Source organism: Scyliorhinus torazame, chromosome 8 (assembly GCF_047496885.1).
Source record: "Scyliorhinus torazame isolate Kashiwa2021f chromosome 8, sScyTor2.1, whole genome shotgun sequence".
In the NCBI taxonomy this organism is placed as follows: Eukaryota; Metazoa; Chordata; class Chondrichthyes; order Carcharhiniformes; family Scyliorhinidae; genus Scyliorhinus; species Scyliorhinus torazame.
The window spans coordinates 24,323,828-24,384,775 of NC_092714.1; the positions used below are offsets into that span (position 1 = coordinate 24,323,828).

Below are 60,948 nucleotides of genomic sequence, written 5' to 3' on the forward strand. Positions count from 1 at the left end.
CTTCTGGTGTGGTGGTTATGGTAGTTGCTTCTGGTGTGGTGGTTATGGTTGTTTCTTCTGGTGTGGTGGTTATGGTTGTTGCTTCTGGTGTGGTGGTTATGGTTGTTGCTTCTGGAGTGGTGGTTATGGTTGTTGCTTCTGGTGTTGTGGTTATGGTTGTTGCTTCTGGTGTGGTGGTTATGGTTGTTGTTTCTGGTGTGGTGGTTATGGTTGTTGCTTCTGGTGTGGTGGTTATGGTTGTTTCTTCTGGTGTGGTGGTTATGGTTATTGCTTCTGGTGTTGTGGTTATGGTTGTTGCTTCTGGTGTGGTGGTTATGGTTGTTGCTTCTGGTGTGGTCGTTATGGTTGTTGTTTCTGGTGTGGTGGTTATGGTTGTTGTTTCTGGTGTGGTGGTTACGGATGTTGCTTCTGGTGTGGTGGTTATGGTTGTTGTTTCTGGTGTGGTGGTTATGGTTGTTGCTTCTGGTGTGGTGGTTATGGTTGTTTCTTCTGGTGTGGTGGTTATGGTTGTTGCTTCTGGTGTGGTGGTTATGGTTGTTTCTTCTGGTGATGTGGTTATGGTTGTTTCTTCTGGTGTGGTGGTTATGGTTGTTGCTTCTGGTGTGGTGGTTATGGTTGTTGCTTCTGGTGTGGTGGTTATGGTTGTTGCTTCTGGTGTGGTGGTTACGGTTGTTGCTTCTGGTGTGGTGGTTACGGTTGTTGTTTCTGATGTGGTGGTTATGGTTTTAGTTTCTGGTGTGGTGGTTATGGTTGTTGCTTCTGGTGTGGTGGTTATGGTTGTTTCTTCTGGTCTGGTGGTTATGGTAGTTGCTTCTGGTGTGGTGGTTATGGTTGTTTCTTCTGGTGTGGTGGTTAAGGTTGTTGCTTCTGGTGTTGTGGTTATGGTTGTTTCTTCTGGTGTGGTGGTTATGGTCATTTTTTCTGGTGTGGTTGTTATGGTTGCTTCTTCTGGTGTGGTGGTTATGGTTGTTTCTTCTGGTGTTGTGGTTATGGTTGTTGCTTCTGGTGTGGTGGTTAAGGTTGTTTCTTCTGGTGTGGTGGTTAAGGTTGTTGCTTCTGGTGTGCTGGTTATGGTTGTTGCTTCTGGTGTTGTGGTTATGGTTGTTGCTTCTGGTGTTGTGGTTATGGTTGTTGCTTCTGGTGTTGTGGTTATCGTTGTTGCTTCTGGTGTGGTGGTTATGGTTGTTTCTTCTGGTGTTGTGGTTATGGTTGTTTCTTCTGGTGTTGTGGTTATCGCTGTTGCTTCTGGTGTGGTGGTTATGGTTGTTTCTTCTGGTGTTGTGGTTATTGTTGTTTCTTCTGGTGTTGTGGTTATGGTTGTTGCTTCTGGATTGGTGGTTATGGTTGTTTCTTCTGGTGTTGTGGTTATGGTTGTTGCTTCTGGTGTGGTGGTTATGGTTGTTTCTTCTGGTGTTGTGGTTATGGTTGTTGCTTCTGGTGTGGTGGTTATGGTTGTTTCTTCTGGTGTTGTGGTTATGGTTGTTGCTTCTGGTGTGGTGGTTATGGTTGTTTCTTCTGGTGTTGTGGTTATGGTTGTTGCTTCTGGTGTTGTGGTTATCGTTGTTGCTTGTGGTGTGGTGGTTATGGTTGTTGCTTCTGGTGTTGTGGTTATGGTTGTTGCTTCTGGTGTTGTGGTTATCGTTGTTGCTTGTGGTGTGGTGGTTATGGTTGTTGCTTCTGGTGTGGTGGTTATGGTTGTTGCTTCTGGTGTTGTGGTTATGGTTGTTGCTTCTGGTGTTGTGGTTATCGTTGTTGCTTGTGGTGTGGTGGTTATGGTTGTTGCTTCTGGTGTGGTGGTTATGGTTGTTTCTTCTGGTGTTGTGGTTATCGTTGTTGCTTCTGGTGTGGTGGTTATGGTTGTTTCTTCTGGTGTGGTGGTTCTGGTTGTTGCTTCTGGTGTGGTGGTTATGGTTGTTTCTTCTGGTGTTGTGGTTATGGTTGTTGCTTCTGGTGTTGTGGTTATCGTTGTTGCTTCTGGTGTGGTGGTTATGGTTGTTGCTTCTGGTGTGGTGGTTATGGTTGTTGCTTCTGGTGTGGTGGTTATGGTTGTTTCTTCTGGTGTTGTGGTTATGGTTGTTTCTTCTGGTGTGGTGGTTAACGTTGTTGCTTCTGGTGTTGTGGTTATGGTTGTTCCTTCTGGTGTGGTGGTTATGGTTGTTGCTTCTGGTGTGGTGGTTTTGGTTGTTGCTTCTGGTGTGCTGGTTATGGTTGTTGCTTCTGGTGTGGTGGTTAAGGTTGTTGCTGCTGGTGTGGTGGTTATGGTTGATATTTCTGGTGTGGTGGTTATGGTTGTTGCTTCTGGTGTGGTGGTTATGGTTGTTGTTTCTGGTGTGGTGGTTATGGTTGTTTCTTCTGGTGTTGTGGTTATGGTTGTTTCTTCTGGTGTGGTGGTTATGGTTGTTTCTACTGGTGTGGTGGTTATGGTAGTTGCTTCTGGTGTTGTGGTTATGGTTGTTTCTTCTGGTGTGGTGGTTATGGTAGTTGCTTCTGGTGTGGTGGTTATGGTTGTTGTTTCTGGTGTGGTGGTTATGGTTGTTGCTTCTGGTGTGGTGGTTCTGGTTGTTGCTTCTGGAGTGGTGGTTATGGTTGTTGCTTCTGGTGTGGTGGTTATGGTTGTTGCTTCTGGTGTGGTGGTTATGGTTGTTGCTTCTGGTGTGGTAGTTATGGTTGTTGCTTCTGGTGTGGTGGTTATGGTTGTTGCTTCTGGTGTGGTAGTTATGGTTGTTGCTTCTGGTGTGGTGGTTATGGTTGTTTCTTCTGGTGTGGTAGTTATGGTTGTTGCTTCTGGTGTGGTAGTTATGGTTGTTGCTTCTGGTGTGGTGGTTAAGGTTGTTGCTTCTGGTGTGGTGGTTATGGTTGTTGCTTCTGGTGTGGTAGTTATGGTTGTTGCTTCTGGTGTGGTAGTTATGGTTGTTGCTTCTGGTGTGGTGGTTATGGTTGTTGCTTCTGGTGTGGTAGTTATGGTTGTTGCTTCTGGTGTGGTGGTTATGGTTGTTTCTTCTGGTGTGGTAGTTATGGTTGTTGCTTCTGGTGTGGTAGTTAAGGTTGTTGCTTCTGGTGTGGTGGTTAAGGTTGTTGCTTCTGGTGTGGTGGTTATGGTTGTTGCTTCTGGTGTGGTGGTTATGGTTGTTTCTTCTGGTGTGGTGGTTATGGATGTTGCTTCTGGTGTGGTGGTTATTGTTGTTGCTTCTGGTGTGGTGGTTATGGTTGTTGCTTCTGGAGTGGTGGTTATGGTTGTTTCTTCTGGTGTTCTTGTTATGGTTGTTTCTTCTGGTGTGGTGGTTATGGTTGTTGCTTCTGGTGTGGTGGTTATGGTTGTTTCTTCTGGTGTGGTGGTTATGGTTGTTGCTTCTGGTGTGGTGGTTATGGTTGTTGCTTCTGGTGTGGTGGTTATGGTTGTTTCTTCTGGTGTGGTGGTTATGGTTGTTGCTTCTGGTGTGGTGGTTATGGTTGTTTCTTCTGGTGATGTGGTTATGGTTGTTTCTTCTGGTGTGGTGGTTATGGTTGTTGCTTCTGGTGTGGTGGTTATGGATGTTGCTTCTGGTGTGGTGGTTATGGTTGTTGCTTCTGTTGTGGTGGTTATGGTTGTTGCTTCTGGTGTGGTGGTTACGGTTGTTGCTTCTGGTGTGGTGGTTACGGTTGTTGTTTCTGATGTGGTGGTTATGGTTGTAGTTTCTGGTGTGGTGGTTATGGTTGTTGCTTCTGGTGTGGTGGTTATGGTTGTTTCTTCTGGTCTGGTGGTTATGGTAGTTGCTTCTGGTGTGGTGGTTATGGTTGTTTCTTCTGGTGTGGTGGTTAAGGTTGTTGCTTCTGTTGTTGTGGTTATGGTTGTTTCTTCTGGTGTGGTGGTTTTGGTCATTTTTTCTGGTGTGGTGGTTATGGTTGTTTCTTCTGGTGTTGTGGTTATGGTTGTTTCTTCTGGTGTTGTGGTTATGGTTGTTGCTTCTGGTGTGGTGGTTATGGTTGTTTCTTCTGGTGTTGTGGTTATGGTTGTTTCTTCTGGTGTGCTGGTTATGGTTGTTGCTTCTGCTGTGGTGGTTATGGTTGTTTCTTCTGGTGTGGTGGTTATTGTAGTTGCTTCTGGTGTTGTGGTTATGGTAGTTGCTTCTGGTGTGGTGGTTATGGTTGTTTCTTCTGGTGTGGTGGTTATGGTTGTTTCTTCTGGTGTGGTGGTTAAGGTTGTTGCTTCTGGTGTGCTGGTTATGGTTGTTGCTTCTGGTGTTGTGGTTATGGTTGTTGCTTCTGGTGTTGTGGTTATCGTTGTTGCTTCTGGTGTGGTGGTTATGGTTGTTTCTTCTGGTGTTGTGGTTATGGTTGTTTCTTCTGGTGTTGTGGTTATCGCTGTTGCTTCTGGTGTGGTGGTTATGGTTGTTTCTTCTGGTGTTGTGGTTATGGTTGTTTCTTCTGGTGTTGTGGTTATGGTTGTTGCTTCTGGAGTGGTGGTTATGGTTGTTTCTTCTGGTGTTGTGGTTATGGTTGTTGCTTCTGGTGTGGTGGTTATGGTTGTTTCTTCTGGTGTTGTGGTTATGGTTGTTGCTTCTGGTGTGGTGGTTATGGTTGTTTCTTCTGGTGTTGTGGTTATGGTTGTTGCTTCTGGTGTGGTGGTTCTGGTTGTTGCTTCTGGTGTTGTGGTTATCGTTGTTGCTTGTGGTGTGGTGGTTATGGTTGTTGCTTCTGGTGTTGTGGTTATGGTTGTTGCTTCTGGTGTTGTGGTTATCGTTGTTGCTTGTGGTGTGGTGGTTATGGTTGTTGCTTCTGGTGTGGTGGTTATGGTTGTTTCTTCTGGTGTTGTGGTTATGGTTGTTGCTTCAGCTGTTGTGGTTATGGTTGTTGCTTCTGGTGTTGTGGTTATCGTTGTTGCTTGTGGTGTGGTGGTTATGGTTGTTGCTTCTGGTGTGGTGGTTATGGTTGTTTCTTTTGGTGTTGTGGTTATCGTTGTTGCTTCTGGTGTGGTGGTTATGGTTGTTTCTTCTGGTGTGGTGGTTCTGGTTGTTGCTTCTGGTGTGGTGGTTATGGTTGTTTCTTCTGGTGTGGTGGTTAAGGTTGTTGCTTCTGGTGTTGTGGTTATGGTTGTTCCTTCTGGTGTGGTGGTTATGGTTGTTGCTTCTGGTGTGGTGGTTTTGGTTGTTGCTTCTGGTGTGCTGGTTATGGTTGTTGCTTCTGGTGTGGTGGTTAAGGTTGTTGCTGCTGGTGTGGTGGTTATGGTTGATATTTCTGGTGTGGTGGTTATGGTTGTTGCTTCTGGTGTGGTGGTTATGGTTGTTGCTTCTGGTGTGGTGGTTATGGTTGTTTCTTCTGGTGTGGTAGTTATGGTTGTTGCTTCTGGTGTGGTAGTTATGGTTGTTGCTTCTGGTGTGGTGGTTAAGGTTGTTGCTTCTGGTGTGGTGGTTATGGTTGTTGCTTCTGGAGTGGTGGTTATGGTTGTTGCTTCTGGTGTGGTGGTTATGGTTGTTGCTTCTGGAGTGGTGGATATGGTTGTTTCTTCTGGTGTTGTGGTTATGGTTGTTTCTTCTGGTGTGGTGGTTATGGTTGTTGCTTCTGGTGTGGTGGTTATGGTTGTTGCTTCTGGTGTGGTGGTTATGGTTGTTGCTTCTGGTGTGGTGGTTATGGTTGTTTCTTCTGGAGTGGTGGTTATGGTTGTTGCTTCTCGTGTGGTAGTTATGGTTGTTGCTTCTGGTGTCGTAGTTATGGTTGTTGCTTCTGGTGTGGTGGTTATGGTTGTTGCTTCTGGTGTGGTAGTTATGGTTGTTGCTTCTGGTGTGGTGGTTATGGTTGTTTCTTCTGGTGTGGTGGTTATGGTTGTTTCTTCTGGTGTGGTCGTTATGGTTGTTGCTTCTGGTGTGGTAGTTATGGTTGTTGCTTCTGGTGTGGTGGTTAAGTTTGTTGCTTCTGGTGTGGTGGTTATGGTTGTTGCTTCTGGTGTGGTGGTTATGGTTGTTTCTTCTGGTGTGGTAGTTATGGTTGTTGCTGCTGGTGTGGTGGTTATGGTTGTTTCTTCTGGTGTGGTGGTTATGGTTGTTGCTTCTGGTGTGGTAGTTATGGTTGTTGCTTCTGGAGTGGTGGTTATGGTTGTTTCTTCTGGTGTTGTGGTTATGGTTGTTTTTTCTGGTGTGGTGGTTATTGTTGTTGCTTCTGGTGTGGTGGTTATGGTTGTTTCTTCTGGTGTGGTGGTTATGGTTGTTGCTTCTGGTGTGGTGGTTATGGTTGTTGCTTCTGGTGTGGTTGTTATGGTTGTTGCTTCTGGTGTGGTGGTTATGGTTGTTGCTTCTGGTGTGGTGGTTATGGTTGTTGCTTCTGGTGTGGTGGTTATGGTTGTTGCTTCTGGAGTGGTGGTTATGGTTGTTTCTTCTGGTGTTGTGGTTATGGTTGTTTCTTCTGGTGTGGTGGTTATGGTTGTTGCTTCTGGTGTGGTGGTTATGGTTGTTTCTTCTGGTGTGGTGGTTATGGTTGTTGCTTCTGGTGTGGTGGTTATGGTTGTTGCTTCTGGTGTGGTGGTTATGGTTGTTTCTTCTGGTGTGGTGGTTATGGTTGTTGCTTCTGGTGTGGTAGTTATGGTTGTTGCTTCTGGTGTGGTAGTTACGGTTGTTGCTTCTGGTGTGGTGGTTATGGTTGTTGCTTCTGGTGTGGTAGTTCTGGTTGTTGCTTCTGGTGTGGTGGTTATGGTTGTTTCTTCTGGTGTGGTAGTTATGGTTGTTGCTTCTGGTGTGGTAGTTATGGTTGTTGCTTCTGGTGTGGTGGTTAAGGTTGTTGCTTCTGGTGTGGTGGTTATGGTTGTTGCTTCTGGTGTGGTGGTTATGGTTGTTGCTTCTGGTGTGGTGGTTATGGTTGTTGCTTCTGGAGTGGTGGTTATGGTTGTTTCTTCTGGTGTTGTGGTTATGGTTGTTGCTTCTGGTGTGGTGGTTATGGTTGTTGCTTCTGGTGTGGTGGTTATGGTTGTTTCTTCTGGTGTGGTGGTTATGGTTGTTGCTTCTCGTGTGGTAGTTATGGTTGTTGCTTCTGGTGTGGTAGTTATGGTTGTTGCTTCTGGTGTGGTGGTTATGGTTGTTTCTTCTGGTGTGGTGGTTATGGTTGTTTCTTCTGGTGTGGTAGTTATGGTTGTTGCTTCTGGTGTGGTAGTTATGGTTGTTGCTGCTGGTGTGGTGGTTAAGGTTGTTGCTTCTGGTGTGGTGGTTATGGTTGTTGCTTCTGGTGTGGTGGTTATGGTTGTTTCTTCTGGTGTTGTGGTTATGGTTGTTGCTGCTGGTGTGGTGGTTATGGTTGTTGCTTCTGGTGTGGTGGTTATGGTTGTTTCTTCTGGTGTGGTGGTTATGGTTGTTGCTTCTGGTGTGGTGGTTATGGTTGTTGCTTCTGGTGTGGTGGTTATGGTTGTTTCTTCTGGTGTGGTGGTTATGGTTGTTGCTTCTGGTGTGGTGGTTATGGTTGTTGCTTCTGGTGTGGTGGTTATGGTTGTTGCTTCTGGAGTGGTGGTTATGGTTGTTTCTTCTGGTGTTGTGGTTATGGTTGTTTCTTCTGGTGTGGTGGTTATGGTTGTTGCTTCTGGTGTGGTGGTTATGGTTGTTTCTTCTGGTGTGGTGGTTATGGTTGTTGCTTCTGGTGTGGTGGTTATGGTTGTTGCTTCTGGTGTGGTGGTTATGGTTGTTTCTTCTGGTGTGGTGGTTATGGTTGTTGCTTCTGGTGTGGTAGTTATGGTTGTTGCTTCTTGTGTGGTGGTTATGGTTGTTGCTTCTGGTGTGGTGGTTATGGTTGTTGCTTCTGGTGTGGTAGTTATGGTTGTTGCTTCTCGTGTGGTTGTTATGGTTGTTTCTTCTGGTGTGGTAGTTATGGTTGTTGCTTCTGGTGTGGTAGTTATGGTTGGTGCTTCTGGTGTGGTGGTTAAGGTTGTTGCTTCTGGTGTGGTGGTTATGGTTGTTGCTTCTGGTGTGGTGGTTATGGTTGTTGCTTCTGGTGTGGTGGTTATGGTTGTTGCTTCTGGTGTGGTAGTTATGGTTGTTGCTTCTGGTGTGGTAGTTATGGTTGTTGCTTCTGGTGTGGTGGTTATGGTTGTTGCTTCTGGTGTGGTGGTTATGGTTGTTTCTTCTGGTGTGGTAGTTATGGTTGTTGCTTCTGGTGTGGTAGTTATGGTTGTTGCTTCTGGTGTGGTGGTTAAGGTTGTTGCTTCTGGTGTGGTGGTTATGGTTGTTGCTTCTGGTCTGGTGGGTATGGTTGTTGCTTCTGGTGTGGTGGATATGGTTGTTGCTTCTGGAGTGGTGGTTATGGTTGTTTCTTCTGGTGTTGTGGTTTTGGTTGTTTCTTCTGGTGTGGTGGTTATGGTTGTTGCTTCTGGTGTGGTGGTTATGGTTGTTGCTTCTGGTGTGGTGGTTATGGTTGTTGCTTCTGGTGTGGTGGTTATGGTTGTTGCTTCTCGTGTGGTAGTTATGGTTGTTGCTTCTGGTGTGGTAGTTATGGTTGTTGCTTCTGGTGTGGTAGTTATGGTTGTTGCTTCTGGTGTGGTGGTTATGGTTGTTTCTTCTGGTGTGGTGGTTATGGTTGTTACTTCTGGTGTGGTAGTTATGGTTGTTGCTTCTGGTGTGGTAGTTATGGTTGTTGCTTCTGGTGTGGTGGTTAAGGTTGTTGCTTCTGGTGTGGTGGTTATGGTTGTTGCTTCTGGTGTGGTGGTTATGGTTGTTTCTTCTGGTGTGGTGGTTATGGTTGTTGCTGCTGGTGTGGTGGTTATGGTTGTTTCTTCTGGTGTGGTGGTTATGGTTGTTGCTTCTGGTGTGGTAGTTATGGTTGTTGCTTCTGGTGTGGTGGTTATGGTTGTTTCTTCTGGTGTGGTAGTTATGGTTGTTGCTTCTGGTGTGGTGGTTATTGTTGTTTCTTCTGGTGTGGTGGTTATGGTTGTTGCTTCTGGTGTGGTAGTTATGGTTGTTGCTTCTGGTGTGGTGGTTATGGTTGTTTCTTCTGGTGTGGTGGTTATTGTTGTTGCTTCTGGTGTGGTGGTTAAGGTTGTTGCTTCTGGTGTGGTGGTTGTGGTTGTTTCTTCTGGTGTGGTGGTTATGGTTGTTTCTTCCGGTGTGGTGGTTATGGTTGTTGCTTCTGGTGTTGTGGTTATGGTTGTTGCTTCTGGTGTGGTAGTTATGGTTGTTGCTTCTTGTGTGGTGGTTATGGTTGTTGCTTCTGGTGTGGTGGTTATGGTTGTTTCTTCTGGTGTGGTGGTTATGGTTGTTTCTTCTGGTGTGGTGGTTATGGTTGTTGTTTCTGGTGTTGTGGTTATGATTGTTGCTTCTGGTGTGGTAGTTATGGTTGTTGCTTCTTGTGTTGTGGTTATGGTTGTTGCTTCTGGTGTGGTGGTTATGGTTGTTGCTTCTGGTGTGGTGGTTATGGTTGTTTCTTCTGGTGTGGTAGTTATGGTTGTTGCTTCTGGTGTGGTGGTTATGGTTGTTTCTTCTGGTGTGGTGGTTATGGTTGTTGCTTCTGGTGTGGTAGTTATGGTTGTTGCTTCTGGTGTGGTGGTTATGGTTGTTTCTTCTGGTGTGGTGGTTATGGTTGTTGCTTCTGGTGTGGTGGTTAAGGTTGTTGCTTCTGGTGTGGTGGTTATGTTTGTTGCTTCTGGTGTTGTGGTTATGGTTGTTGTTTCTGGTGTTGTGGTTATGGTTGTTGCTTCTGGTGTGGTGGTTATGGTTGTTGCTTCTGGTGTGGTGGTTATGGTTGTTTCTTCTGGTGTGGTGGTTATGGTTGTTGCTTCTGGTGTGGTGGTTATGGTTGTTGCTTCTGGTGTTGTGGTTATGGTTGTTGTTTCTGGTGTTTTGGTTATGGTTGTTGCTTCTGGTGTGGTGGTTATGGTTGTTGCTTCTGGTGTGGTGGTTATGGTTGTTTCTTCTGGTGTGGTGGTTATGGTTGTTGCTTCTGGTGTGGTGGTTATGGTTGTTGCTTCTGGTGTGGTGGTTATGGTTGTTTCTTCTGGTGTTGTGTTTATGGTTGTTTCTTCTGGTGTGGTAGTTATGGTTGTTGCTTCTGGTGTGGTGGTTAATGTTGTTGCTTCTGGTGTGGTGGTTATGGTTGTTGCTTCTGGTGTGGTGGTTATGGTTGTTTCTTCTGGTCTGGTGGTTATGGTTGTTTCTTCTGGTGTTGTGTTTATGGTTGTTTCTTCTGGTGTGGTGGTTATGGTTGTTGCTTCTGGTGTGGTGGTTATGGTTGTTGCTTCTGCTGTGGTGGTTATGGTTGATATTTCTGGTGTGGTGATTATGGTTGTTTCTTCTGGTGTGGTGGTTATGGTTGTTTCTTCTGGTGTTGTGTTTATGGTTGTATCTTCTGGTGTGGTGGTTATGGTTGTTTCTTCTGGTGTTGTGGTTATGGTTGTTTCTTCTGGTGTGGTGGTTATGGTTGTTGCTTCTGGTTTTGTGGTTAAGGTTGCTGCTTCTGGTGTGGTGGTTATGGTTGTTGCTTCTGGTGTGGTGGTTATGGTCGTTGCTTCTGGTGTGGTGGTTATGGTTGTTTCTTCTGGTGTTGTGGTTATGGTTGTTGCTTCTGGTGTGGTGGTTATGGTTGTTTCTTCTGGTGTGGTGGTTATGGTTGTTTCTTCTGGTGTGGTGGTTATGGTTGTTTCTTCTGGTGTTGTGGTTATGGTTGTTGCTTCTGGTGTGGTGGTTATGGTTGTTGCTTCTGGTGTGGTGGTTAAGGTTGTTTCTTCTGGTGTTGTGGTTATGGTTGTTGCTTCTGGTGTGGTGGTTATGGTTGTTTCTTTTTGTGTGGTGGTTATGGTTGTTGCTTCTGGTGTTGTGGTTAAGGTTGTTGCTTCTGGTGTGGTGGTTATGGTTGTTTCTTCTGGTGTGATGGTTATGGTTGTTTCTTCTGGTGTGGTGGTTATGGTTGGTGATTCTGGTGTGGTGGTTAAGGCTGTTGCTCCTGGTGTGGTGGTTATGGTTGTTTCTTCTGGTGTGCTGGTTATGGTTGTTGCTTCTGGTGTTGTGGTTAAGATTGTTTCTTCTGGTGTGGTGGTTATGGTTGTTTCTTCTGGTGTGATGGTTATGGTTGTTTCTTCTGGTGTGGTGGTTATGGTTGTTGTTTCTGGTGTGGTGGTTAAGGTTGTTGCTTCTGGTGTGGTAGTTATGGTTGTTTCTTCTGGTGTGGTGGTTATGTTTGTTTCTTCTGGTGTGGTGGTTATGGTTGTTGCTTCTGGTGTGGTGGTTAAGGTTGTTGTTTCTGGTGTGGTGGTTATGGTTGTTGCTTCTGGTCTTGTGGTTATGGTTGTTTCTTCTGGTGTGGTGGTTATGGTTGTTGCTTCTGGTGTGGTGGTTATGGTTGTTGCTTCTGGTGTGGTGGTTATGGTTGTTGCTTCTGGTGTGGTGGTTAAGGTTGTTGCTTCTGGTGTGCTGGTTATGGTTGTTTCTTCTGGTGTGCTGGTTATGGTTGTTGCTTCTGGTGTTGTGGTTATGGTTGTTGTTTCTGGTGTGGTGGTTATGCTTGTTGTTTCTGGTGTGGTGGTTATGGTTGTTTCTTCTGGTGTGGTGGTTATGGTTGTTGCTTCTGGTGTGGTGGTTAAGGTTGTTGCTTCTGGTGTTGTGGTTATGGTTGTTGCTTCTGGTGTTGTGGTTATGGTTGTTTCTTCTGGTGTGGTGGTTATGGTTGTTGCTTCTGGTGTTGTGGTTATGGTTGTTGTTTCTGGTGTGGTGGTTATGGTTGTTGCTTCTGGTGTGGTGGTTATGGATGTTTCTTCTGGTGTGGTGGTTATGGTTGTTGCTTCTGGTGTGGTGGTTATGGTTGTTGCTTCTGGTGTGGTGGTTATGGATGTTTCTTCTGGTGTGGTGGTTATGGTTGTTGCTTCTGGTGTGGTGGTTATGGTTGTTGCTTCTGGTGTGGTGGTTATGGTTGTTTCTTCTGGTGTGGTGGTTATGGTTGTTGCTTCTGGTGTGGTGGTTATGGTTGTTTCTCCTGGTGTGGTGGTTATGGTTGTTTCTTCTGGTGTGGTGGTTACGGTTGTTGCTTCTGGTGTGGTGGTTATGGTTGTTGCTTCTGGTGTTGTGGTTATGGTTGTTGATTCTGGTGTGGTGGTTATGGTTGTTGCTTCTGGTGTGGTGGTTATGGTTGTTGCTTCTGGTGTTGTGGTTATGGTTGTTTCTTCTGGTGTGGTGGTTAAGGTTGTTGCTTCTGGTGTGGTGGTTATGGTTGTTTCTTCTGGTGTGGTGGTTATGGTTGTTTCTTCTGGTGTGGTGGTTATGGTTGTTGCTTCTGGTGTGGTGGTTATGGTTGTTGCTTCTGGTGTGGTGGTTATGGTTGTTTCTTCTGGTGTGGTGGTTAAGGTTGTTGCTTCTGGTGTGGTGGTTATGGTTGTTGCTTCTGGTGTTGTGGTTATGGTTGTTGTTTCTGGTGTGGTGGTTATGGTTGTTGCTTCTGGTGTGGTGGTTATGGTTGTTGCTTCTGGTGTGGTGGTTATGGTTGTTGCTTCTGGTGTGGTGGTTATGGTTGTTTCTCCTGGTGTGGTGGTTATGGTTGTTTCTTCTGGTGTGGTGGTTAAGGTTGTTGCTTCTGGTGTGGTGGTTATGGTTGTTTCTTCTGGTGTGGTGGTTATGGTTGTTTCTTCTGGTGTGGTGGTTATGGTTGTTTCTTCTGGTGTGGTGGTTATGGTTGTTTCTTCTGGTGTTGTGGTATCTGTTGTTGCTTCTGGTGTGGTGGTTAAGGTTGTTACTTCTGGTGTGGTGGTTATGGTTGTTGCTTCTGGTGTGGTGGTTACGGTTGTTGCTTCTGGTGTGGTGGTTATGGTTGTTGCTTCTGGTGTTGTGGTTATGGTTGTTGCTTCTGGTGTTGTGGTTACGGTTGTTGCTTCTGGTGTGGTGGTTATGGTTGTTGCTTCTGGTGTTGTGGTTATGGTTGTTGCTTCCGGTGTGGTGGTTAAGGTTGTTGCTTCTGGTGTTGTGGTTATGGTTGTTGCTTCTGGTGTGGTGGTTAAGGTTGTTGCTTCTGGTGTGGTGATTATGGTTGTTGCTTCTGGTGTGGTGGTTATGGTTGTTATTTCTGGTGTGGTGGTTATGGTTGTTGCTTCTGGTGTTGTGGTTATGTTTGTTGCTTCTGGTGTTGTGGTTATGGTTGTTTCTTCTGGTGTGGAAGTTATGGTTGTTGCTTCTGGTGTTGTGGTTATGGTTGTTGCTTCTGGTGTGGTGGTTAAGGTTGTTGCTTCTGGTGTGGTGGTTATGGTTGTTGCTTCTGGTGTGGTGGTTAAGGTTGTTGCTTCTGGTGTGGTTATGGTTGTTGCTTCTGGTGTGGTGGTTATGGTTGTTATTTCTGGTGTGGTGGTTATGGTTGTTGCTTCTGGTGTGGTGGTTAAGGTTGTTGCCTCTGGTGTTGTGGTTATGGTTGTTTCTCCTGGTGTTGTGGTTATGGTTGTTGCTTCTGGAGTGGTGGTTATGGTTGTTTCTTCTGGTGTTGTGGTTACGGTTGTTGCTTCTGGTGTGGTGGTTATGGTTGTTTCTTCTGGTGTGGTGGTTACGGTTGTTGCTTCTGGTGTTGTGGTTACGGTTGTTACTTCTGGTGTGGTGGTTATGGTTGTTGCTTCTGGTGTGGTGGTTATGGTTGTTGCTTCTGGTGTGGTGGTTACGGTTGTTGCTTCTGGTGTTGTGGTTATGGTTGTTGCTTCTGGTGTGGTGGTTAAGGTTGTTGCTTCTGGTGTGGTGGTTAAGGTTGTTGCTTCTGGTGTGGTGGTTATGGTTGTTGCTTCTGGTGTTGTGGTTATGGTTGTTGCTTCTGGTGTTGTGGTTATGGTTGTTGTTTCTGGTGTGGTGGTTATGGTTGTTGCTTCTGGTGTGGTGGTTATGGTTGTTTCTTCTTGTGTGGTGGTTATGGTTGTTGCTTCTGGTATTGTGGTTATGGTTGTTGTTTCTTGTGTTGTGGTTATGGTTGTTGTTTCTGGTGTGGTGGTTATGGTTGTTGTTTCTGGTGTGGTGGTTATGGTTGTTGCTTCTGGTGTGGTGGTTAATGTTGTTTCTTCTTGTGTGGTGGTTATGGTTGTTGTTTCTGGTGTGGTGGTTCTGGTTGTTTCTTCTGGTGTCGTGGTTATGGTTGTTGCTTCTGGTGTGGTGGTTATGGTTGTTGCTTCTGGTGTGGTGGTTATGGTTGTTGTTTCTGGTGTGGTGGTTATGATTGTTTCTTCTGGTGTGGTGGTTATGGTTGTTTCTTCTGGTGTGGTGGTTATGGTTGTTTCTTCTGGTGTGGTGGTTATGGTTGTTTCTTCTGGTGTGGTGGTTATGGTTGTTTCTTCTGGTGTGGTGGTTATGGTTGTTGCTTCTGGTGTGGTGGTTAAGGTTGTTGCATCTGGTGTTGTGGTTATGGTTGTTTCTCCTGGTGTGGTGGTTATGGTTGTTTCTTCTGGTGTGGTGGTTATGGTTGTTGCTTCTGGTGTGGTGGTTATGGTTGTTTCTTCTGGTGTGGTGGTTATGGTTGTTTCTTCTGGTGTTGTGATTACGGTTGTTGCTTCTGGTGTGGTGGTTATGGTTGTTACTTCTGGTGTGGTGGTTATGGTTGTTGCTTCTGGTGTGGTGGTTACGGTTGTTGCTTCTGGTGTGGTGGTTATGGTTGTTGCTTCTGGTGTGGTGGTTACGGTTGTTGCTTCTGGTGTTGTGGTTATGGTTGTTGCTTCTGGTGTGGTGGTTATGGTTGTTGCTTCTGGTGTGGTGGTTATGGTTGTTGCTTCTGGTGTTGTGGTTCTGGTTGTTGCTTCTGGTGTTGTGGTTACGGTTGTTGCTTCTGGTGTGGTGGTTATGGTTGTTGCTTCTGGTGTGGTGGTTAAGGTTGTTGCTTCTGGTGTGGTGGTTATGGTTGTTGCTTCTGGTGTGGTGGTTATGGTTGTTGCTTCTGGTGTGGTGGTTATGGTTGTTGCTTCTGGTGTGGTGGTTATGGTTGTTTCTTCTTGTGTGGTGGTTATGGTTGTTGCTTCTGGTATTGTGGTTATGGTTGTTCTTTCTGGTGTTGTGGTTATGGTTGTTGTTTCTGGTGTGGTGGTTATGGTTGTTGTTTCTGGTGTGGTGGTTATGGTTGTTGCTTCTGGTGTGGTGGTTATGGTAGTTGCTTCTGGTGTGGTGGTTATGGTTGTTGCTTCTGGTGTGGTGGTTATGGTTGTTGCTTCTGGTGTGGTGGTTATGGTTGTTGTTTCTGGTGTGGTGGTTATGGTTGTTTCTTCTTGTGTGGTGGTTATGGTTGTTGCTTCTGGTATTGTGGTTATGGTTGTTCTTTCTGGTGTTGTGGTTATGGTTGTTTCTTCTGGTGTGGTGGTTATGGTTGTTGTTTCTGGTGTGGTGGTTATGGTTGTTGCTTCTGGTGTGCTGGTTATGGTTGTTGCTTCTGGTGTGGTGGTTATGGTTGTTGCTTCTGGTGTGCTGGTTATGCTTGTTGCTTCTGGTGTGGTGGTTAAGGTTGTTTCTTCTGGTGTGCTGGTTATGGTTGTTGCTTCAGGTGTGGTGGTTATGGTTGTTTCTTCTGGTGTGGCGGTTATGGTTGTTGCTTCTGGTGTGGTGGTTAAGGTTGTTTCTTCTGGTGTGGTGGTTATGGTTGTTTCTTCTGGTGTGGTGGTTATGGTTGTTGCTTCTGGTGCTGTGGTTAAGGTTGTTGCTTCTGGTGTGGTGGTTATGGTTGTTGCTTCAGGTGTGGTGGTTATGGTTGTTTCTTCTGGTGTGGTGGTTATGGTTGTTGCTTCTGGTGTGGTGGTTAAGGTTGTTTCTTCTGGTGTGGTGGTTATGATTGTTTCTTCTGGTGTGGTGGTTATGGTTGTTGCTTCTGGTGTGGTGGTTATGGTTGTTGTTTCTGGTGTGGTGGTTATGGTTGTTGCTTCTGGTGTGGTGGTTATGGTTGTTGCTTCTGGTGTGGTGGTTAAGGTTGTTTCTTCTGGTGTGCTGGTTAAGGTTGTTGCTTCTGGTGTGCTGGTTATGGTTGTTTCTTCTGGTGTAGTGGTTATGGTCGTTTCTTCTGGTGTGGTGGTTATGGTTGTTTCTTCTGGTGTGGTGGTTATGGTTGTTGGTTCTAGTGTGGTGATTTGGGTTGTTGCTTCTGTTGCAGTAGTTTTGGTTGTTGCTTCTGGCATTGTGGTTATTGTTATTGCTTCGTTTCTGGTGGATATTGTTGTTTCTTCTGGTGTGGAAGTTATGGTTGTTGTTTCTGGTGTGGTATTTATGATTGTTGTTGCTGGTGTTGTTGTTTGGGTTGGAATTTCTGTTGTATTTGTTTCACTTGTTGTTTCTAGTGAGGTCTTTTCCACTGAAGAATGTGGTGTGGTGGTTTTTATTGGAGATACTGGTGTGTTGTTTGAACTGGATATCACAGTAGTTCTGGATGTTGATGCGTTTGATGAATCTCCCATTGAATTGGTGAAATCTGCCGTGAAAGTAAAAAAGTTAATGTTGCAAAGTTAAGCATTGATTATATTGCTCTAATTTATTTTGCTTCATCATTTCCCATTGCCATTTTGCCATACCCCATCATGGAAATCCTCCGTTTTGCTTTATGTTTCACCTCTATTATTGGTCTATTCTAGACTGGATTATCACAAGATAGTGCAGCATTCCACTATGTTGGGAAATTTAATACATTAATTCCTCGGGCGGGATTCTCCAACCCCCCGCCGGGTCGGAGAATCCCCGGGGGACGGCAAGAATCCCGCCTCGCCGCTCCGTCGCCAGCCGCCGTATTCTCCGGTGTTATTGAAAATATGGAAAGATGTGTCATTTGAAACATTGAAATCTGGCAATATCTGGTCTGAGAGAAACATGAGAGGATACAGGAAAGATCCCACAAAGGGTTAACAGCAGCTGCCAGGAGCAGGATTGTAAAATGCAGATATCCTTGGTCAAGCAGGCTTAGCAAACAAGACAAACAGGATTTTGAATGAAGCCAAAAACAATGGCTCACACCTTCATTGAAAGTAACTATCTTAGTGAGCATCTGGAAAAGAAAGTATGAGGTTCAGTTGAATTTTGTGACAATTCTAGGTGTGAAAATTTGCTAATACCAGGTAAATTAAAGAAAACTGGAGACTATCAGTCTACGAGAAACATAATTCAAAGCCCAAATCAATGTCAAAATTATGAGCTGAGGACACAATTGGAAAATAAAACTATAGAAATGACAGGAATTAAAAGTAACACCTCTTGAAACCAAAGCATTTTTGAATATCACAAAGGAATTTTGAATATCACAAAGGACACAATGTAATCAGATCTATGAGATGAGGTTATGTCAAAATGAATACTTAGTTGGATTAGAATGTTTAGATTAAAGATTCTTTTTACAATCAAAGTGAAAAGAGTTAACGTCAATAACGTCATAATAACTTAATAACTGTTAGAAAGAGAATATAAACCTAGAGACCAGAGCAGGAACTACCAGAACCAGCCCTCAGAGGGAGAGAGGCGGAGAAGCAGAGAATGAACAAGCAGCGCAGAATCAGATTACAGTCAGCTCGGCCATGGGAAAGATAAGGCAAAGCAGCCGAGCTAAAACAGCTAATACATCGAAGGAAGACTAGAATTTAAAGAGTAGGCAGAGTCAGCTGAGAGTCAGCTCAGAGATAGCCAGCAGAGTCAGCTCTCACAGCTCGGTACATGGGAAAGATAGGACATAGCAACCGAGCTAACCAACGAATACATCTAAAGAAACCCAGACTTTAAAAAGAAGATTGATTGTCAAGTTGGACCTGAAGGTCCCTTCAACCAACCAGAAGGATCCAGAAGCAAGATCTTTTTTCCTTTCTGTAAAGAAAGTAATTGCAGCTTTTAAAAGAAAAAATATAAGAATAAAATAAATTAATTTAACCTGGAATAGTGGTTATTCCAAAGTCTACTTTACTTACTTAGCATTGCGGGACCCAGGATCGATGCTACTAAGTGGTAAGTAGATGAAATCTTCGGTGAAGGTATGGGTTATACCGGGGGATAACTTGAAAAGTTTGACCTGAATAGCACCCACTGAAGCCTGCATCGGAGTCAGGGAGTGAGAATCCCTGTTCATTTAGAATGTCGGCCCTTTTTGGTATAGGGGGACTCCTAAGAATAGCGGTGAGTTTTTAACAACACCGACCGGCGAAAAATTCCGCCGACGGGAAAAGCACCGCGCGCCTTGCAGAATCGTGAGAATCGGAATGACGCAATGGGCCCCGGGGCTGCTCCAAATCTCCAGCCCGAATGGGCCAAAGTCCGACGACGTGACCACTGGTCACGCCGGCGTAAATTAAACAAGCTTTTTAATGGCGCCAACCAGTCCTGCTGGCTGACGCCGGTGAACGTGGAGGTAGGTATCAGCGTGGGGCGGCCGCCGGAGAGGAGACGGCACAGCCGTAGTTGGAGGGGGGGGGTCACGGGGTCCGGTGGAGGGTTCTCCCCAGGGCCAAGGGTACGTGCCGGTGATCGGGGTCGGTTCCGGGGGTGGGGTTGTGGCTGGGTTTGGGGTGGGGAGGGTTGGGGGGGTGCCGTGGCTAGGGCGTGCCGGGGATCGGAGTGCCGGTGATCGGATTGCCGGGGTTGGGAGTGCTGGGGAGCGGGGGTGCCAGGGAGTGGAGTGCTGGGGAGGGGGGTGCCAGGGATGGGTGGGGGGTTTGCCTGGCCAGGTGCCAGCTGGCAACAGTCGTGACCATGCACCCCATGGCACCAGGCTGCAGAGGGGTCTATGGGCAATGATGACATGTCCCCCACCCCCTGCAGACCGTTACGTTTGGGCATCACCCAGCGATGTTGGCCACCGTGGCGGGAGCCGCACTCCTACATGTTGCCCTGTGGGAGCTGGAGCAGGAGCGTGCCAGGGAGGCGGCGGAGGCTGCCGCAGAGGAGCGTGCTGCAGGGAGGCAGGTGGCAGCCGTCCAGGCTGGAGAGCCACCCGCCCAACAGGATGAGGAGGAGGAGGTGGTGGTGCCACGGCGACGGAGACGCCCATGAGGCCCCGTGTGTACTGGCCCCGCTCATTGTACCAGGACCTCATGGACCGGGCATGCAGGAGGTGACTCAGGATGAGCCGGGAAACCGTTGCCCATATCTGCCATATGATGGCACCCCTGGCACCGCATGGCACTGGGGGAGGACACCTTCTCCCGGTGGCCGTCAAGGTTATGGTGGCCCTGAACGTCTACGCCACGGGGTCATTCCAGTCGCCGTGTGGGGACCTGTCCGGCATCTCCCAGGCATCGGTGCATAGATGCATCCGTGCAGTGACTGACGCCCTGTATGACATCGCGGACCGGTACATCCAGTTAAATGTGGACCGCGCCCACCAGGATTCCCGGGCAGTGGGCTTTGATGCCATGGCCAGGATGCCCATGGTACAGGGGGCGATCGATAGGATGCATGACGCCATGCAGCCACCAACGGATAACAGGGCTGTGTTCACGAACAGGAAGGGGACCTACTCCATCAACATGCAGGTGGTCTATGACCACCGCATGAAGATCCTGCACGTCTGCGCCCGGTACCCAGGCAGTGTGCATGACTCGTTCATATTGGCACAATCGTTCATCCCTGCCATGTTTGAGGTAAACCCCCCCCCCCCCCCCCGGCTGAGGGGCTGGTTGCTGGGCGACAAAGGTTACCCGTTGCGGTTATGGCTGATGACGCCTATACGGAGGCCCAGAACGACACGGAGAAGTGCTACAACGATGCCCATGCAGCGACCAGAGGGGTGGTAGAGAGGTTCTTTGGGCTGCTTAAGATGCACTTCAAGTGCCTGGAGGTGCCTGGACTTCTCTGGAGGGGCCCTCCAGTAACTGTCGGAGAGGGTCGGCCGCATCGTTGTGGCCCGCTGCGTCCTGCACAACATCGCCCAGCAGTGGGGCAATGTGCTGGAGGCAGAGGAGAGGGAGGAGCAATACGATGAAGGGCAGGCCCCCCCAGATGAGGAGGACAGACGGGCTGGACATGGACGGGAGGCTGCCCACCGTTACCGGCTGGGCCAGCGGGCACGGGACAGGTTGATAGCTGCCGGGCTCACAGGGGGGGGGGGTATCGCCGAGTATGGGCACGGACAGCAAAGTACGGCACCAGCCTACCACCCTCACCCCACCCACCACCAACCACCCTCACCCCACCCACCACCAACCACCCTCACCCCACCCACCACGAACCAACCTCACCCCACTCACCACCGCATCACCCGCATGCACACCACCCCTCCATTGCACATCCAACTGCGGCACAACGGGCCGGGCTCACACACACACTGGCGCTCATCTCACACCCCACCCCCGCATTCATTGGACAGAGCACAAAGGCAGCTTCTGTAGATGTGAAAGTGATTTTAATGACAAACAGTTCATACACATGCCCTAGCCCCTATAACTAATCTGTGCCCTGCACCCGTGCCAACTTACTCAGTGTCTAATTGTTTGGCCTTACGGGCCCTTTGACTACGTCTAGGTGGTTCCCCAGACGGTACAGCAGAACTGGAGGTGGGCTCCTGTGATTCCTGCCCTGTGACTCAGGACCCCTTTGGTGGCCGTTTCCTGGGACGGCCCGGCCGAGATGGGCCAGGCTGAGGCTCGGGCGACTGGTCTATGGGTGGGTGTGGTAACTCCAGGAACCCGGGACCCACCTGGGTGGCAGATAGTTGCTGGGGCCGGACTGACCTCCGACCGCCCCGCCCCTCGGCTGCTCCTGCCTCCACCTGCTGTACCGGGACGGCTGTGTTGTGCGCACCAGTTAGTGTACCAGAAGCCTCCTCGCTAAAGTGCCCAACCATGGTGAGAGTCTCTGCGATGGTGGAGGGTGTAGGAGATAGCAGTGGTGTAATGTCGAGCTCTTCATCCGACCCGAAGTCCGGGGTCCGCTGGGGTGGTGTTTCCTGTCTGTCCACCCCCTGTGTGTAGGTATCCAGGGTGGTTGTGTCCTGTGTGTGGGTGTCCTGTGTGTCAGTGTCCTGGGTGGTCGTGTCCTGTGTGTGGGTGTCCTGGGTGTCAGTGTCCTGGGTGGTCGTGTCCTGTGTGTGGGTGTCCTGTGTGTCAGTGTCCTGGGTGGTCGTGTCCTGTGTGTGGGTGTCCTGGGTGGTCGTGTCCTGGGTGGTCGTGTCCTGTGTGTCAGTGTCCTGGGTGGTCGTGTCCTGTGTGTCAGTGTCCTGTGTGTCAGTGTCCTGGGTGGTCGTGTCCTGTGTGTGGGTGTCCTGTGTGTCAGTGTCCTGGGTGGTCGTGTCCTGTGTGTGGGTGTCCTGTGTGTCAGTGTCCTGGGTGGTCGTGTCCTGTGTGTCAGTGTCCTGTGTGTCAGTGTCCTGGGTGGTCGTGTCCTGTGTGTGGGTGTCCTGTGTGTCAGTGTCCTGTGTGTCAGTGTCCTGTGTGTCGTGTTCTGGGTGGATTCGTCCTGTGTGTCAGTGTCCTGTGTGTCAGTGTCCTGTGTGTCAGTGTCCTGTGTGTTGTATCCTGGGTGGGTTCGTCCTGTGTGTCAGTGTCCTGTGTGTCAGTGTCCTGTGTGTCCATATCCTGGGTGGGTGTGGCCTATGTGTCAGTATCCCGGGTCGACTGGGAGGGCAGCACGGTAGCATTGTGGATAGCACAATTGCTTCACAGCTCCAGGGTCCCAGGTTCGATTCCGGCTTGGGTCACTGTCTGTGCGGAGTCGGCACATCCTCCCCGTGTGTGCGTGGGTTTCCTCCGGGTGCTCCGGTTTCCTCCCACAGTCCAAAGATGTGCAGGTTAGGTGGATTGGCCATGATAAATTGCCCTGAGTGTCCAAAATTGCCCTTCGTGTTGGGTGGGGTTACTGGGTTATGGGGATGGGGTGGAGGTGTTGACCTTGGGCAGGGTGCTCTTTCGAATAGCCGGTGCAGACTCAATGGGCCGAATGGCCTCCTTCTGCACTGTAAATTCTATGACTGGGACGGGGGCCTGTTGGTGTGGCTGCCCTCCCCGTCGCTGGGTGTGGCCCTCCGGCGTCGCCGCACTGGCACTACAGGGGGGCGGCATACGCCTGACGGTCTGGGTCTATCCCTGTCCTGTGGGCGCCTGGCACTGGGTGGGGGCTTTGTATGCCTGACGGCCCGGGTCTGTCCCTGTCTTGTGGGCACCCTGGTACGTCCTGGGGGAGATCGGCATTCGCCAGGGAGGGGTGGATCAACGTTTGGTCCTGCAATACACGATACAGCATGCATGGTTAGACGCGCAGACGAGGATAGGGGATGGGGGGAAGGGAGGATGGGGGAAGGGGGAGGGGAGGAATGGGGGAAGAGGGGGATGGGAGAAGGGGTAGGGGGAATGGGGGAAGGGGGAAGGGAGGTTGGGAGGATGGGGGAGGTGGAGGGGGGTTAAGGGGGCACAGAGGAGAGGGGGGGATGGGGGGATGGGGGATGGGAGGGGGGAGGAGGGGTGATGGGGGGATGGAACGAAGGGGGAGGGGGGAAAGGGGGCAGGCAGTGGGAGGTCTCACTTGGTGGTGCGCCCCCGACCTCTGCATCCGCAACCTCCCGGTCCTCGGGTCCGCCTGCAAGGTCCAGGGCCCTCTCTTCATGAACCGTGAGGGGGCGCAATTCAGGTGGGCCCCCTCCGGTCCTCTCACGCTCCCGGTTGTTATGAGCGCGCTTCTCCTGGGGGAGTGGGGGGGTGGGGACAGAGATAAAGGGCAACAGTGTTAGGCGGACATATACTTGCAGACCAGTGGTTGTGTGTATGGTGGCATAGGTTCACACTCACCCTGGCTGCCCTGACGAGGTCATTGACCTTCTTGTGGCACTGGCTGCCTGTCCGTGGTGTCAGAGCCACAGCGCTGACGGCCTCTGCCACCTCCCTCCACAGGCGCCGGCTGAGGCGTGGGGTGACTCTGCGGCCGTGTCCGGGGTACAGGGCCTCCCTCCTCTGCTCCACTGCATCCAGGAGCGCCTCGATGTCCCGCTCCTGGAACCTCGGCACTGCGCGGTGGGCGGCTATTTTGCCGGGTCTCCGGCGGTGGCGTCTTTTGTGCTGCGACACCGCGCAGTGTCAATGACGGTGCGATTGGCGTCATGCTGTTGCTAGCCCCTTCCGGGTCACAGGTTTCCTGACGTTCAAGGTGGCCCGACGCCGGAGTGGTTCACGCCGTTCTTGGCGCCGGCGTCGGGCCGTCCCGCTGATTGGGGGAGAATCCCGCCCCTCATCTTTCTGTCACACATTTCCTCGTAGCCAAATTGGCATTAATCGTGGGTGCAAGTTAGTTGCCTCGTACGCGCAACCTGGTGACGTGACAAAGCCGTTTCATCTCGCGAAAAGTCTTGCAAGATTTACGACACCCGAAACACCTTGCGAGTTTCACGCGATCCTGCGAGATGTCACATTCTAGATCTCACCAGCGAGTGCTCCTTTAAAGCGCAACTTCTTCCCCGGGGCATCGTCCTGAGAATGGCTGCATGTTATTTAACTGTTTTATTGAAACTAGTTCAAAAATATTGAGCAGGATTGTCCAGTCACCCAGCCGTGTTTTTCTCGACAACGCTCCATTCAGCGGCGGTGAGATTTTGGGCATTATTCTCCGTTGTCCGATCCCGAAATCGGGAATGGAGATCGGGCGGAGAATGGCTCCCAACGCCGAAATCGCAGCAGGCGCCGGTTTGTACTGGGTCGCGATGCTCCGCCCCTTCCAAATTGGCATCATTGAGACGCGCGTCACGCACAGTCGCAACCCCGTTTGCATATAATTATTGGGCTTAACTGCGATGCTCCGCCTCCAATGGCCGTGTTCACTACATCATGGGCCAAGTGCGGCCTCAGCGGTCGTGAGCCTGGCATGGCGGCGACTCCGCCGAGTGCCGTGCCGTGGCCGGGGCCTTCTGCCAGGGCAGGATGGGGTGGTTGAGGTTGGGGTCGACGTGGGTGGTTACGCGGTCGGTGCTTGTGTGGGGGTCGTTGGAATACATACAGCTGCAGCTTGTCAGCCCTGTGCATGTCCAGCACGGAACCAGCGATTCTCCCACCATTTGTCACGCGTTCCGCGTGTTTCATGCGACGCTGGTGCTAGACCCTGACTGGTACCGGAATAGGTATTGGCCACGAGAAGATCCCGAGTGCTGAATGCGTGCTCTTTAGTGTGTAATTGGCCAAGTTTGAATACACTGAACTCAGACAGACTGCCAGGACATATCTCGATATGCACATCAGGGGATAATCGGTCCTATTTATATGGATCGATTGTTTTAGGTTTCCCAGATGGAGCTAGACATTCTGGCACCCAGTTTTCTCTCCATTATCATATATGGAGAAAGGTTACATGCAAACAATGCACCTGGGAAGGGGTTCCTGCAGTGAGCAACACAATTGGGTACTACGACCCCAGCCCTTATTGGCTGAGGACCAGAGAACTTTCTGGCAAGGTGCAAATAGAGAGATAAAGGCCGATCACCAGGACCCTCCCCAGCGAAGACATAGAGCAGGGGTAATCAGGAAGATTGGATGAGCTACCAGAGACGAAAGGAAGCAATGTGTGAGACCCAACTTCACGGACAAAGGCCCCGAAGAATCAAGGCTCAGAGAATCGGACCCGCATCTCGACTGAGTCCATTGGCTCGGGTAGTATTAAGAATCCTCGGATCATTTAGTAATGGGATAATTTAAGAGGCGCAACTGTTTTACTGTTTGATAAATACATTTTCTTGTATCATAATCTTGTGTTGCCTCTGTTCACCTTGTCAATAAAGACACCTGGGTAAAATATTTGAGCAATAAACTGGTGGAACTGTCGGACGTTTTTCAGACAACAAGAAAGACTGACAGTCCGTTATGTCTTCCATCCCGGGATACTCATATCCCACAAGCTCCATCCTTACCTTGACTGTCCCGCCTTCTCTTAGTGTGCGATCCAGTGAGCCAGTTGTGAGGAAAATCTTACTCTGCACACTCACCACGGCCACATCAGGAGCCCCTAGATCCCAGACCCCAGACCTCTGCCAGGAAAATTAGGGAGGTCATGCTCCGGTATCCTCCCGAGATCCACACACTTCCCCATTGGCCATGAGAGGATCCCAAGTGCTGAATGTGTGCTCTTTCGTGTTTGGTTGTTGCTAGCTTCCTCTATGGCGCTGATATTCTGAGGGTTCAGGCACCGTGTTCAGGCTACAAAGCTTTCTTCAGGTGCAATGCACTAACCATCCTCGTATGCATGGCACGTGTAACCTGGAGTAGGCACTTGAGGAGTATGAAGTACTATTATAACTAACAAGGCTAATTTATCATTTCAACAGCCTTCAGATGTGAAGCTAGAGGCTTCTCACTGTCAAAGGGAGTGAAATTGAATTTCAGCATTGAAGACAAGGAAGTCTCTGCCTTGGAAGTGTTTGGTCAGCCAGACAGGCAGCAGCTGTAGTTGCCTCTGTTATGGGTCTCCACAATATTTAAAGATGGCTTGAAGGCCTCACGGATACATAGCCTCTCACCCATTCCCCCAACCCCCAACACAGGGGCGACCACGACCTGGTATACTTCAGCCCCCCCACCCCCAACCAATCCCAACCCCCTTGAGGAGTCCCCCGAGCACTAGGACAGCAGCTCCGGTGCCCTTGAGCTGCATGGTGGAAAATGGAAATGGCTACTCACCTCCTCACTTCCGCTCAACAGCTATTGCGCCAGCTTCAAATTTTTAAAAAGGAGAACTAACCGATGCCCGTGTGATTTGCCGCTGCCGTTTCGGGAGGCCATTGCATTTTACTTCAATCGCATTAATGGGATGGAAATGAATGCAAATGAGGTTTAATAATATTCTGGTCACCTTTAGGCGTGACCCGGAACTCGCCATGAGCAGCACGCCGGGTGAATTGCAAACTGGTTCATGCCGGTGCAAATCCCGATTTTGGCCTTTCCTGCTATTTACCCGAGGTGCCCAAATTCGTGCCAGGTACAACCGCGGTCGCTGAATCAAGCCTAATGTCTCTAATTATATACTCCCCAGAGAACCCTCTTAATAAAAAGTAAAATCCATTGGCCCAAACTTTTACGATGCTTTACTTGCACCCATGTCTCCAAAAACGCCTCGCTGTCTTTCAAACCGGGATTTTTAAAAACATGACCGGAGCGGTCACACATTAACCCATGTTTATAACCCTTACTCCCCCAAAGACATATAACAAACATAATAAATAAATTCCGACATTCACCACACCAGTTGCCAGACTTTATCCAGATTCCAACTCGCTTTCCTGGATTGGTGTTCAGAATGGGCTTTGTACTTGGTCATAACTCTACTTTGCAACAGGAGCCAGGCCTGACACAGGAGGAGGAAATATTCAGGGATTCTTTTTTGACCATGATGAATCCATAAAATGGCCATTCCACTCTGGCTTTTCTGCTCCGTTGCCATAGTAATACCCAACACCCAATTGCAGGAAATGCAGGAGAGGAGAAGTCAGAACCGTGTCTGGATATAGTTGAGGTGGAAAACAACTTGTCCTGTCTCAGTGATGGGGCTGTTGAGATGCTCTCGATCCCAAAGCCATTGAGCACTTCTCTGTCCAAAAGAACATTTTGCACTTACCTGTTCATCTGTGTGTATTATCATTTCAGTGATCTTTGCAAGTAAACAATTTCACAACGCAATTCCTAGGTGAACTGGGAGCAGTTTTTTCGAGTTTTACTAACTCTTCAGTGCAGCTGGGGCTTAAATCTGGGACCTGCTGGTCTACTCACACAACGACTTTACCAACTAAGTCATGTAACTTAACAATTTTCGATGTGCACAAGGAAATTCCGTTTGGTCGAGAAGACTTATTGGTTAAGGATTTCTTTACCTATTGTCGTGGAGGTTGATGTCTGGCTGGAGTTTAGCAACAAGTTAGCTGTTGTAGTTTCTGATGTGCAACCTGTAGCTAAAAAGCAAAAATATATCAGTACTTGTTGGCAACACCATGGTAAAACAAATGGTTTAGGGTTCTGGAATAAAAAGACACAATGGCAGGCCTATGTGGTTGCTTAATCAACATCTGTAAAGAGCAAGAATAAACAAAAGTGTTCGAAATTGGTATTTTTAGTACATACTTAGCAAGAACTGATGAAGAGATAAGAAAGATGTTCTCTGCAAACAGAAAAAGTATGGAGGTGTCCACACACTGAATTCTTGGAAAACACGATGAGATGTTTATTAAGAGGTGTTGCTCATACAATCAAAGTACGAAGTTTTACAACACCAGGTTATGGAGTCATCTCCACATCATACAATCAAAGGCAGTGATCTGCCCAAAGCTTGCGCAAACACTCTGCTGACGTCCCTGGACATCGCGCGACAGTCACTGCACTGTCGGAGTGTCAGTATTGAGAGAGTGCTGCACTGTCAGAGGGTCAGTACTGAGGGAGTGCCGCACTGTCAGTGTGTCAGTATTGAGAGAGTGCTGCACTGTCAGAGGGTCAGTACTGAGGGAGTGCCGCACTGTCAGAGGGTCAGTACTGAGGGAGTGCCGCACTGTCAGTGTGTCAGTATTGAGGGAGTGCTGCACTGTCAGAGGGTCAGGTCTGAGGGAGTGCCGCACTGTCAGTGTGTCAGTATTGAGAGAGTGCTGCACTGTCAGAGGGTCAGTACTGAGGGAGTGCCGCACTGTCAGAGGGTCAGTACTAAGGGAGTGCTGCACTGTCAGAGGGTCAGTACTGAGGGAGTGCCGCACTGTCAGTGTGTCAGTATTGAGAGAGTGCTGCACTGTCAGAGGGTCAGTACTGAGGGAGTGCCGCACTGTCAGAGGGTCAGTACTGAGGGAGTGCCGCACTGTCAGAGGGTCAGTACAGAGGGAGAGCTGCACTGCCAGAGGGTCAGTACTGAGGAAGTGCCGCACTGTCAGAGGGTCAGTACTGAGGGAGTGCCGCACTGTCAGAGGGTCAGTACTGAGGGAGTGCCGCACTGTCAGAGGGTCAGTACTGAGGGAGTGCGGCACTGTCAGAGGGTCAGTACTGAGGGAGTGCCGCACTGTCAGAGGGTCAGTACTGAGGGAGTGCCGCGCTGTCAGAGGGTCAGTACAGAGGGAGTGCCGCACTGTCAGAGGGTCAGTACTGAGGGAGTGCTGCACTGTCAGAGGGTCAGTACTGAGGGAGTGCCGCACTGTCAGTGTGTCAGTATTGAGAGAGTGCTGCACTGTCAGAGGGTCAGTACTGAGGGAGTGCCGCACTGTCAGAGGGTCAGTACTGAGGGAGTGCCGCACTGTCAGAGGGTCAGTACTGAGGGAGTGCCGCACTGTCAGAGGGTCAGTACAGAGGGAGTGCTGCACTGCCAGAGGGTCAGTACTGAGGGAGTGCCGCACTGTCAGAGGGTCAGTACTGAGGGAGTGCCACACTGTCAGAGGGTCAGTACTGAGGGAGTGCCGCACTGTCAGAGGGTCAGTACAGAGGGAGTGCTGCACTGCCAGAGGGTCAGTATTGAGGGAGTGCCGCACTGTCAGAGGGTCAGTACTGAGGGAGTGCCGCACTGTCAGAGGGTCAGTACTGAGGGAGTGCCGCACTGTCAGAGGGTCAGTACTGAGGGAGTGCCGCACTGTCAGAGGGTCAGTACAGAGGGAGTGCCGCATTGTCAGAGGGTCAGTACTGAGGGAGTGCAGCACTGTCAGAGGGTCAGTACTGAGGGAGCGCCGCACTGTCGGAGTGTCAGTACTGAGGGAGTGCTGCAGTGTCAGAGGGTCAGTACTGAGGGAGTGCTGCACTGCCAGAGGGTCAGTACTGAGGGAGTGCCGCACTGTCAGAGGGTCAGAACTGAGGGAGTGCCGCACTGTCAGAGGGTCAGTACTGAGGGAGTGCTGCACTGTCAGAGGGTCAGTACTAAGGGAGTGCTGCACTGTCAGAGGGTCAGTACAGAGGGAGTGCTGCACTGTCAGAGGGTCAGTACTGAGGGAGTGCTGCACTGTCAGAGGGTCAGTACTGAGGGAGTGCTGCACTGTCAGAGGGTCAGTACTGAGGGAGTGCTGCACTGTCGGAGGAGCAGTACTGAGGGAGTGCTGCACTGTCAGAGGGTCAGTACTGAGGGAGTACTGCACTGTCAGAGGGTCAGTACTGAGGGAGTGCTGCACTGTCAGAGGGACAGTACTGAGGGAGTGCTGCACTGTCAGAGGGTCAGTACTGAGGGAGTGCTGCACTGTCAGAGGGTCAGTATAGAGGGAGTGTCGCACTGTCAGAGGGTCAGTACTGAGGGAGTGCCGCACTGTCAGAGGGTCAGTACAGAGGGAGTGCTGCACTGCCAGAGGGTCAGTATTGAGGGAGTGCCGCACTGTCAGAGGGTCAGTACTGAGGGAGTGCCGCACTGTCAGAGGGTCAGTACTGAGGGAGTGCCGCACTGTCAGAGGGTCAGTACTGAGGGAGTGCCGCACTGTCAGAGGGTCAGTACAGAGGGAGTGCCGCACTGTCAGAGGGTCAGTACTGAGGGAGTGCCGCACTGTCAGAGGGTCAGTACTGAGGGAGCGCCGCACTGTTGGAGTGTCAGTACTGAGGGAGTGCTGCAGTGTCAGAGGGTCAGTACTGAGGGAGTGCTGCACTGCCAGAGGGTCAGTACTGAGGGAGTGCCGCACTGTCAGAGGGTCAGTACTGAGGGAGTGCCGCACTGTCAGAGGGTCAGTACTGAGGGAGTGCTGCACTGTCAGAGGGTCAGTACTAAGGGAGTGCTGCACTGTCAGAGGGTCAGTACAGAGGGATTGCTGCACTGTCAGAGGGTCAGTACTTAGGGAGTGCTGCACTGTCAGAGGGTCAGTACTGAGGGAGTGCTGCACTGTCAGAGGGTCAGTACTGAGGGAGTGCTGCACTGTCGGAGGGGCAGTACTGAGGGAGTGCTGCACTGTCAGAGGGTCAGTACTGAGGGAGTACTGCACTGTCAGAGGGTCAGTACTGAGGGAGTGCTGCACTGTCAGAGGGACAGTACTGAGGGAGTGCTGCACTGTCAGAGGGTCAGTACTGAGGGAGTGCTGCACTGTCAGAGGGTCAGTATAGAGGGAGTGTCGCACTGTCAGAGGGTCAGTACTGAGGGAGCACTGCACTGTCAGAGTGTCAGTACTGAGGGAGTGCTGCACTGTCAGTGTGTCAGTACTGAGGGAGAGCCGCACTGTCAGAGTGTCAGTACAAAAGGAGTGCTGCACTGTCAGAGGGTCAGTACAGAGGGAGTGTCGCACTGTCAGAGTGTCAGTACTGAGGGAGTGCTGCACTGTCAGAGTGTCAGTACTGAGGGAGTGCTGCACTGTCAGTGTGTCAGTACTGAGGGAGAGCCGCACTGTCAGAGTGTCAGTACATAAGGAGTGCTGCACTGTCAGAGGGTCAGTACAGAGGTGGTGCCGCACTGTCAGAGGGTCAGTACTGAGGGAGTGCTGCACTGTCAGAGTGTCAGTACTGAGGGAGTGCTGCACTGTCAGAGTGTCAGTACTGAGGGAGTGCTGCACTGTCAGAGGGTCAGGTCTGAGGGAGTGCCGCACTGTCAGAGGGTCAGTACAGAGGGAGTGCTGCACTGTCACAGGGTCAGTACTGAGGGAGTGCTGCACTGTCAGAGTGTCAGTACTGAGGGAGTGCTGCACTGTCAGAGGGTCAGGTCTGAGGGAGTGCCGCACTGTCAGAGGGTCAGTACAGAGGGAGTGCTGCACTGTCAGAGGGTCAGTACTGAGGGAGTGAATAATGTAATGTGGGAGGGGGGAGATGATAAATAGGTTTGCAGATGACATGAAGATTGGCTGGGTGATTAATAGCGAAGAAGGTGGTCTTAGGTTGCAGGAAGATATAGACGGGTTGGTCAGATGGGCAGATCAGTAGCAGATGGAATTTAACTCTGAAAAGTGTGAGGTGACGCACATTGTAAGAGTAACAAGACAAGGGAGTACTTAATGAATGGCAGGACACGAGAAAGCTCAGAGGAACAGGTGGATCTTGGAGTACTTGTCCACAGATCCCTGAAGGCGGCAGGTTAATATGGTAGTTAAGTAGGCATACGGGATACTTGCCTTTATTGGTCATGGGCAGGATCACAAGACCAGTGAGGTTATGTACAAAGCATGAGCTGCACAAAACACTGGTTAGTTTACAGCTGGAGTACTGTGTGCATTTCTGGTCACTTCACTGTAGGAAGGATGTGATTGCACTGGAGCGGCTGCAGCGGAGATTCCCAAGTTGTTGCCTGGGATGGAGCATCTGAGCTATGAATAGGGGCTGGCTAGGCTTAGGTTGTTTTCTTTACAGCAGAGGAGGGGCCTGATAATAATAATCTTTATTGTCACGAGGAGGCTTACGTTCACACTGCAATGAAGTGAAAATGTGAAAATCCCCCAGTCGCCACACTCCGGCGCCTATTCGGGCACACTGAGGGAGGAAACCGGAGCACCCGGAGGAAACCCACGCAGACACAGGGGGAACGTGCAGACTCCGCACAGACAGTGACCCAAGCAGGGAGTCGAACCTGGGACCCTGCCGCTGTGAAGCAACAGTGCTAACCACTGTGCTGTCGTGTCGCATAGAATCGTAGAATCCTTACAGAGCAGACAAAGACCATTTGGCCGATCGAGTGTGCACCAGCCTTCTGAAAGAGCACCCTGCCTAGACCCACACCCCTGCCCTGTCCCTGTAACACAGTAACGCCATCTAACCTTTGGACATTAAGGGGTAATTTACCGTGGCCAATTCACCTAATCTGCACATCTTTGGACAGTGGGAGGAAACCAACGTAGACACGGGGAGATTCCACACAGACAGTTATCCAAGACCAGAATTAAACCCGGGCCCCTGGTGCTGTGAGATCATAGAATTTCATAGAATTTACTGTGCAGAAGGAGGCCATTCGGCCCATCGAGTCTGCACTGGCTCTTGGTAAGAGCACCCTACCCAAGCTCACAACTCCACCGTATCCCCATAACCCAGTAACCCCACCCAACACTAAGGGCAATTTTGGACCCTAAGGGCAAGTTAGCATGGCCAATCCACCTAACCTGCACATCTTTAGACTGTGGGAGGAAACCGGAGCACCCGGAGGAAACCCACGCACACGTGGGGAGGATGTGCAGACTCCGCACAGACAGTGACCCAAGCCGGAATCGAACCTGGGAGCCTGGTGCTGTGAGGCAGCAGTGCTAACCACCATGCCACTGTGCCACCCTGTAAGATGTATAGAATTATGAGAGGTATGGGCAACATGGATAGGAAGCAGCTGATCCCCTTACTTGAAGGGTTAACAACGAGTGGACACAATTTTATGGTGATGGGGCAGGAAGGTTAGAGGGGATAATGAGGAAAATACATGATTGGAGTCTAGAATGCCCTGCCTAGGAGGATGGATGAGATAGGACACCTCACAATCGTTTAAGTGTATGTGGGCGAACACGTGAAATGTCATGGCATTCAAGGTTATGGGCCAAGTGTTGGAAAGTGTAATTAGTGTAGATTTAGTGTAGTTTTAATGGCGCAGACATGATGGGATGATGGACCTGTTATGCATCGATGACTCTATGGTACTGGTAGGCAGGATAAGTGGTGAGAGCATACACAGTGGAGGGCCCTGACTCCTGGAGCGGGATCACGGGTAAGGAAAAGGGAGGACATATTGGAAGCACTGGGATGGAAGGTTGCATTAACAGAACAGGAGAACAGAGTGGAGAAACTGGGAAAATGGAATAGAGTCCTTACAGGAATTGGGATGTAAGGAAATTTAGTAAAGGTAGCTTATAGTGGGAGTGAGGGGGCCGGTTTAATTCAGGTGGCTGGATATCTGGTTCGTGATGCAGAGCTAAAGCCAACAGCGCGGGTTCAATTCCCGTACAGGCTGAAGTTATTCATGAAGGCCCTGCTTTCTCAACCTTGACCCTTGCTTGAGGTGTGGCAGTCTTCAGGTTAAATCATCACCAGTCAGCTCACCCCCCCCCCCCCCTCAAACTATGGTCATCTGGGACTGTGGCGACTTTACTTACTGGTGGGAGTCACTGGGTTTACGGTGAAACTTGGTTGATGGTTTATTACCAGAAATGGAGACAAGGAAGTTCACGACGGCAAGAGAGGAGTCAGATGGTTCATAGAATCATAGAATTTACAGTGCAGAAGGAGGCCATTCGGACCATCGAGTCTGCACTGGCTCTTGGAAAGAGCACCCTACCCAAGGTCCACACCTCCACCCTATCCCCATAACCCAGTAACCCCACCCCACACTAAGGGCAATTTTGGACACTAAGGGCAATTTAGCATGGCCAACCCACCTAACCTGCACATCTTTGGACTGTGGAGGAAACCGGAGCACCCGGAGGAAACCCACGCAGACACGGGGAGAATGTGCAGACTCCGCACAGACAGTGACCCAAGCCGGGAATTGAACCTGGGACCCTGGAGCTGTGAAGCAATTGCGCTAACCACTGTGCTACCGTGCTGCCGTGCTGCCCTGCCAGTTCATCTGAAGGCATGCAAATATTGGAAATTGGAAACGAAGTTGATTAAATTTTTCACTTCAGGGCAAGACCAAGAAACAACACTGATCCAGTCATCAACGTACTGGAAAACGAGGTGAGGTGTTTGTTGGGCTCTGGGACGGAAGAATGGTTCACAAAAAGGCAGATGTAACTAAGAACCAAGCGGGCACCCAGAGAACACCTTTTATTTGGAAGAAGTGGCTGGAGTTGGAGGAAAAGTTGTTGAGTGTGAGAAGAGGAGGGTGGTGAATGGAGACAGAGTGAGCTTTCACTCCAGGAAAAGTGGAGAGCTCTCGGCCACTGCCTCAGTTCAACTCTGACTGACACCCTCATCCTAAACAAAGAACAAAGAACAAAGAAAAGTACAGCACAGGAACAGGCCCTTCGGCCCTCCAAGCCTGTGCCGACCATGCTGCCCGTCTAAACTAAAATCTTCTGCACTTCCGGTGTCCGCATCCCTCTATTCCCATCCTAAACTTGACGATTTCGACATTTGAATTCATTCAATATTCCTCTTCCAAGACCGAATGATACAACCATGACCCCTATTCTCACCATCTAATAGTTGACCATTTAAAATTTCACACCCTTGTTTTCAAATCCCTCTATGCTTCAACCTTCCCAATTTCATTTGTCTCTTCCAGCACAACAACCTTCGGAGATATCTGCGCTCCTCCAATTTTGGTCACTTGAATATCCATCTGGAACTGGCTGTCATTCCGTTGCCCAGGCCCTGAGCCCTGGAATTCCCTTCCTCAAATTCTTTGCCAATCTTTGCCCCTTTAAAACGCTCCTCCAAACCTATCTTTTTCACCTGATCAGCTGATTTATCTCCTTATGTGGCATTGATACACAATCAATTACTCTCGAGACAAGGTGAGTCATAACTAATCGGCTTTAATCAGCTAGAACTGTACCCAGCAGCTACGATACAGAAAGTGAAGGCTGCTGGGACGGCATTGGTTCTTATGCCCCGCCTCTCAGGGCGGAGCTATGTATGTTAGCCAATGGTAGACTCCTAGGTCTAGCCAATGGTCATCCACCTCTCAGGTACTGCAATACCTGATATTACCACATTCACCCCCTGTTAAAAAAAGGACCCAGCGGGGTGATGGCCAGCGTTACCGTCGCCTTTTTGCATGGTAGGCCCAGGTATGGAGGTACCGTGATGTCGAGGGTAACAGAAAAAGTTTTTTTTTTTGTTTTATCGTGCAGCAATCAGACGATCGGGTGGCCTGGTTGTCCTTCTGGAGCATCTGGGCTTCGGCGATGATCCTGGTGGGGGCCCTAGGCGGCGCTGTTGGGGTGAAAAGTAGGCAGGGGAGGGGCGCCTGTAGGGGGCATCGGTGCCTGTTTGGCACTGGGTAGGGGCGACGGCAGTTATGACCCTCCGGTCAGGTGCTGCGGGGAGGGTGGGGGTGGGGGCAATGGTGCGGGTGCGCGTGGGGCTCCGGCGGGCGCCAGGTCCCGAAGGGAGACCGTGTCTTGGCGGCCATTGGGGAACGCTACGTAGGCGTACTGGGGGTTGGCATGCAGCAGGTGGACCCTCTCGACCAACGGGTCCGACTTGTGCACCCTCACATGTTTCCGCAGCAGGACGGGTCCGGGTGTCGCTAGTTAGGTTGGTAGCGAGGTCCCCGAGGAGGACTTCCTGGGGAAAGCAAGGAGACGTTCGTGAGGTGTCTGGTTTGTGGTAGTACAGAGCAGCGACCGGATGGAGTGAAGGGCCACTGGGAGGACTTCTTGCCAGCGGGCGACTGGGATATTCCTGGACCGAAGGGCCAGCAGGACGGTCTTCCAGACCGTTCCGTTCTCCCTTTCTACCTGCCCGTTTCCCCGGGGGTTGTAACTGGTCGTCCTGCTGGAGGCGATGCCTTTGCTGAGCAGGAATTGACGCAGTTCGTCGCTCATAAAGGAGGACCCCCTATCACTGTGAATGTATGCGGGGAAACCGAACAGTGTAAAAATACCCTGGAGGGCTTTGATGACGGTGGTCGTGGTCATGTCCGGGCAGGGGATGGCGAATGGGACCCAGGAGTATTCGTCAATCACGTCCAGGAAGTACGTGTCGCGGTCGGTGGAGGGGAGGGGGCCCTTGAAATCCATGCTGAGGCGTTCAAAGGGACGGGAAGCCTTTATCAGATGGGCTCTCTCTGGCTGGTAGAAGTACGGTTTGCACTCCGCGCCGATTCGGCAGTCCCTGGTGATTGTCCTGACCTCCTCGATGGAGTAGGGCAGGTTGTGGGTCTTAATGAAATGAAAGAAACGAGTGACCCCCGGGTGGCAGAGGTCCTTGTGGCGGGCTCGGAGGCGGTCCACTTGTGCGGTGGCACACGTGCAGCTGGACAGGGCATCAGGAGGCTCGTTCAGCTTCCCGGGATGATACAAGACCTCGTAATTGTAGATGGAGAGTTCTATCCTCCACCGTAAGATCTTGTCGTTTTTAATCTTGCCCCGCTGTGCATTATCGAACATGAAGGCCACCGACCGTTGGTCCGTGAGGAGAGTGAATCTCCTGCCGGCCAGGTAATGCCTCCAGTGTCACACAGCTTCTACTATGGCCTGGGCCTCCTTTTCGACCGAGGAGTGGTGAATTTCGGAAGCATGGAGAGTGCGGGAGAAAAAGCCACGGGCCTGCCCGCTTGGTTGAGGGTGGCGGCCAGAGCTACGTCGGACGCGTCGCTCTCGACCTGGAAGGGGAGGGACTCATCGATGGCGTGCATCGTGGCTGTTACGATGTCTGCTTTGATGCGGCAGAAGGCCTGGCGGGCCTCCGTCGACAGGGGGAAGGTTGTGAACTGGATCAGGGGTCGAGCTTTGTCGGCGTAATTAGGGACCCATTGTGCATAGTAGCTAAAGAAGCCGAGGCAGCGCTTTAGGGCCTTGGGGCAGTGAGGGAGGGGGAACTCCATGAGGGGGCGCATGCGTTCAGTGTCGGGGCCTATGACTCCATTTCGCACTACGTAGCCTAGGATGGCTAGACGGTCAGTGCTAAACACGCATTTCTCCTTATTGTAGGTCAGATTAAGGATATTCGCGGTCTGGAGAAATTTTTGGAGGTTGGTGTCGCGGTCCTGCTGGTCGTGGCAGCAGATGGTGACGTTATCAAGATATGGGAACGTTGCGCGTAAACCGTACCGGTCAACCATTCGGTCCATCTCACGTTGGAAGACTGAGACCCCGTTCGTGACACCGAAGGGAACCCTTAAAAAGTGATAGAGCCGCCCATATGCTTCGAGGCAGTGTACTGGCGGTCCCCATGATGGAGGGGCAGCTGGTGGTAGGCAGACTTGAGATCCACCGTGGAGAAAACCTTGTATTTCGCGATCCTGTTTACCAGGTCGGCTATACGGGGGAGAGGGTAGGTGTCCAGTTGCGTAAACCTGTCGATGGTCTGGCTATAGCGATGACCATCCTATGTTTCTCCCCGGTCTTTACCACCACTACTTGAGCCCTCCAGGGGCTGTTGCTTGTTTCGGTGACCCCTTCCTTCAGCAGCCGTTGGACCTCGGACCTGATGAAGATCCGGTCCTGGGCGCTGTACCGTCTGCTCCTGGTGGCGACAGGTTTGCAATCCGGGGTGAGGTTCGCAAACAGGGAAGGCGGGTCGACCTTAAGGGTCGCGAGGCCGCAGACAGTAAGGGGGGTATAGGGCCGCCAAATATAAAGGTCAGGCTTTGTAGGTGGCACTGGAAATCCTGTCCAAGAAGGGTGGCTGCGCAGAGGTGCGGCAGCACGTACAGGCGGAAATTGCAGACTTCCCTGCCTTGGACGGTGAGGTTTGCGAGGCAGAACCCCTTTATCTGCACTGCGTGTGACCCGGAGGCCAGGGAGATCGTTGGTTTACGGGATGGGTGACAAGAGAACAGCACCTTACCGTTCGGGGTGGACAAAGCTTTCCGTGCTCCCGGAGTCGATCAGGCACAACGTCACGTGGCCGTTGATGGCGATCGTTGTGGTGGCTTTCACTAGCGTCTGGGGCCGACTCTGGTCCAGGGTAACGGAGGCCAGCTGCAGCAAGGGGAAGTTCTGGTCAGGCAGCGTGGAGACGGCTGTGATGGGGGCTTGAGGCCGGTCCAGGGTAACGGAGGCCAGCTGCAACAAGGGGAAGTTCTGGTCAGGCAGCGTGGAGTCGGCTGTGCTGGGGGCTTGAGGCCGGTCCAGGGTAACGGAGGACAGCTGCAACAAGGGGAAGTTCTGGTCAGGCAGCGTGGAGTCGGCTGTGCTGGGGGCTTGAGGCCGGTCCAGGGTAACGGAGGTCAGCTGCAACAAGGGGAAGTTCTGGTCGGGCAGCGTGGAGTCGGCTGTGATGGGGGCTTGAGGCCGGTCCAGGGTAACGGAGGCCAGCTGCAACAAGGGGAAGTTCTGGTCAGGCAGCGTGGAGTCAGCTGTGCTGGGGGCTTGAGGCCGCATCCAAGATGACGTCAGCCACAGGTCGCACATGGAGTCCGGGGATGCCGAAGATGGTGGCGGCGAGGGACAAAATGGCGGCGCCCACCCATCCAGCGTGCTGGCCGGGGGGCAAAATGGCCGCGCCCGTGGATCGCAGGCGGCCAGGGGATAGGAGGGCGGCGGTGGGCTTTGGACGGCCGGGACCTGAACTAAAGGCTGCCGCTAGTCGCTGGAGACTGCGGCCACGGCGCGGGCCTGGCAGACCCCGACATAGTGGCCCTTCTTGCCGCACCCTTTGCAGGTGGCGGTGCGGGCCAGGCAGCGCGGGCGGGGATGATGCCCGCAGAAAAAGCAGCGATGGTGGGCCGTCTCGTCGCGCAGGTTTGCGGGATTAGGGGTAGGTCTGGTGGGCTGCCGTTACGGGGTGCCACGCAGCCCAGGGGGGCGCCGCGCGTCCGGGGGCAAAAGCCAGCGCGTTTTTATACGCAACGTCCATAGACCCCGCCAGGGCCCGTGCCTCAGTAAGTCCCAGTGTGTCCGTTTCTAGCAGCCTTCAGTGGATATCGGGCGAAGTCATACCTGCCACAAAAGCACCCTAATCAAAAGTTCCGTATGCTCATTCCCCGAAACCGGCAGACATCCACAGTTCCGGCCCAGCACTAGCAGTGCCCGAAAGAAGTCTTCCAGTGTTTCTTCAGGGCTTTGCCTTCTAGTTGCCAGCAGGTGACGGGCGTAGACCTGGTTCACAGGTCAGATATAGTGCCCTTCTAGCAGCTCGATAGCTGCAGCATAATTCTCCGCCTCCTCGATCAGAGGGTAGATTGCAGGGCTGACCCGGGAGCGTAGAAGGTGCCTCTTCTGCCTTTCCGTGGGGGTGTCAGCGGCCGTGTCGACAAAGCTCTTAAAACACGCCAGCCAGTGCTTGAAGATAGCAGTGGGGTTGTCTGCGTGGGGGCTGAGCTGAAGGCACTCCGGCTTGATGCGGATGTCCATCCTTTCAGAAGTAATAGCTGATTAAATTGATGCACAATCAATTACTCTTGAGACAAGGTGAGTCATAACTAATCAGCTTTAATCTGCTAGAACTGTACCCAGCAGCTTCGATACAGAAAGTGAAGGCTGCTGGGACGGCATTGGTTCTTATACCCCGCCTCTCAAGGTGGAGCTATGTACGTTAGCCAATGGTAGACTCCTAGGTCTAGCCAATGGTCATCCACCTCTCAGGTACTGCAATACCTGGTATTACCACAGGCTCCATGTCAAATTTTGCTTGATAATTCTTCCGTGAAATGCCCTTGGGATGGTTAACTACCTTCAAGATACTAGAGAAATACAAGTTGTTGTTATTGTTGAAATTATTCTTCAGCCTTGTCTTGATTCTTGAAACATAGAAACTAGAAGCAGGAGGAGGCCATTCGGCCCTTTGAACCTGTTCCGCCATTTATTATGATCATGGCTGATCATCACGTTCAATATCCTGATCCCGCCTTCCCCCCATATCTCTTGATCCATTTAGTCCCAAGAGCTATATCGAATTCCTTCCACAATGTTTTGGCCTCAGCTACTTTCTGTGGCAGTGAATTCCATAGATTCACCACGCTCTGGGTGAAGAAATTTCTCCTCACCTCAGTCCTAAAAGGTTTACCCCTTATCCTCAAACTATGACCCCTAGTTCTGGATTACCCCAACATTGGGAACATTCTTTCTGAATCTACCCTGTCTAATCCTGTTAGAATTTTAAAAGTTTCTATGAGATCACTTTTCACTTTTCTAAGTTCCTCTGAATATAATCCTAACTGACTTAATCTCCCCTCATTTGACAGTCCGGCCATCCCAGGAATCAGGTAAATCTTCGCTGCACTCCCTCCATAGCAAGAACATCCTTCCTCAGATAAGGACACCAAAACTGTACACACTACTCCAGGTGTGGCCTCACCAACGCCCAATACAATTGTAGTAAAACATCTCTATTCCTACTCAAATCCTCTTGCTATGAAGGCCAACATACTGTAGCCATCTGAGATGGCCACCTGCAAAGGGCCATGGGAATTATGGCCAACCCAGGACTCAGACAGATACAGAGCTTCTGTGTATTTGAAACGCAGGTAGCTAGACCTGATCAAAACCCCCGCTCATTTGCATTTTAATGGCCCGTTCCCCAGAACAATAGAACTCCCATCAAGAAACCGGTACAGCCACAGACTGATTGGCGCCACTCCCTTTACTCAGAGAGCCCAACTGCCAGGGTCAATGACCGCTAAAGACCCACTCAGCCACCAAGGCACCCACCCCTTATTGGCCGAAATCGAAGGCAGTGATCAGAGCCCTGATGAACTATTGGGTCCAAGATCAAGGACCGCCCAAAAGAGCGCGAAATCCCAGAGGGATAAAAGAGATCACAGCATTGTGTTCTGTCTTTTTTGGATCCAGCCTGTGCCAGCCCAACTGTGGCAAGAACAGCCAGCCAAGTTCAAGACCAACGATCGCTACCTGATGGGTAAGCCCAGCAGAGACAGAGCCAATTTCTTCAAACCAGCCAAGTGAAATCCAGATAAAGGCCTTATCCATTTGCACAGTGCCGGTCACCCTGAAGTTAAGTGTAAGTTATTGTAGCTGATCGGTGTAGTTTAACTCATAGTAGATATTGTGTTTGCATGTCACAGTAACCCTTGTGTATGTAAATGAACCATCTTTTGAACTAACTAACTGGTTGTGTGGTCATTTGATCGATATAAGGGAAGGCTTGTGGTTCACCAAGATAAATAGAAATACCCACAACATTGGCGATGCTGTTGGGATATAACATCATATCATAAATAGAGTCTTATATCATAAAGAGCAACAATACCATTTGCCACTTTACTGCCCGCTGTACCTGCGCGCTTCCTTTCAACGACTGCTGCACGGGGACACCAAGGTCTCGCTGAGTATCCGCCTCTCTCAATTTACACTCATTCAAATAATAATCTGCCTTCCTATTTTTGCTACCAAGGTGGATATCCTCACATTTATCCATGCATCTGTCATGCATGTGCCCACTCACTCAGCCTGCCCAAATCCCGCTGAAGGATCTCTGCATCCTCCTCACAGCTCACCCTCCTATCCAAATCTGCAAATTTGGAGATAATACATTTAGTTCCCTCGTCCAAATCATTAATATATAATGTGAACAGTTGGGGTCCTGGCAGAGATCCCTGCGGTACCCCACTAGTGACTGCCTGCCAATCAGAAAAAGAACCATTTATTCCGCTGTTTTGCTTCCTGTCTGCTAACCAGCTTTCTATCCATCTCAAGACACTACCCACAATCCCATGTGCTTTCACTTTACATATTAATGTGCTATGTGAGACCTTGTCGAAAGCCTTCTGAAAGTCTAAATAAACCACATCCACCAGTTCTCCCTGGTCAACTGCTCGAGTTGCATCTTCAAAGAATTCTAGTAGATTTATCGAGCATGATTTTCCTTTCATAAAAGCCATGCTGACTTTGTCTGATTACACGACTGCTTTCCAAATTTTGTGCTATTAAACCCTTGATGATGGACTCCAGCGGCTTCCTACTACCAACGTTAGACTCATTCGTCTACAGTTCCGTTTTCTCTCTACTTCCCTGTTTGACTTGCCACCCTCCAATCTGGATGGACCATTCCAGAGTCCAGAGAATTCTGGAAAGTGACCAAAAAATGAGTATGCCAAATGTTGAAAAGAAAATCCCGAGAAATGGCAAAGTTGTAAGTAACATGAAGAAGGGAGCAGAGTAACACGCGGAACCTACATTATTTTTAGTCAAGGTCCAGGAAGCTTTTGCGCCTCAAGAGGGAAGAAATATCAAACGACATTATGGATCTGCAATCTTACACTGCCATCTTGTGGCAGGAAAGCTCTTTGCACCCTCTTCAGGTGTTCAAGCTCCAAAGCAGGGTGTGAAATCAAAATCTTCTGATTCAGAGGCACTAATAATACCAGCTATGGTAAGCTGACGTAACAAACTTGGACCGATGTCGAAACAGCGTAGAACGCATCTTTATGAAGCACAATAAATTATAAAGGAAGAAACATTTGATGACATGAAGTGATTGCCAAGCATTGCTTCATGACATATGTGACCTTTCTTCTATTGTCTGAGCAGCAATCAAGTTTAGAACTGGTATGGCACAGATTGTCAAAACAAACCCCGCTTTCCTAACAATCTCATAGAGTCATTCATGGCACAAAAGGAGACCATTCAACCATTGAGTGCATGCCAGCTCTCTGTCGAGCAATCCAGTCTTTTCCATCCCCCCTCCATTCTATCCCTGAAGACAAGCAGGTTTACTTCCATCAAGACAGCACGGAGCCACAGTCGTTAGCACTGCTGCCTCACAGTTCCAGGGACCCGCGTTCAATTCCGGCCTGGGGTAACTGTGGTGTTTGTACATTCTCCCTGGGCGGCATTCACCGAGCATCAGCGCCGAAATCGCGATCGCCGCGGAGGCGGAGAATGGGCGTTGATGCCGAAAACAGGCTCGACGATGCCCCCGCGATTCGCCGGTCCCCGGAGAATCGGCACGAATCGCACGCGGGTGATCTACGCGGCGCGGGGTAGGGGGCCATTGACAGAGGCCCCCGCGGTGATTCTTCAAGTGTAACTGGCCGGGTTCCCGACGCCGTGGGTGTCTCATGGTCCCACCCGTCGGGATCTCAGCGTGGCGGCTGTGGACTCAGTCCCCGGCCATCATGGTGGGGGCCGGGGGGGGGACCTTCACTGGGGGCCCTCACAAACGGCCACCGATCAGCGGGCACGTGCGATCTCAGGGGGCCTATCTTTTTGGTGCCGGTCCGCGGTGTGGGTTCGCCATGTTGCCTGGGGCGACCGCCACAGGCCGCCGCTGTGCGCATGCGCCGACCCCCAACCGGACGTGCGGGGCCCTGTATCGGCAGTCGGAGCTACGAGGAGCACTCTGGGGGCCTGCTAGCCCCCTCCAGGAAAGTCCAGAGTGATTCACCCGCGTTTTGACAGTGGGGCATAACCCCATTATTGGAGAATCCAGCTCCCCGTGTCTGCGTGTGTTTCCTCCGGGTGCTCCGGTTTCTTCCTACAGTCCGAAGATGTGCAGGCTAAGTGGACTGGCCATGATAAATTGCCCCTCAGTGTCCCAAAGTTTAGGTGGGGTTTCTGGGTTACGGGGATAGGGTGGAGGCGAGGACTTAAGTAGGGTGCTCTTTCCAAGGGCTGGTGCAGACTCGATGGGCCAAATGGCCTCCTTCTGCACTGTACATTCTATGATTCTCGTAAGTGCTCATCCAATTCTCTTTCGAAATCATTCATTATCTCTTCTTCCAGCACCCGTATAGGCCCGGGTTCCAGGTCATTGCCACTTGTTGCATTGAGAAAGTTCTTCCTCACGCCCCGCTGCATCTCTTGCCCAAACCCTTCAATCTTTTGGCTGGAATTCTCAGCCATTGAGATTCTCCGCCCCGGCGGCTTGGGGTGGTTTCAATGGGAAACCCCATTGTCAGTGGCAGGAACAGAGAATCCCGCTGCCAGCGAACGGCACGCCACCTCCCGCCACCAAGAAACACGCGGCTGGGAGGCTGGAGGATCCAGTCCCTTGCCTTTGTACCATCGGGAATTAGAAACAATGTTTCCTTGTCTACCATATTCAAACTTGTCACAACCTTCAACACCTCCACCAAAACTCTACGGAATAAATTTACATTAATGTGTTGGCAACCATTCCAACTAAAGCCTTCCATTTTAATCTTTTGATTGAGTGATTGATTGATTGATTTGATTTATTGTCACATGCACCAAAGTACGGTGAAAAGTATTTTTCTGCGGCCGAGGGAATGTACACAGTACGTACATAGTTGACGAAGAGAATAATCAACAGAGAACATTGACAAATGGTACATCGACAAACAGTGATTGGTTACAGTGTGGAACAAGAGGCCAAACAAAGCAAATACATGAGCAAGAGCAGCATAGGGCGTCGTGAATAGGGTTCTTACAGGGTACAGATCAGTCCGAGGGGGAGTCGTTGAGGAGTCTTGTAGCTGTGGGGAAGAAGCTGTTCCTGTGTCTGGATGTGCGGGTCTTCTGCCTGATGGAAGGGTCTGGAAGAAGGCAATGCCTGGGTGGGAGGGGTCTCTGATAATGCTGTCCGCCTTCCTGAGGCAGCAGGAGGTGTATACAGAATTAATGTGGGGGTGGCAAGTTTGTGTGCAGCGCTGGGCTGAGTTCACCACACTCTGTGGTTACCTTTATCCCTGAATTTCCTTTGAGCGTGGGGGGGCTAGTCAGCAGTGGCAGATGCTCAGCTTTCAAATCTGATGAGAATCAATTCAGAAGAATCTGAGTTATGGTGGGGTTGCATTCGTGACCGTCAGAATTTCTCTGCTGACATTGAACCCATTCTGCTGGAGCATCAGACTCATGAGTCACTACGGAGTAAGATCACATTCCTTTCTCATTATTGCCTTCAGGCTTACAGTAATTATGGAACATTAATTGTTTCAGAAAAGGTTTGTTTTCCAGGAGAAGCATTCTATTTAGAAGACTTTGCATACCATGAATTAACAAAATCATCCACGACATTGACTGAATAAATGTTGCTGAAGGAATTACAATTAATAATTTTGGAACATCTTTCTTGTGATAAGTCCGTCCCATGGGTATTCTAAAGGGAGCCTGAGCAGTTAGACAGAAAATCATTCGGGGCGTTAACCAAAATCCGAATTGTATATTTAGAGAGACTGCTGAGGGTAGGGAGAGAGATGGTGGAACCATAAAGTTGGGAAAGAAATTGCAGTGACTGAGCAGAGCGTGCGAGCAGTGATTTGGACAAAGAGCAATCAAACTCCCAGGGTTTTCTCCTCAAATTGCTGTCCATTTAAAGGTTATTTCCAAAACCTCTCCCAATACTCTGTCAGGGGCTGTAGGGGCTGGTTTAGCAAGGGGCGGGTTTAGCACAGGGCTAAATTGCTGGCTTTGAAAGCAGACCAAGGCAGGCCAGCAGCACGGTTCAATTCCCGTATCCAGCCTCCCCGAACAGGTGCCGTAATGTGGCGACTAGGAGCTTTTCACAGTAACTTCGTTTGAAGCCTACTTGTGACAATAAGCGATTTTCATTTCATTTCATGACTTCAGTCGGAGATTTCCAATTATGCCTCCATTAACTCTACATCATGATAATGAATGCCACAGTACATTTTATGCTGGAACACAGCACTCCAAGCTGAGCAAGGTACCTGGCAGCACTCTAGAATGTAGAATCATAGAACTTACATAGAATATACTTTATTCCTCCCAAGCTTTCAGGGTGGCACAGTGGCACAATGGTTAGATAGCCGCCTACGCCGTTGAGGACCCAGTTTCGATCCCGGGTCACTGTCTGTGTGGAGTTTGCACATTCTCCCCGTGTCGGGTGGGTCTCACCCCCACAACCCAAAGATGTGCAGGTTAGGTGGATTGGCCACGCTAAATTGCCCCTTAATTGGGAAAGAAAATTGCGTACCCTAAATTCATTTTTTTAAAAATTCATCCATAGGTTTCAAAAGACAATGACCGGGATTCTCCGATTCCCGTGCCAGGTCGGAGAATCACCGGGGGGGGGGGAGGCGCGAGAATCACGCCACGCCGCTCCGACGCCGGGCCGCTGAGTTCCACCGAGTCCCGTCGGTGTGGGTTACGTATGGTCCCACCCGGCGGGACCTCGGAGTTCTGGCTGCGGGGGCCGTCCTGGTCGGGGGGGGGGGGGGGGCCTCCACGGTGGCCAGGCCCGCGATCAGGGCCTACCGATCAGCGGGCGGGCTAATTCCAGGGGGCGGGGGGGCCTGTGTCCCTCCACGCCGGGCCCCTGTAGGGCTCCGCCATGTTGCCTGTGGGCCGGCGCGGAGACGGGAACCAAGGCGTACGCATGGACCCGCGCCGGCCGTGTTGCGCAGGCTTTTAGCGCACAGCGCTCCGGCGCCATACTAGCCCCCGAGGAAGAGGTGAAAGCCTGGGCCTGGAGGCCCATTGACGCCGGAGTCGCTCACGCCGGTTTTGATGCTGTTGTCAACACCTGCAGAATCCGGCCACTGAGTCATCTAGACTCGAAACGCTTGCTCCCTTTTCTCTCCACAGACGCTGTCAGATCTGCAGAGATTGTCCAGCATTTTCTGGTTTTGTTTCAGATTCCAGCATCCACAGTAAATTGCATTTATCTTCATGTTTCGAAACAGTTTTGTGGAACATGTCATCCCAGGATGCAGAAAAGGGCTCGATTTTGATATTTATAGAACTAGAAGTAATGATATTCACATTTAACAAATTTGTTTCATCCCAGGATAATAGAATAGTTAAAAATATTGAACAATGAAACATGTACAAGGTTTGTGATACAAACACAGATTGGATGGAGTGGACGTGGAGAGGATGTTTCCACTTGTAGGAAAAACTAGAACCAGAGGACACCATCTCAGACTAAAGGGACGATCCTTTAAAACCGAGATGAGGAGGAATTTCTTCAGCCAGAGGGTGGTGAATCTGTGGAACTCTTTACCGCAGAAGGCTGTGGAGGCCAATTCACAGAGTGTCTTTAAGACAGAGATAGATAGGTCCTTGATTAATAAGGGGACCAGGGGTTATGGGGAGAAGGCAGGAGAATGGGGATGAGAAAATATCAGCCATGATTGAATGGCGGAGCAGACTCGATGGGCCGACTGGCCTAATTCTGCTCCTATGTCTTATGGTCTTATATGTCACATGCTTGTTGTGAACTGCCCTCAGTAAATCTCTCTCACTCACCCTAATTCTGGTAACCATATCGTAATAAAACTTCATCAAAACTAATTTTTTGTTTCACTAAAATCCTCTTGAATGTGTACGTTCCTACATGCCCTTAGATATTCAAAGCACCTCTTCTCTCAGAGAATGCTATCAACTGCTTGAAAGGTATGTTGTCTGTTTCACTTAAATGTGGCACGGTGGCACAGCAGTTAGCACTGCTGCCTCACCGTGCCAGATACCCAGGGTCAATTCCGGCTTTGGGTGACGGATTGTCGGTGTGGAGTTACGAGTAGAGCTAGTCATTTTTTGTTACATTTTCTTTGTTGCGAAAGATGGGGCCACAGCATCCGCCAATTAGTAGGGAGTTCCATTCAATTAGCGTATGGTCACTGCTTCAGTCTGTATCCGAGCACAAGGACCCAGTAAAAGCATTGGCACAATACTTTTAACCCAACGTGTGCGATGAGGCAATAAACGTTGTCAGAATATTTACCGTGAGTAGACATCACAGGAACAGGTACCGAAATTAATCCAAAAAGTCTAATGGAATGCTGGCCTATATATCTCGAGGAATAGAATACAAGGTGAGAGGAGGACCCGCTGCAGCTATGCAAGCTCTGATTAGACCACACCTAAAGTCCTGCAAGAGTTCTGGGCAACGCAAGGATACACCAGCCTTGGAGAAAGCGCAGCATATGTTTACCAGAATCAGAATAATACCTGGACTCCAAGAGTTAACATGTGAGGAGAGATTTCGCAAACCAGGGTTGTAACCCATGGAATTTAGAAAGCTAAGTGCTAATTTGATTGAAGTTTTAGGTATCGAGGATAATCAAGAGGATTGGACGAGAGACGAGTACAGGAGTAGGGGAATTCAGTCTAAAACTTTAGCCAGGTTTTTCAGGATCAAAATTGGGAAACATTTCTACACAAAAAAAAAGTGAATAGAAGTTAGGAAAAAAATTTCCATCAATGACAATTGATTCCAAATCAATTGTTAATTTTAAACCTAGACTTTTGTTAACCAAAATATATAAATTGATAGACTTTTGTTCATCAAAAGATATAAAGGGATATGGGGCAAAGGCATTAAGTTGCAGGTTAGTCATGATCTCATTGAACAGAAGTGAACAAGTTGGAGGGGCTGAATGACCACCCCCATCTGCTCACGCTCCAGTGGGATTTTAGCTCCATTCTAAGACTTCGGTACCCAAGCTAGAGTGACACTCGGCAGCAACACTTTAAAAATAATTGGTTGCGAGATGTTTCAAGATGCCCCGAGGATGGATACAGCGCAAGATAGCTGCAAATTCCTTTTACACAGTTGACTTTAGTTATTCGCCTCGCCCAGAGCCTAAGGAGAGCCTGTTAACTTGAATATACAGGAGAGAGAGAGCACTGTGCTGTTAGAAGACTGACAACAAAAGAAAGTTGCATGTGTTGTGAGCTGTGAACAAAATTGTTGACAATCATTTGACAGCAAGGTAAAGTGATTCCCTTTCAAACCTGTGCCTCAGGAGCTGTTGTATAGTCACGGTATGGTACAGTTGGTAGCTCCCTTTATCCTGAATCCAAAGATTGTAAACCTAAGCCCCATTCTCAGACTTAGTTACTTAAGCGAGGTTAACATTCTACTGAGGCATTTTAAAAACAAATAGTTGGCAAATGTTTTAAGATGTCCTGAGGATGTGATAGGGCACAAGTTAACTGTGATTTATTTTTATTTAGCTTTACAAATAATGTCAGCCCATAATGTCCTGGTTTTCTCATGTTGCATTTTGGGAGGATCTCGAGGACGCTCCCACGTAAGGGTTTACCCAGCAATTGCCCAGAAGTGCAAACTTCCTCTGAACAATTTTCCGGGGTTGGGAACCATCCAGCAGAACCATCTCTAACTTCGGATGGTTCTGCCAGTTTATACTTCCAGATAGTTACTCTGAAAGAGGAGGTGGAAAATACATCAGTTCTAACTCCAGACTAACTACACTAGACCCGGCCGCACACAAGGCAGCCCCTCACACACACGACCCCCGGGGGGGGAACACCACACCACCACCACTCCCAAGCCCAACCACAAGCTCCTTTCTGACCGGGCCTGAAATCCCAGTACGGTCCAGTGCGAACCCACCCCCCTCAACTCCCCACTGCTCCACCTGCCCAACTCCCCCTCCCTGGCTCACCCACCCACCCGGTGCAACGTGGTTTGACCTCCCTTCTGGTGCCACCTCCCCCCACCACCAGCCACACACACCCTCCACCGCATAACATCGGCAAACAAATAAAAAAGTGTCAGATTGCAGAATTAAGAGGGGAAGTCCGAAGGGAATATTTCACTTTTAACCATAAGACCGTAAAACATAGAAGCAGAATTAGGCCACTCGGCCCATCAAGTCCGCTTCGCCGTTCAATCATGGCTGATATTTTTCTCATCCCCATTCTCCTGCCTTCTCCCGATAACCCCTGATCCCCTTATTAATCAAGAACCTATCTATCTCTGTCTTAAAGACACTCAGTGATTTGGCCTCCGCAGCCTTCTGCGGCAAAGAGTTCCACAGATTCACCACCCTCTGGCTGAAGAAATTAACTATACCCTTGGAAAGGATTTGAAAACTCAGGCTCTATTGCCAAATTTTATCCCATTCTATTGTATCAACCCTGACACATTCTAAAACACCTCGGCACTAAGTTCAAGGATGCTATTGATGGGGTTATCAACTGAGAGGACAAAGATAGGTTTGACCCATCACAGTGTATTTCACCCTCCTCACCTCTGTCTGACAAAGGTCTACCTGACACGGTGAAGCCTGAGGAAGAGTCACCACTTGGCTGCCTGACAGGGGGACAGTGTTAGAGGGAAGAGAGCCAGCTGAAGGGGGACAGTGTTAGAGGGAAGAGAGAAATGCATTCACCCAGTGTCTCAGACACAAGAGACCCGTGACTTAATAAAATTAAAGGAACAAAATACAGGACATTTCATATCGGAGAAACAAAAAAAAAAATCAAAGCAGAATTTGAAGTTGAGCTTGCAGAACGTTTACGCCAACACCATACTAAACGATTCAAATTGCTCCATCATTATTAATAAATCTGTTAAAAAAAAGTCGACCATCCAATGTCACAAACTGAGTCAAATGTATATCCTGCGCAGCAAAAACTCTTCCCTACTCACAGTCCACCGAAAGAATAATGCTGAGTTAAATCTATCTAAGGTTTATGCCTTTTTAAAATAAAAGAGACATCAGAAAACTTACTGAAAAGTGCGGCTACTAAAATGAAGGAGGGTAGCGTCCTGGATCGCATAATGAGACAGGCAGAGCTTATCCCTGCCCTGGAATCCTCACAGGAAATGAATGTTCACAGAATGGCCTGATATAAATAGTCCTGAGAGGTGTTTCTTTGAAAGGCAATTTAAATGTGTTTTAAGGAGGTGCTTTAAGGTGTAAAACCTGTTCACAGAGACTTGCAAAAACACTGGTGCAGCATTCCATAGAATTTACAGTGCAGAAGGAGGCCATTCGTCCCATCGAGTCTGCACCGGCTCTTGGAAAGAGCACCCTACCCAAGCCCACACCTCCACCCTATCACCATAACCCAGTAACCCCACACAACACTAAGGGCAATTTTGGACACTAAGGGCAATTTATCATGGCCAATCCACCTAACCTGCACATCTTTGGACTGTGGGAGGAAACCGGAGCACCCGGAGGAAACCCACACAGACACGGGGAGAACATGGTGCCGCACAGGCAGTGACCCAAGCCGGGAATCGAACCTGGGACCCTGGAGCTGTGAAGTAATTGTGCTAACCACTGTGCTACTGTGCTGTCCAAATTGCTTCAACATTGTTTCAAATTAAATTTGAAACTCAGCTGGGCAAAGTTGTTTCCCTATTTATTAAATGACAGCTGGCTCTTAGGTGAGGAGTGAGACATTTATTGAAAATGTATATCCTTTCTGATAAACCGTATTGGTGAGACTTAAATCAGACAAACATCAGCTGGGGCATTCCAGACTCCCCCACGGAGGAGGCAGCTCAGCACTGGCCAATGGTGGGGGTCTTCTAGCCCGACCAAGGTCTACGGCGTTTTGCGTGGCTTGCCCAGCTGCCAGGGTAACCGCTGAGGGGGCCGTCTTCGGCGGGGGCGGAAGATCCCGGAGGTGCGAAAGGCTGGAAGACCACACCATAGAAGGTAGGCACAAGAGTCGGCCACTCAGCCCATCGAACCTGCTCCGTCATTCAAGCTGATTATGGGTGATTCTCGATCTCAATGCCAAACTCCTGCTCTCTCCCCCTACCCCTTGACACCTTTAGTGTCCAGAATTCCATCTATTTCTTTCTTAGGTGCTGGTTTAGCACAGTGGGCTAAACAGCTGGCTTGTAATGCAGAACAAGGCCAGCAGCGCGGGTTCAATTCCCGTACCAGCCTCCCCGAACAGGCGCCGGAATGTGGCGACTGGGGGCTTTTCACAGTAACTTCACTGAAGCCGACTGGTGACAATAAGCAATTACTATTATTATTAAATATATTCAGGGACTTGGCCTCCACAGCCTTCAGTGGTACAGAATGCCACAGGTTCACCACCCTCTGAATGAAGAAGTTTTTCCTTATCTCAGTCCTAAATGACCTACCCTGTATCCTGAGACCGTGACCCCTTGTTCCAGATCCAGCCCCCCCCTCCCCCACTTGAAAACACCTATTGTGCACCTAGCCTGTCCAGCCCTGTCAGAATCTTATTTGTTTCAATGAGATCCCCTCTCATTCTTCTAAACCCCAGGGAATACAGGCCTAGTGGACCAAATCGCTCCTCGTACGGTGATCCTGTCATCGCAGGATTCAGTCTGTTGAACCTTCCCCTCCATTCCCTCTGTGGCAAGTATATCTTTCCTTCGATAAGGAGTCTAAGACTGCACACAATACTCCAGGGCCGGGACTCTCCGACCCTGCGACGGGTCGGAGAATCCACGGGGGGAGGCGCGAACCCCGCCCCGCCACCCCGACGCCGGCTGACCTATTCTCTGGCACCATTTTCGGGGGGCCGGCGGGATTCCCGCCATGCCGGTCGAAGGCCGTTGACAGCGCCCCCCCCCCCCCCCGGCGATTCTCCGGGCCCCAATGGGGCGAGTGGCCGTCAGGTTTTGGCCAGTCCCGCCGGCGTGGATTACTCACCTCACACACGGCAGGACCTGGCAGGTATGTGTGCGGTCATGGAGGTTGGGGGTACGGGGGGATCCCACGATGCGCCCCCACGATGGCCTGGCCCGCGATCGGGGCCTACCGATCTGCGGGCGGGCTGGTTCCGTGGGGGCCTTCTTTTCCCCTGTAGGGCTCCGCCATATTGCCCGGGGGCCGGCACGGAGAAGGGAAGCAAGCGCGGAAATACGCCGGCCGGTCTGCGCATGCACGGAAATACGCCGGCCGGTCTGCGCATGCACGGAAATACGCCGGCCGGTCTGCGCATGCACGGAAATACGCCGGCCGGTCTGCGCATGCACGGAAATACGCCGGCCGGTCTGCGCATGCACGGAAATACGCCGGCCGGTCTGCGCATGCACGGAAATACGCCGGCCGGTCTGCGCATGTGCGAGATCACACCGGTCGTTCCGCTCATGCGTAAACTCAGCCGGCCCTTTGGCGCCAGCTGGGGCTGCGGGAAACACTCCGGCATCAACCTAGCCCCCGAGAAAGGTGAGAATTCCTCACCTTCGGGGGCTGTTGACGCCGGAGTGGTTGGCGTCGGTTTTCACACCGGCATGGGGCCATAGCCCCATTATTGCAGAATCCCCAATAATTAACGCGATGGCTGGAACCCGGCGGTAAAAACGACGCGGATCGCTCCGGCGTAGGGCCCCCCCAAACGGCGCTAAGTCTCTGGCGTGACGCCATTCACGACGGCGTCACCCGTCACGGACACGCCGCGTCATTGACGCCGGCGATATCACAGCACAAAAGATGCCCCCCCACCCCCACCCCTCGGAGACCCGACAAGATGGCCGCCCGTCGCACAGCCCCGAGGTTCCAGCAGCGGGACATCGAGGCGCTCCTGGACGCAGTGGAGGAGAGGAGGGAGGCCCTGTACCCCGGACACGGCCGCAGAGTCACCCCACGCCTCAGCCGGCGTCTGTGGAGGGAGGTGGCAGAGGCCGTCAGCGCTGTGGCTCTGACACCACGGACAGGCAGCCAGTGCCACAAGAAGGTGAATGACCTCGTCAGGGCAGCCAGGGTGAGTACCCCCCCCCCCCCATCCCACGATGTGCGGCACACCCCCAGGTGCAACTAACCCTAACCCTACCTAATGTGCTGTGCACCTCTGCCAATATACGCACAACCGCTGGCCTGCATGTAAATCCCTGCCTAACACTGTTGCCCTTTATCCTGCCCCCCACCCACCCGCCCCCCACAGGAGAAGCACGCACACAACAACAGGGAGCGTGAGAGGACTGGAGGGGGCCCAGCTGATGAGAGACCACTCACCGTTCATGAGGAGAGGGCCCTGGAACTGGCAGGCGCACCCGAGGACTGGGAGGTTGATGATGCAGAGGCCGGGGGTTCACCACCAAGTGAGGCCCCCCACAGCCGGTCCCCCTTCTCCTATATCCCCCCTCCCCCAAACTCCCCATTTCCCCCCTCCACCAAACCCCCCATATCCTCTCTCCCCATATCCCCCATATTCCCCCTCCCCCATATCCCCATATCCCCCTCCCACATACCCCCCATAATCCCCCTCCCCCATACCCCCCATAATCCCCTCCCCCATGTCCCCCATATTCCCCTTCCCTCATACCCCCATAAAACATCTCCCCCATATCACCCCTTATCCCCTTCCCCCATATTCCCCATATCCCCCCTCCCCATATCCCCCATAATCCCCATCCCCATATCACCCCTTATCCCCCTCCCCATATCCTCCATATCCCCCTCTCCCATATCCCCCAGAATCCCCCTCCCCATATCACCCCTTATCCCCCTAGCCCATATCCCCCATATCCCCCTCCCCCATATCCCCCTCCCCATATCCCCAATATCCCCCTCCCCTTATCCCCCATATCCCCCTCCCCATATCACCCCTTATCCCCCTTCCCCCATATCTCCCTCCCCATATCCACCATAATCCCCCTCCCCATATCACTCTTTATCCCTCCACCATATCCCCCATATCCCCCTCCCCATATCCCCCATAATCCCCTCCCAATATCACCCCTTATCCCCTCTTGCCCATATCCCCCAAATCCCCCTCCCCATATCCCCCATATCCCCCCTCCCCGATATCCTCCCTTCCCCCATATCACCCCTTATCCCCTTCCCCCATATCCCCCCTCCCCCATATTACCCATTATCCCCCTTCCCCCATATCCCCCCCCCATATCCCCCATAATCCCCCTCCCCATATCACCCCTTATACCCCCCATATCCTTCATATCCCCCTCCCCCATATCCCCCATAATCCCCCTCCCCATATCACCCCTTATCCCCCCCTTCCCCATATCACCCCTTATCCTCCCTTCCCCATATGCACCATATCCCCCTCCCCATATCACCCCTTGTCCCCCCCCTCCCACATTTCCCCCATAATCCCTCTCCCTCATATCCCCGTATCCCCTCTCCCCCATATCCCCTCTCCCCCATATCCCCCTTCCCCATATCTCCCTCCCCATATCCCCCCTCCCCCATATCCCCCTTATCCCCCCTCCCCATATCCCCCTTATCCCCCCTCCCCATATCCCCCTTATCCCCCCTCCCCAATAACCCCCCTCCCCCATATCCCCCCTTCTCCCCCTCCCCCATATCCCCCATAACCCCCTCCCCAATATCCCCCCTTATCCTCCCTCCCCCACATCCCCCCATATCCCCCTCCCCCATTTCCCCCGATCACCACCTGCGTGTCTAACCATGCATGCTGTATTGTGTATTGCAGGACCAAACGTCGAGGCATCCGTTCCCGTGGCTGCCGACCGCCCGCAGGACACCCCAGGGCGGCCACGAGACAGGGACAGGCCCGCGTTTCCCGCCGGCTCTGCTGCCGTGTTCCCCACCGCTATTCAATGACACTTCTCACTTTTTGGCAGAGTTTCTCACCAGTTTAGCACACATGGAATTTTTTTAGTATTGGGGAGCTGAACGCAGAGATCGGGCCGGCATTTTGAAAGGGTGCCCCGATCTCTCAGTGAGCTTGTACCCCCACCAATGGGCAATGTCACCCCCCACACATGAACCCACACCTCCCAAGTAAGGACACTCTGCTATGGGGTCCCGAGGGACCCGTGCTCTTCAGGTCCCTCCAAGCCATATTACAGCACCCCCTCCCTTCCAGAACCCCCACCCCTCACCCACCCAACCTCCCAGAGGCCTCTACTTACCTGCCTTGCACTCGCCCACCCTTCAAACCCCACCCTCATTTCATGGGCATGGTCCCCCTTGCCCCCTGACCCTTGGCAGTGCCACCCTAGCACCAGGATAGCCTTGCTATTGGCACCCAGTCAGTGCACCTGCCAGCTTGGTAGTCCCATCCTGACACCTTGGCAGTGCCAGAGTGGCAATGCCGAGGAGCCAGCTGGACAAGGTGCCTGCGTTCCGGGGGGAGGGCCGGGGCGCTTACCCTGCACACCCAAGGGGGACAGTTTTTGGCAGGGCTGACCCGCGCGTGGCCGACGCCATGTTGCACGGCGGGGCCGCCACTGAGCGCATGCGTGGCCACTGACCGAGCCGGCCCGATCGTTCTTCGGCGCCGGGCCCCTGTAGGGCTTTCTGTATCGGCAGGTAAAGCCGGGAGCTTGACGTGACGCAGCTGTTAGCTCCCCGGCGGTGCGGGGGCGGCACCGACATGTTGGACGTAAGACCAGCCGGTTCCTGCGGACATAGCCGCAGAATCAGAGAATCCAGCGCTATGGGCGACATTCTCTGTTCCTGCGTCTAAGTGCTGATGCCAACAGAGGATCCTTGGTGTCCCATGATTGAAAGATCGGCGCCATGCCCGCACCGATTCTGATACCGGTGAGGGGCAAGCGCTGGGGAAAAGTGGTGGGAGAATCGCCGGGTCTGTGCTGAACAGGCGCAGGGCTGACAAGTTGCAGCCGCGCGTACGCTTACATCCCCCACACACGCACCAATCACACTCACAAAGATGGTGCCGGTCGTGCTGGACTACGTACCCGTCTGCCCCGACCCCACAGCCCACCTCCTGCCCCCACTATTCCCCCCAGCCCTGGCAGAAGCCCCCCGGCCAGCGGCAAGGCTGTCGGCGAAGTATGGCGATGCTGGACACTCTCCGCACCGCCCTCTCTCACTCCGCTGCCGCCATGTCAGGTTCATGACTGTTCAAACCACACGTGGTCCGCGCCATCTGGAACTCGGCCCATCAAGCGGGATTCTCTGCCGGCAGGATTCTCCGTTGCGCCGGCAGCGCATCCATGCCCACAAGTTTCCCGGCAGGGTGGGGTGGCCACAGTGGCAAATCCCATGGGCAGGTGGTGGGAATGGAGAATGCCGACGATGGCACACCACCCAGGAAATCCCGACCTATATTCTCCCGCCGGAGGAGAATTGCAGCCACCTGCAAACGCAAATTGGGATGCAATTCCGTACTCCTGGCCATACAAATGTATGCACAGTGAGGAATACGAGGTATTCCTGAGGGAATCCCGCTCTCGGGTCACCATTTCACCATTTTGAGCGGGCAGTCCGATAGCGAAGTCCCACGGCTGGCCACACCCTCCCTCACCGCACCGCAAATCAGCCTCAACCCCCCCCCCCGGAAATCAGCCCCCAACACCCCCCCCCCGGAAATCAGCCCCCAACCCCCCGCCCCTGGAAATCAGCCTCAACCCCCCCCCCCCCCCTGGAAATCAGCTCCCAACACCCCCCCCCAGGAAATCAGCCCCCAACCCCCCCCCTGGAAATCAGCCCCCAAACCGCCCCCCCCCCCGGAAATCAGCCCCCAAACCACCCCCCCGGAAATCAGCCCCCAAACCCCCCCCCCGGAAATCAGCCCCCAACCCCCCTCCACACTGCAAATCACCCCCAACCTCCCCCCCCACTGCAAATCACCCCAACACCCCCCCCCCCCTGAAATCAGTCCCCAAGCCCCCCCCCCCCCCACTGCAAATCAACCCCAAATACCTCCCCCGCCGCAAATCAGCCGCAAACACCTCCCCGCCTCCCCCGGACCGCATATCAGACCCAACACCCCCCCCCCCCCCACTGCTAATCAGCCTTAAATATCATCCCTCCCATGCGCCGTAAATCAGCCCCAACACCCCCCAACTGCTAATCAGCCTCAAACATCAACCCCCCCCCTCCCCGCATCGCAAATCAAACCCCAACCCCGAAATTCCTGTGTGCCCCCCCCTTCCACCAAGTATGGGTGTTGACTGGACCCGTCCCCCCAGGACCCCCAACGAGGCCCCCTGCCAGGACACGTATGATAGCGAGACCCCCAGGACACCTGCAATAGGGAGACGCCCAGGACACCTGCAATAGAGAGACCCCCAGGACACCTGCAATGGGGCGACCCCCCCCCACCCCAGGCACACCTGTAATAGGGATATCCACCCAGGGCCCCATTCACTAAAGGGACCCTCACAAAGAACCCCTAACTAGAGGGACGCCTCCCCCCCCCCCACAGGGACCCCCGAACTAAAGGGACCCTCACAGGGACCCCCTGTCTATAGGGACCCCTTCCCCAGAATCTACAGAGCCATCCAGACAGGGTCAGTGAAAAATATGATCCCAGAACACTGACCCAAAAGCTCCACATGACCATTCCTCCAAGGAGAACAGCTGTGACCTGCATCTAGACCCTTCATATCCATTAGCTGCAAGCCATTCACAACTTTCTAGTAATGGGCTGTGATTAACAGCTCCCAAAAACCAGTTGCAGCCTTGATTTATTCATCTCCCTTCATGGATCAGTGACTCTCAGTGGTGAAACTCCAATGTTTACAAATATTGACCACATCAAAGAGAGGTAAGTACATTGCAATCACACGCTTGAGTGATTGGACTGCACTTGTGGCTTGGAATGCATTTACCTCTGAGGAGTCTTCCTATTGCAGGTGTCCCTGGGGGTGGTTTTCCTATAAGAGGGGTCCCTGGGGGGGGAGGGGGACGTTTTTTCTTCTTGGGATGTGGGTGTTGCTGGCTGTTACCCATCCCTAATTGCCCCTGAACTAAATGGCTTGCTACGACATTTCAGAGTGGGGCAATTAAGAGACAACCACATCGCTGTATCAATCAGGGGTCACTTGTAGGCCAGACCGGGTAAGGATGGCAGATTTCCTTCCCTGAAGGACTTTAGTGAACCAGATGGGTTTTTACGCCAATTGCCAAAGGTTTCATGGTCATCATTAGACTTTTGATCCCAGATATTTATTGAATTCAAATTCCACCATTTGCCCTGGTGGGATTTGAAGCTGGGTTCCCAGAGCATTACCCTGTGTGTCTGGCGAACTAGTTTAGTGACAATACTACGACACCACCGCCTCCACCCTGAGGGGATTCCTGAGGTGGGGGGGGGGGGGATCTGGTAGAGGAAGGGTGGGCAGGTAGTGCATTGTGGGGGAGAGGGTGGCCCTCGGATGGACTTTGGGGGCAGCTCACCTCAGGAGTTATCCCTCTGGCCCACCACAGAGTCCACCACATCAGGGCCACGCTGGTGGACACCAGAAGTGATCCACACCCACATGATTCCTGGCCCAGGGGACTGGAGAACCACGGAGGGCCAAAGACACTGGTGCCGCGCCAGCTTAGTAGATGCAAATGGGTCATTAAGAGCCATTTGTATTAATTTACATCCTCCCTCTGGCATGCGGGCGTGAATCTCGATCCCGGCACCACTGTGGAGTCAGAGCATCGCGTTCAGAAAGGCACTGATTTTCCCCCGACACCCAATTTCCCATCCCATCGGAGAGCCCTTCACGGGAGGGAGACTCCAGCCAGTAATATTCAAACTGTCCAAATAGACCAGAGGCTTGGATCCTGTCATATTAATGGTCTTTGCAGCTAAATAATAAGCTTCCAGTATAATCAGGTCCAATCTTATTTTTGTGATCGTTCAGGTTGTGGAGTCATTTTACCTGTACTTCCTCTTCTTTCATTGTTACAAGGGATCTGTACAATAAAGCGCACGATTCCCCAGGCTGGTGAAGAATTTTGTTTTTGTATCTCCTGGCGATAACTTCCAGAACAAAGGGCTAATCCTGAGATCATGTGACTTGTGGCAGCCATTGTTTTTGGTTCAGCATAATATTGGGTTGGATTTGTTTATTGTCACGTGTTCCGAGGTACAGTGAAAAGTATTTTTCTGTGAGTGGCACAACAGATCATTAAGTACAAGAAAAGGAAAGGAAATAAAAGAAAATGCATAATAGGGCAACACAAGGTACACAATGTAACTACATAAACACCGCCATCGGGTGAAGCATACAGGGGTGTAATGTTAATCAGGTCAGTCCACAAGAGGGTCATTTAGGAGTCTGGTAACAGCAGGGAAGAAGCTGTTTTTGAGTCTTTTCGTGAATGTTCTCCGACTTTTGTATCACCTGCCCGATGGAAGAAGTTAGAAGAGTGAGTAAGCCGGGTGGGAGGGATCTTTGATTATGCTGCCCACTTTCCCCAGGCAGCGGGAGGTGTAGATGGAGTCAATGGATGGGAGGCAGGTTCGTGTGATGGACTGGGCTGTGTTCACGACTCTCTGAAGTTTCTTGCGGTCCTGGGCCGAGCAGTTGCCATACCAGGCTGTGATGCAGCCTGATAGGATGCTTTCTATGGTGCATCTGTGAAAGTTGGTAAGAGTTAATGTGGACATGCCGAATTTCCTTAGTTTCTTGAGGAAGTATAGGCACTGTTGTGCTTTCTTGGTGGTAGCGTCGACATTTCGCCAATTTAGAAATTAACAGTAAGAACAATGTTAAACATACAATGTTGGATTTCTTTTCATGTCATAGGAAACATAACAGCTGGCACTTGTGTGGCACAAATGTTACTCACCACTGATCCCTGAGAAACTCCTGCATTGATGTTCTGGAACTGAGATAATTGACCTCCAACAATAACTACCATCTAAGAAAGTGCCGCTTGACAGCACTGTTGATGACCATTTCCATCAGTTGACTGATAATCGACAGGAGACTAATGGGGCAGTAATTGGCCAGTTTAGATTTATTCAGCTTTTTGTGTACATCACACGCAATGGTAAATGTTCACATTGTTGGGCAGACTTCATTGTAGTAGCTGTACTGGAACTGCGTAGCTAGCGGCGTAGGTTTCGGCGCACAAGTCTTCAGTATTATTTCTGGAATATTTTCAGGGCCTGTACCCTTTGCAGTATCCAGTGCCTTAAGGAAATAAGCATTGCTTTTTATTGATTGATTTATTGTCACATGTACTGAAGTACAGTGAACATGCACAGTACGTACATAGTAGACAAAAAGAATAATCGACGAAGTACATCGACAATAGTGATTGGTTACAGTGCAGAACAAGGGCCAAACAAAGCAAATAAATGAGCAAGAGCAGCATAGGGGGGGGGCGTGAATAGTGTTCTTTCAGGGAACAGATCAGTCCGAGGGGGAGACGTTGAGGAGTCCTGTAGCTGCGGGGAAGAAGCTGTTCCTATGTCTGGATGTGCGAGTCTTCAGACTTCTGTATCTTCTGCCTGATGGAAGGGCCTGGAAGAAGGCAATGCCTGGGTGGGAGGGGTCTCTGATAATGCTGTCTGCCTTCCTGAGGCAGCGGGAGGTGTATACAGAATCAATGAGAGGGTGACAAGCTTGTGTGATGTGTTGGGCTGAGTTCACCACACTCTTGCGATCTTGGGCCGAGCAGTTGCCATACCAGGCTGTGATGCACCCGGATAGGATGCTCTCTATGGCACATCTATAGAAGTTTGTGAGAGTCGATGCAGACATGCCAAATCTCTTTAGCTTCCATTGCTTGTTTGTCTCTCTCCTGTCTGTAAAACAAGCAACCATCTCTAACGAGAGAGGATCTCACCATCTCCCCCTTGACATTCAATGGCATCACCCTTGCTGAATCCCCCACTATTAACATCCTGGGCATTTCCATTAACCAGAAACTGAATTAGGCCAGCCATATAAATACTGTGGCTAAAAAAGCAGGTCAGAAGCTGGGCATTCTGCAGCAAAATAACTCCCCTCCTAATCCCCAAAGCCTGTCCACTATCTACAAGGCACAAGTCAGGAGTGTGCTGAAATACGCTCTGTTTGCCTGGAAGCAGCCCATTTAATTGATGCCCCATCCACCATCTTCAACATTCACTCCCTCCACCACCAATGCACTGTGATAGCAATGCGTACCATCTACAAGATGCTCTGCACTCACCAAGGCCCTTTTGACAGCACCTCCGCATGTATGCGATTTTGAGGTCAGCAGGCATGTGTGCGAATCGAATGGGTATCCACTGGCAATTAAAGGGCCAATTTAAAGCCATTAAAAGAGCAATCGACAGCGATTCATGCTGCCTGTGCGATTTCTAGCACATCGCAAAGGTAAAACAGGTGCACGCTCATCACGCTTGTTT

General features: G+C 50.9%; 2 protein-coding genes across 2 annotated transcripts in view; both read right to left on the minus strand.

Moving 5' to 3' along the window:
* LOC140428703 (uncharacterized) overlaps positions 1-3,830 on the minus strand; it is a 36,446-nt gene extending 32,616 nt beyond the window's left edge. Inside the window, exon 1 of the mRNA XM_072515434.1 lies at positions 1-3,830. This exon is cut by the window's left edge and continues 8,880 nt beyond it. Coding sequence (XP_072371535.1) covers positions 1-916 — 916 coding nt within the window. The 5' untranslated portion in view covers positions 917-3,830.
* Positions 3,831-10,869: 7,039 nt separating this feature from the next.
* LOC140428704 (uncharacterized) lies at positions 10,870-49,800 on the minus strand. The gene is made up of 4 exons (XM_072515435.1): positions 49,665-49,800; positions 26,671-26,748; positions 13,043-16,335; positions 10,870-10,884 (listed from the first exon to the last, which is right to left on the minus strand). Exons 1-4 carry the CDS (start codon positions 49,711-49,713, stop codon positions 10,870-10,872), a joined length of 3,435 nt encoding a protein of 1,144 aa, XP_072371536.1. The 5' UTR covers positions 49,714-49,800.
* Positions 49,801-60,948: the final 11,148 nt, after the last annotated feature.

Excerpts from the sequence above, each read along its gene's own strand:
- LOC140428704 (XM_072515435.1), bottom strand. The coding sequence starts at position 49,713 with ATGCGATCCAGGACGCTACCCTCCTTCATTTTAGTAGCCGCACTTTTC. Across the intron at positions 26,749-49,664 it reads TTTAGTAGCCGCACTTTTCA|CTACAGGTTGCACATCAGAA; the intron begins GTAAGTTTTCTG and ends TTTGCTTTTTAG. Across the intron at positions 16,336-26,670 it reads ATCAACCTCCACGACAATAG|ATTTCACCAATTCAATGGGA; the intron begins GTAAAGAAATCC and ends CTTTCACGGCAG.